The sequence below is a fragment of the Budorcas taxicolor genome, chromosome 7 (genome assembly GCF_023091745.1).
Source record: "Budorcas taxicolor isolate Tak-1 chromosome 7, Takin1.1, whole genome shotgun sequence".
In the NCBI taxonomy this organism is placed as follows: Eukaryota; Metazoa; Chordata; class Mammalia; order Artiodactyla; family Bovidae; genus Budorcas; species Budorcas taxicolor.
Window position 1 is genome coordinate 45,462,332 of NC_068916.1, and position 72,089 is coordinate 45,534,420.

Here is a 72,089-nt window from a genome sequence, read left to right on the forward strand (position 1 = left end):
ATAGTGTATAATGCACAACAAAGAGAAATTACTGGACGTGCACATTTTTTTAGAAACAATTCACAACATTTCTCCTTTTTAACTACAGTGAAAGTGAAAGTGAAGTCGTGTCCGACTCTTTTCGACCCCACGGACTGTAGCCTATCAGGCTCCTCTGTCCATGGTATTTTCCAGGCAAGAGTGCTGGAGTGGATTGCCATTTCCTTCTCCAGGGGATCTTCCCGACCCAGGAATCGAACCCCAGTCTGCCTCATTGCAGGCGGACGCTTTACCATCTGAGCCACCAGGGAAGCCCCTTCACTACAATGCTCAACCCCAAATCTAAACATTGCTAATTCTGCCCTCTACGTAAAGGCTGCTCATTTTAAAATTATGTATAATTTAAAACATATAAATAGTAGGCTTTTTATAAAGATAGTTATTATTCACTAATTTATATAGTGAATAATATAATGATTCCCCATGCACCCATTCTCCAGCATCAACAATCATCAACTCCTAGCTATTATTATTTTGTCTCCCCGACACACACACACTGATTCCCCTCCATCCTGTGCCATTTAAAATTTTTGTTTGTTTGTTTTACTTTTGGCTGTGCTGGGTCTTCACGGCTGCGCAAGCTTTTTCTCTGGTTGTGGCCAGTGGGGGTTCCTCTCTAGTTTCGGTGTGCGGCTTCTCCCTGCGGTGGTTTCCCTTGCTGCGGAGCACAGGCTCTAGGGCACTTGGGTTTCGATAGTTGTGGTTCCTGGGCTCTAGAGCACAGGCTCAGTAGCTGGAGCATGAGGACTTAGGTGTTCCGTGGCAGGTGAGATCTTCTCGGATCAGGGATCAAACCCATGTCCCCTGCGTTGGCAGGCAGATTCATTCCCACCGAGCCACGAGGGAAGTCCTCCTGTGCCATTCTGAAGCAAATTCTAGGCACTGTAGAATTTCTTTAAAAAAATTTTTTTATTATAAAATATTTATTTACTTGGCAGCACTGGGTCTTAGTTGCAGCATACAGGATCCTTAGTTGTGCATGACAAGCCTTAGTTGCAGTAAGTGGGATCTAGTTCCCTGACCAAAGATCAAACCTGGGCCCCCTGCACCGGGAGCATGGAGTCTTAGCCTTTGGGCCACCTGGGAAGTCCCAGCATCATATAATTTCATCTATACATGTTCATTATGTATCTCTAAAAGACAAAAACTCATTTTAACGTAATCACTCCCATATTTGAAATCAGTAATTCCATAGCATCCATGGGATCGTGTTTTAGGGAACAAATGAAAAATGCTGACCTGTGGAGACAGGCAAAATATCCCCACGGCCACAGAGATGTGAAACTGTCATTCTCACACTGTGGCTCAATAGGACATGCTTCTAGGTTGGCTGTTAAGACCTCAGAAAGTAGGTGATGAGATCTCCGAGTCAACCTAATTGTTGTTATTTGTTTATTCTGCATTTCTGGGTGGGGAGTCATGGGATGAAATCCCTCTGAAAGGAAGATGAGAGAGCCTGCCTTCTCATGAGTGATTCCCTTTAGACAAGGGGAGAGTCTGTGTAATCAGTCCATGTCATGGTGTCACACTTGCCAAAGTACTACACACACAGCTCAGGAATATAAGTGAGCATTGTAAGTCAGGGAGTTACTTGTAGATCCAGAGCACAGTCCAGAAGCAACTGTCTGAGAGTTTTCCAATGCTTAATTCTACTGATTTCTATTTCTTTGGAAATATTTCAGGAATTTATCAGAGATGTAATGACATTTAAGTGGCATTCATAAAGTAGCTCCTAAGTCACTTCAGTCATGTCCGACTCTGTGCGACCCCATAGACAGCAGCCCATCAGGCTCCCCCGTCCCTGGGATTCTCCAGGCAAGAACACTGGAGTGGGTTGCCATTTCCTTCTCCAATGCAGGAAAGTGAAAAGTGAAAGTGAAGTCGCTCAGTCGTGTCCGACCCTCAGCGACCCCATGGACTGCAGCCTTCCAGGCTCCTCCGTCCATGGGATTTTCCAGGCAAGAGTACTGGAGTGGGGTGCCATTGCCTTCTCCTTCATAAAGTAGAGTCATGTAGAAAAGGGGTTTGTTTTAGGAGACATACATATTCCCTATATTCCTTTGTGATGATTGGTCAACAAATGTTCCTTTAAGAATGTCATGCAAGGGCTTCCTTGGTGGCTCAGTGGTAAGGAATTCACTGCCAATGCAGGGGACACAGGTTCAATCCTCGGTCTGGAAAATCCCACATGCCACAGTACAACTGAGCCTGTGCGCCAAAACTACTGAGCCTGTGCTCTAGAGCCCAGGGACCGCAACTACTGAGTCCGTGCGCCACAACTACTGAAGCCCACGTGCCCTAGAGCTTGTGCTCTAAACAAGAGAAGCCACCACAATGAGCAGCACCACAGCTAGAGAGCAGCCCCTGCTCTCCACAACTAGAGAAAAGCCTGAGAAGCCACGAAGAACCAGTAAGCCAAAAATAAATAAAGAAAAAATATATATACACAGAATGTTACAGAAATACAGGTTGGTTTCCATAGTTCCCAGAGATGTGCAAAAATTCTCTAAATTCTGTTCTGTTGTTGTTCAGTCACTAAGTCATACCAGACTCTTTGTGACCCCATGGACCCCAGGCTGTCCTTTACTATCTCCTGGAGTTTGTTCAAACTCATGTTCATTGAGTCGGTGATGCCATCCAACCACCTCATCCTCTGTCATCCCCTTCTCCTGCCCTCAGTCTTTCCCAGCATCAGGGTCTTTTCCAAAGGGTCAGCCCTTTGCATCAGGAGGCCAAAGTATTGGAGCTTCAGCTTCAGCATCAACCAGTCCTTCCAATGAATATCCAGGGTTGATTTCCTTTAGGACTGACTGATCTCCTCACAGTCCAGGGAACTCTCAAGGGCCTTCTCCAACACCACCATTTGAAGACATCAGTTCTTAAATCCTATTTAAAAGCTCTCAAGTGTAACACATTTTATAAAGCTAATAATTATTTCCTCAATTACATTCCTTTTGAGTCTAGATTTTTAAACGCGTTTTTGTTTTTCTTAAAATGAAACAATCCCCGTTAGACTTGCAGGAGGAAATCACATGCTTTTGGTGTTCAGCATGCCTTGCCACTCCTGTGCCACTACTGCCGTAGCCACCTTACTGGTTTTTCTGCGTCTCATTCTGCCCCTTCACACTGAGTTGTCTTCCTGAAGAACATATCTAATCCTGCCACTTCAATAATAGGCATTGAATGTTTCCATCACCTTCCAAAAACCCCCAGTTCCTTAGGATCGCATCACATCAAGGTCTCTGAGCTGTGCCCTGACTTATCGGAACAACCCTATCTCCCACTGTTCTCCCACCCACATATTCTGCTCTCCAGCCACATCAACTAATAAATGCTTTTAGAATGTGGTCCATGATTTCCAAACACTAAGCCACTTGCCTCACTTCCTAGAATAGAGAACAATATAGCCCAGTGGTAAAGAGCATACCCTGCATGTTAGACTAGATTCAGTTCTGACTCCGTCACCTTCCAGCTGTGTGACTTTGATGACTTAATCTGCCTGAGCCACAAGTTTCTTCTGCACTAAAATGGGGATATTGACTGTGCTTTTCTCATAGGGTTGCTTGGAGGATTCTGTTGGATTATGCATGCAAAATGCTTAGCACAGTGCCTGGCACACATTAAACACCCAATATATGATAGCCCTTATTTCAATCTATTAAGGTCCATCTATCTGTCAAAAAACACTACCCCTTGAAGCATTTTTAGTTCCCCTAGTCTCATCTCTCCCTCTAGGATCCCACAGATCATTAATGATCTCATTCTCAACACTAACTACAGGGTTGGCCAAGATGTTCTTTGGGGTTTTTCTGTATGATGTTATGGAAAAACCTGAAAGGACATTTTGGTCAACTCAGTATTATTATTTAGATACTCTGCTCTACTTTACTGAATCTCTGCCATGTACTAACTGCCATAGCGAATAAAAGATGGAGAAAACTTGGATCTTTGCCATACAAGTATTCACAATCTAGTTACCAAACACTGATAACTCAATACAATTCACTCAAATACAATGTTTGCTGAATAAAGCTGTGGCTCATTATCATTATGAAACTATTTTTCCTGAGGTTCTCCTGTACAGAATAATCTCAAAGTATGACCTAGATTTTAGTCCTAGTATGACCTAGTATGATATGATCCTAGTATGACCAAGGACCATGACCATTTCCCCTACTACTAAACAGAATTTACCTCTTAAGAACATATATAGTGAACATAGCTGAGTTTAGGAAACTATCGAAGGAAAAGTTGTACCAGTGATATTGTCAAATTCAAACAATGCCATCAAACTATGACTTCCTCTGTTCCCAAAGCTTTTTCCACGATAAGTGCACAAAGTGTTGGATCTAAAATATGGCACAGGGCTAGAAGCACTTCTACCCTCCTTTTCCTGATGATGCAGTTGTGATGTGTATTCGGTGTACCTGTAATTTGAGGGCAGAGCAGATGGTGAAAGCTGCATGTCCACGCTGCATCCTCTAACCCTGTCTAGAGACTGTCAAGACCACGAGGTCAGTGACTACCACTGAATTTTGGCTGTGGAAAGCTGGCAGTCCTAACTGCTGAAAGAGTCCTCTGCCTGTATGAAGTGATGCTCTAAATCAGTGCCAGGTTCTCAGGGTCAACAAGGCTTCAGGTGAGACCTGCTCAGGTTCCTGCTTCACCCAAATACCAGTTGATGACTCATACAATGTTTCCGCACAGGAAACAGTGCATGTTTGGGGCCTGTGAACGGAGCACATGTCATCAAGATGGCTTCTCATGAAATAATTGCTCTGGGCTGCCAAAGAAAGAGGAGTACCACCCCTTTCTCCTGCTGTCCTCCCCTCCAAGCTGCCTAGCCCTGTGACCAGGAGCAGAGCTAAGCTGGTTTCTTCCCTCTCCCTCCTGAGTTCTAGCTCTGTGGGTAACTGTGGGAAAGGAAGCCTTATTCAACTATAAGCAGCTTTGTGTTTTTTGAAAACATCCTCAAAAGTCATGTGTATTTCAGACATGCATCTTGTTTAAATGTTTTTAAGGACAGTTCACTCCAAAATAGTTAAAAACATGTCTCACAGTTTAATCAGTGTCAAACATGTTTCCAGCACACACAGACACACACATATATATATATTTTTTCTTTCCTTCTCAACTGAGTATGTCATCTATCTTGTGACATCTGGCATATAAGAGTTCAGCTGAGGCTTAAGATTCGTTAGCACCCTCTTAGCACCCCTAAGGAGCTCATCTTTGTCTTAATGCAATCACATTCATGAAAGTGGGGCTTCTTTTGTGTTTGTGTGTGTGCATGTGCACATGTGTGTGCAGAGTGAGGCTTCTAATCACTAGCATCAGCAGTCTCATTTTTCTACTGCAAATAATTTTTATTTTTACCCCAGAAAGAGTAAAATATTTAAATTGTCCCATAAGCACCATTATGCTAACAACGAGAGCAACACTTTCAAGACTGCAGGGCATATTAGACTTCAGTAGCCCAAATGATGACTGAGAGCCTGAAAATAAGACAGGTTCAACTAAGGAGAAACTGCAATTACAGTGAATACAAATGTAAAATGTCTCAGAGAGGAGGGTGCTTGTTCTATTAAAGTAACCTGTATACGGAGAGCATGTGATGGGTTTCAATCTGTTAACATCAATACTTTCATGGGTCTGTCACCTCACTCTTTCATCTCATCCCACACCCTTCTCCAGTTTCAAGGAAGAGCAAGGATAGTAGGATGATGGAAATAAGTATTTGTTTAGCATGGATTATTAGTAAACAGAAAAGTATTATTTATGTCTTTACTTGACATGGTAAATATTGAGTAATAGCATAACCATCTAATGGGGTTTTAAGAAAAAAGATATGTTACAGGAACTTTTTACACAGTCTATAAGAACAAAAACCAACATTCTCACAGAGTTAGATGATTATCAGTGATGAACAAACCCGGCTTCTGTGGAAATGGTTGCTGGTTTCCACAAGCCACATGAAGAAGTCTAGATTCCGAGCTCATTGATGAAGGGAGTGAGCTGCTCTTCACTCAGACTGAGATCTTCAGCCCCACATATTTTCAGTAGAACTTTATACTTAATGCCTTACACAGGGTAGTCCACCAGCAGTTTAAAAAAAAGTAAAAGAGAGACTTGATTCAAACAAAATGTAAAAACAGGAGAAATATGGAATTTGAACACTGATTGGGTATTGATAATATTAAACTTCAAAACTGTTGTAAAGACATAATTATATCTTTATAAAAAGAGGACTTAGCTTTTAGATATACACATTGAAGTATTTAGGGAAGAATTATACTGATGTCAGTATTTGCTTCAAAATAATACAAGAGGAGAGGAAATAAGTAGAGGAATGAATGAAATATAATTGACCACGTGTTGATAATTGTTAAATCTGGGTGATGAGTACATAGGGGTTCATTGTGCATGTATCAAAATGATACTCCATCTACTCTTGTAGATGTAGATGGATATATACTCTTGTTTATATTTGAAACTTCCCACAATAATTTTTTTTTTAAATTTTGGAGCATTGGAAACAAAATTAGATGCAAAGAATCCTGCCATGGACAAAGCTGATTTTTTAACTGGGGAAAAATAAGTTGCAGGAGGATATGTACAGGATGATACCACTTAATAAAATGTCAAACATGCCAAACAGTACAATACAGATTTTAAGGGTACCTGCATAAAGTCAGGAAGATAAGAATGGTAATTCCAGATACAAATTTCAGAACTATAGTTATTGGAATGCAGGAAAGGAAATGTAATTGATGGCTACACAAGGGGCTTCAACTATTTTTCTTAAGTTTTACATGTCGTCATGGACACATAAGTGATTATTGTATTATTCTCTGAGCATCTTTATATTTCTAAAATGTTTCACAATAAAAACATATAAATTAAAAATGAAATGGAAAGTGGACAATCATCTGTAGGGATGTCTGAAGAGTCCTGCACTTCCTGTACTGACTTTCAAGAATAATATCCATTTCTATCTCAGTTTGTAAGAATTGGGTTTTGTTTAAAATATTTTTATTATAAAAATACAAAAATGTATCTAGCATATTTAAAGAATAGTAATAAAACAGACACTGTTGAAGTATAGTAACTCAAGAAACGCAACATTACTAGCCCCATAGAAGTTCCAGGTACACTCTCTGATCACATTCCCAGCAGATAGAGTTGCTATCCTGAATTTTGTGTTTGTTAGTATCACCTTTTAAAATAATCTAATCATATACTGTATATTTTAAGATACAGTTTTGCATGTTTTTAACTTACACATGTGGAATCATATTGTGACTTGCTGTTTTGATGAAAGATGTTGGTGAGATTTATTGATGCTGATGCACTGGAGTTGTAGTTCATTCACTTAAAGACTCTGTGTGTGTGTGTGTGTGTGTGTATTAAATATATCATTGTTCATCCAGTCTATTGTTGAAGGACTTCTGGTTTGTTTCCAATTTTTGCTACAATAAACCACACTGCTAGAAACATCCTTCTGCTACTTAACTCCTGAAGTCCATGTGCAAGACCTTCTCTAGGGTAAACCCCAGGGAGAGGAAGAGTTGAGTTAGTGCAGGCTCATCTACAACTTGAGTGGATAATGCCAGATTTTCCAAAGTGGTTGCGCCAATGTGCATTCCCACCAGCATTGTATGATACACCCTACTGCTCCACATCCTCACCAATACTTGGAATTGACAATTTGTGCCAAATGTTATTTTCTTACTCAACCTCAATACAATAATCAAAAGTAGGAAATTAACACTAATATAATAGTATGGTGTTAATCCAGAGTCCTCATTCAAGGTTTTTCTAGCATGTTTTTAATAGCAAAACATGCTAGTCCAGGATCACATGTTTTATTTAGCTTTCATCTCTCTTCTCTTTCAGTATGGAAAAGTTCTTCCGTCTCTCCTTGACTTCCATGGCCTCGATCCTTTTGAGTATTGCAGGCCAGTTGTTTTTCTACAGGGCTTCAGATTTTGTTTTCCTGATATTTCCTCATGCTTATATTCAGGTCATGCATTTTTGGCAGGGCTATCAGAGAAATAATGTTGCTCTTCTCACTGCATCCTGTCAAGTGGTAAATTATATCAATTTGTGCCATTACTGAAAATGTTCACTTAAACCAATTATTAAGATTACTCCTCTGTAAAATTACTTTCCCCTTTGTAATAAATAATTTATCTATGGGGAGACACTATGCAATATCCTGTTTAGTTTTAACACCCTTCAGTGAATTTTGCCAGCATTAATTATTAGTGTGATGGTAAATGATGATTTTCTTTTTCCATCATTCCCTCTACATTTATTAAATGCAGCTTTACTGCAAGAAAGAGCTGTGCCTTCTCCCCTATTTACTTTTTTTTGCATTATTAATTTATATGTTCATAGAGTCATACTCATTTTTATTTATACATCCATTGTTATGTTCAGTCCCTAAGTTGTGTCCTATTCTTTGTGACCCCGTGGATGGGAGCAGGCCAGGCTTCTCTGTCCTTCACTATCTTCCAGGATTTGCTCAAGTTCATGTCCATTGAGTCTGTGATGCCATCCAACCATCTCATCCTCTGTCACCCCCTTCTCCTCTTCCCTCAATCTTTGCTAGCATCAGGGGCTTTTCCAATGAGTCAGCTCTTCACGTCAGGTAGTCAGAGTATTGGAGGTTCAGCATCAATCCTTCCAATGAATATTCAAGGTTGACTTCCTTTAGGATTGACTGGTTTGATCTCCTTGCTATCCAAGGGACTCTCAAGAGTCTTCTCCAGCACCACAGTTCAAAAGCATCAATTCTTCAGCGTTTAGCCTTCTTTATGGTCCAACTCTCACATCCATACATGACTACTGGAAAAACCATAGTTTTGACTATACAGAACTTTGACAGCAAAGTGATGTCTCTGCTTTTTAATACACTGTCTAGATTTGTCATAGCTTTTCTTCCAAGAAGCAAGCATCTTTTAATTTCATGGCTCCAATCACTATCGGCAGTAATCTTGGAGCCCAAGAAGATAAAACCTGCCACTGTTCTTACTTTTTCCCATTCTATTTGCCACAAAGTGATGGGATGCCATGATCTTAGTTTTTCTGAATGTTGAGTTTTAAGCTAGCTTTTTCACTCTCCTCTTTCACCCTCATCGAGGGTCTTTAGTTCCTCTTCACTTTCTGCCATTAGAGTGGTATCATCTGTATATCTGAGGTTGTTGATATTTCTCCTGGCAATCTTTATTCCAGATTGTGATTCATCCAGCCCAGTATTTTGCATGATGTACTCTGCATATAAGTGAAATAAGCAGGGTGACAATATACAGCCTTGACGTACTCCTTTCCCAATTTTGAACCAGTCTGTTGTTCCATGCCCAGTTCAAACTGTTGCTTCTTGACCTGCATACAGGTTTCTGAGGAGGCAGGTAAAGGGATCTGGTATTCCCATCTCTTAAAGAATTTTCCAGTTTGTTGTGATTCACACAGTCAAAGTCTTTAGCATAGTCAGTAAAGCAGAAATAGATGTATTTTTGGAATTCCCTGGCTTTTTCTATGATCCAGTGTATGTTGGCAATTTGATCTCTGGTTCCTCTGCCTTTTCTAAATCCAGCTTGAACATCTGGAAGTTCTCAGTTCATGTACTGTTGAAGCCTATAGCTTGAAGGATTTTGAGGATTACCTTGCTAGCATGTGAGATGAGTGCAATTGTTGGTAGTTTAACATTCTTTGGCGTTGCCTTTCTTTGGGATTGGAGTGAAAACTGATCTTTTACAGTCCTGTGGCCACTGCTGAATTTTCCAAATTTGCTTCACTGAGTGAAGCATTTTAATAGCATCATCTTTTAGGATTTTAAGTAGCTCAATTGGAATTTCATCACCTCCAACTAGCTTTGTTCATACTGATGCTTCCTAAGGCCCACTTGACTTCATACTCCAGGATGTCTGGCCTAGGTAAGTGACCACACCATCATGGTTATCAGGGTCATTGAGACCTTTTTTGTATAGTTCTGTGTATTTTTGCCACCTCTTCTTAATCTCTTCTGCTTCTGTTAGGTCCTTGCTGTTTCTGTCCTTTACTGTGCCAATCTTTGCATGAAATGTTACCTTGGTATCTCCAATTTTCTTGGAGAGATCTCTAGTCTTTCCCATTACGTTGTTTTCTATTTTCTTTGCATTGTTCATTTATGAAGGCTTCTCTAGAACTCTGCATTCAGCTGTTTTGTTGTTCCCATTGTCTCAGATTTGACCATTAGGAGTCCCTTCTAGTTGGTGTCTGTGTTCTTTCAGCATCTCTTTTAAAGGAACTTACTGTTACAATAATATGTCTCAGGTTCATCATCTACTCCCCGCCCCCCAAACCCCTACACTTGGCTGTCAGAAACTTGAGTCTCTCCTAACTCTGTGTGATCTCTAAGAAGTATTCAGCTTATAGCTCCCTGGCAGATACTCTTTGTCTGGCTTTGTAAATTTCCTCTATGCATACCTTGTCAGTCTAGTTACTCCAAGAAGCAGATGCCAAGAAGAGGATGTGACATGAAAGAGATTTATGGAAGTAAATACCCATAAGGAAAAATGGGAAGACAGCCAGGGGTAGCGAAGGGAGTCATAAGACTGCAAGGCAGTGCTGAGACTTATGAAGGAGGGAGGGATGAAATCGCGTGGAAAACATTTACACCGCACTGAATCTCTAAGGAAGTTTGGGAAGGATGAAAGCGCGTGATATATTTGACTTGCCACCAATGAGCCAGTTAGTCTCCTCAAGGAATGATGCCATATCAGGGGCTCAGCATCAGTCTCTTCACTGTAGTTCTCAGTATATAAGACTTGCACTTCTTTTATTCCTAATGAACTTGTGTCCCTTGGGCCCTCCCATGGAACATTATTCTCTGGTTGTCTCCTGGTCTTATATAACACATTTATTCTATTCTCTATCCTATTTCTCTCTTCCTTTCTCACTTTAAGGGCAATTTAGGCACTTCTACTTCCCTGGGTGTTGGTCATAGTTATTCCCAGGCTTTTAAGAGCAAACACAGCAGTGTGCTTCCTACATCCCATAAGGTCCTTGCTAGAGTGTTAAATCTCATGTCCTGACAGGTTTCCCCCAAGTCAGTGAACTCTTGCTTATCTAGGCATATATTCTAGTCCCCTTGATTAAATACCCCAAATCTAATACCAGGGATATTTTCCTGAATCTTCCCAGTAAGCTAGCTAATTCTTGTAATTCTTTTGGTGTAAGTTAATTTGCAGTCCCTGCAGTTGGAGCTCTAGGAGGCACATTTTCATGATTGCCACACATTCTCTGATTACTGCTCAGCAAGATATTGGAGAGGAATCCATGAGGATTTCTAAGTTCCTTCTCTACATAGTTTTTCCTTCTCTAGTATTCTGCCTTACCAACTCTAGCCATCTTGACCTCCCTAAGCTTATATCCCCACCTCATAAACTCACCAAATGTGCCAGTCTCTTGCTGAATCACCACCTCCCTGTTCAGTGATCCAGAAATTGTAGAAAGTCTGTGTGATCACAGTGATTGTTTCAATAATTTTTCTTCTCTCAGAGATCACAGTCCTGGGCTGCCTATTGCCCAGGGTCCAAGACAGTTGTTTCATGTTTTCTTCTATTATGTTAGAAATTGAGAGCAATAAAGCAAAATCTTTGACTTGTCAGAGATTAATACAAATTGCTACTATCACTATTTCTCTGATAGCGCTAACTGTAAGGAAAGCTGGGAAAACTAGTTTTTATTTCTGGCATTCATGTGCTCAAACTGAAACCTGAGAAAAACTTCAACTAAACGCTCCTAAAAGCACGTGAAACTGAGTGTTCTGAAATTTTAAGGAAGAACTGCAACATGACATCACTAACTACTATCCCAAAACTTCTGACAAGCATGGTCTGTGACATCCATGTCTCAGTTTCTTACTGATCAGTTTTGACATCATCCATTGATTCTTCAGCAAGTCTCCAAACTACCATTTTGAATTTAAATGATTTGTTCCATACATATCAAGGTACATAATTATATGAAGGTACTGGGGGTAGGGTGTTAAGGTACAAAGATATAAATCAAGAGGTAACTAACATTATAAAGCAGGATGTGCAACATATAAATTTGTTTATATATGGTATAAGCAATTAAAATGGAAGTCTATTCTTCAAGGTGATAAATGTATCAGGGTGCTTCCTATCACTGGAATGGTATCCTGTGTTCCTTCTTCCAAATGAAGGGAGAGGAGTGCCACACAGCAGCAACCTGCTGAGCTACCAGTTGTAAACCCTTCCACTTATAACAACTCCACTCGGCCAAAGGACTAGAACCAGGATTCCTAATCATCACATGAGTATCTGCTCAATAGACTTCAAAACCTGACCTGGTTGATTGCCAATTCAGCTGCCACTGCCTCTGCGTTTCCCACTTCTCAGTGACTTTTGGTGACCATAGAACCAAGTAATGGCAACCCTATCCGCAGAGGCATATATGCGAAGAAGGCAATAAAGTCCTCTCCCTTGTATAGGTGCCTTCCAAGGCCATGAGAACAGCCCTAACAATTTCATAATTGCAAATTTGTATTGTCTTTTTTTCCCAGCTGCTGCTGCTGCTGTTAGGTCGCTTCAGTCGTGTCTGACTCTGTGCGACACCATAGACGGCAGCCCACCAGGCTCCCCCCTCCCTGGGATTCTCCAGGCAAGAGCACTGGATTGGGTTGCCATTTCTTTCTCCAATGCATGAAAGTGAAAAGTGAAAGTGAAGTCGCTCAGTTGTGTCCGACCCTTCGCGACCCCATGGACTGCAGCCTACCAGGCTCCTCTGCCAATGGGATTTTTCAGGCAAGAAAACGAGTGGGGTGCCATTGCCTTCTCCGTTTTTTTTTTCCCCCTCAGAGGGGCCTTCAAATCTAAAAGCTTCAGGCTTCATAAAACCTTCATCTCCTTATATTATCACGTAACTCATCTACTCAGCACCCTACAACAGCCACATTTGTAACATCAACTTACCTACCCCCATAATGCACAAAGACTCTGAGAAAATCCAATGTAGGCTCAAAGGAGAAACACTAGAAACTGCAAGTCTTGACTTGGTTTTCCCAGGACAGAACAGAACTACAATACCCCAGGTGGCTCAGTGGTAAAGAATCTGTCTGCCAATGCAGACTCCTGGGTCAGGAAGATCCCCTGAAGAAGGAAATAACAACTCATTCCAGTATTCTTGCCTGGGAAATCCCATGGACAGAGGAGCCTGGCAGGCTACAGTCCATGGGGTTGCAAAGAGTCGGACAGGACTGAGCGACTTCACTTTCACTTTTCACACTTTTACACATTAAAAGCAGGGATGTATTTGTCATCCATGCCAATTTCATATCTAAACAAATGGAGACCAAGGTACAGATCCCCTCATAAATCTCACAGGTACACAATAAGAGTAAGGGGTACTTACAGACCAATTTATTATCAAAGTAAATGAAGTCGGGATAAACTTGGACAACTTGGTCAAAAGAACTATGATTAAAGACCACCATTCTCGGAAACTCCCTGGCAGTCCAGTGCTTAGGACCTGGTGCTTTCGCTGCTATGTGTCTGTGCTCAGTCACTAAGTTGTATCTGACTCTGTGACCCCACTGACTGTAGCCTGCCTGGGTTCAATCCCTGGTTGGGGAACTGAGATCCAGCAAACTGAGAGTACATCCAACAAGCAAAACTGTAATTCTGCATCTTTGAAGAAGACAACTAAATTTCATCAGTATAGTATAAACTCAATATGCCCTGTGTGTATTAAACCTTATCTTAGTAAGTCCTCACAATATCTCTATGAGAGAAGCTTTTCTTGTCTCCATTTTCCAACTGAGGAAAACTGAGGCAACAAAATACCACACACATACTCTGCAATAAAGAAGTGTGTAAAAGTCCTGATTCTATTTTGGGCAATCAGATGATAACCTGGACTCTATTATACTATATGGCTCTTACTAAAAACTGAAAATTCATTCAACAAATATGTTTTTAAATGTTTAATTGGAGGGTAATTGCTTTACAGTGTCGTGTTGGTTTCTGCTGTATCACAATGTGAATCAGCTACAACTATACACATATCCCCTCTCCTGAGCCTCCCTCCCACCTGCCACCTCTCCCGTCTCCCGATCTCACCCCTCTAGGTCATCACAGAGCACCAGCTTGAGCTTCCTGTGTCACATAGCCACATCCTGCCAGCTATCTGTTTTACACATGGGAATGTATGTGTTTCAGTGCCACTCTCTCAGCTCTTCCCACCCTCTCCGTCCCCGGCTATGCCCACCATTCCATTCTCCACGTCTGCGCCTCTGTTCTGGCCCTGCAAATAGGTTTACTAGTACCATTTTCCTAGATTTCACATATATGCATTAATATACACTCTTTGTTTTTCTCTTTCTGACTTACTTCACTTTATATAGGCTCGAGGTTCATCCACCTCACTACAACTGACTAAAAGTTCATGTCTTTTTATGGTTGAGTGATATTCCATTTATAGATGTACCACGACTTCTTTATCCACTCATCTGTCGACGGACATCTAGGTTGCTTTCATATCCTGGCTATCATAAATATTGTTGCAGTGAACACTGGGGTATATGTGTTTTTTGAATTATGGCTTTCTCAGGTATATGCCAAATAATGAGCTTTCTGGGTCATATGGTAGTTTTATTCCTAGTTTTCTGAATAATCTCCATACTGTTCTCCACAGTGACTGTATCAGTTTACATTCCTAGCAGCAGTGCAGGAGGATTCCCTTTTCTCCACATCCTCTCCAGCATTTATGTTTGTAGGTTTTCTCATAATGGCCATTCTGACCACGGTGAGGTGATAACTCATTGTAGTTTCAATTTGATTATTTTTCTAACAATGAGCAATGTTGGGCATCTTTTCATGTGTTTTTTGGCCATTTGTATTTCTTCTTTGGAGAAATGTCTGTTTAGGTCTTCTGTCCATTTTTTGATTGGGTTGTTTTTCTGATATTGAGGTACATGAGCAGATTGTATATTTTGGAGATTAATCTTTTCAACAAATATTTTTAAAAAGAGAAGCCCCAGGAGTTCATAGATACAGTTTCAATAAATATTCTGATACCACTAGATATTGTTTGAAGGACAGGAATTAAAGGAACCCATTTTCCAAATTCAAATCTATTGAACAACAAATCAAGGGAGACTGCCGGTGGCAGAATTTTTTTAAGGTTGATGCTGGGAAAGATTGAGGGCAGGAGGAGAAGGGAACAACAGAGGATGAGATGGCTGGATGGCATCACCAACTCAATCGACATGAGTTTGAGCAAGCTCCAGGAGATGGTGAAGGACAGGGAAGCCTGGTGTGCTGCGGCCCATCGGGTTGAAAAGAGTCGGGTACGACTTAGTGACTGAACAACAACAAAGGTTTTTCAAGAGGCATCAGATGCTTTAAACAGTTTAGTAATACTGATAAATGTAATATTAGTAACTACAAAGAAATTACTCAGAGACATCCAAGAGAAGCTACCTGAAATGTATATAAATAATCAGGCTTGATCTGAAAAGTCTTAAGACTTTGGAGTCATTCATCTGAGGAAACTCAAATCCTAGCATGCATTGTTTCTTGCATTTCTCATCCTAGGGAGCAAAAACCACTGATTTAAGGGCAAAAACCACTGCCTCATTAGGACCCCATCTTCATAAACTAGGTTCAGTCCAACACGGAGCTGAATGACTTGTCCTGTTAGACCAGGGTAGACAAGAGCTCCTGATCCTGAAAATGACGGCTATTGAGCTCCCTCTGGAGGCGGTTAGGACTAACTGACTTGAAAGAGACCTTTGGAATCCTCTTTATGCTTTGGCAAGCCAGGCACAGAGACTACATAATAGCCATTGGATGCCTGTAGTCTCTATTCTGCTATCCATTTAATAAAACACCAGTGGTAAAGAGCAAGAATCTTCACCCAAAGTTAGTCTGAAAATCAATCTGAGGGACTTCCCCGGTGGATGGGAATCCAGCCTCCAATGCAGGGGACACAGGTTTGACCCCTGTTAAGGAACTAAGGTCCCATATGCCGTAGGGCAACTAAACCTGCATGCTACAACTAGAGAGCCGTGGGCCTCAAGGAAGAGCTAATACGGCCAAATAAAGAAATAAGTACTTAAAGATAAAAGAAAGTAAATCTGAAGCACATTTTGTTTTACTTATCCCTCTACGTTATACATTTTGTTTATACTTTCAATACCATCCAATTAAGCAAATAAATCACTTTGCTTGTTCTAAGCCAAGAGTTCCTTGAGAGACCTGCATACACTGAGACAGTACTCACACAATTTCTCACTCTGTGGCAAGCACTAAGTATATTAATTTAGGTCTCCTGATACATAGTTATTAAAGAAACAGAAATGCGGTCACTTTCAGTGGAAAATCTAAAATTCTGACCCACATACTGTAACTCATATGCATAATTCTGACCCATATATTGTAGAGCATTATTTCTTTTTACCCTTTCACTTGTCTTATCTGAATTTCCTTGTCTCTTTCTAAATTTCGAGAAAAAATTTTTCTCACTTATCCGAGATTCCTCTGGATTCCGTTCCTAAAAAGCATCCTCCAAGTTTTATCTCTAAAAGTACCTAAGTTTCAATTCCTCCATTAAAATGCTAGCAAGCTGTAAGCTTAGCTCATTTCCTTCACCTTTAACCTCCATGCAGAATGACTGCTACTCATTCAGCTAATTGACAATGAATATTAACATGATATAGACAGCACATTCTACCACATCAATAAAATTATCTCATAGTTTATTCTTTGTTTTTTTCAAGTGATTCCTATGTAGGTGTTTAATAAATTCATTAATTCCCAAGAAAACGTTATTGAGTGTCAATATATGCTAGGCACTATTCTATGCTGGGGAATACAGCAACAAACAAAACACTAATTTCCCTGTTCTCATGCAGTTCATCGTTTATTGGAGGGAGATCATTAAAAAAAAAGTTTGTCAGATAGGGAATGATATATGAAGAAGTCAAGCAGGAAACAGGAATGAGAATGGGGAAAGTTGTCATCTTAAGTAACCTGATAGAGAAAGCTTCATGTATGAGTAAAAGTCAGTAAGGAGGTTGTTCTGAACAACAGGAAGGAGTTAAAGGAGGGACTCTTGCAGTTACCTGAGGAAAGATATTTCTCATGAGAGGAAACAGCAAGAACAAAGGTTCTGAGGCAGGAACAGCAAGGAAGCCAGTGGGCCTGGAACAGAATAAGTAATAGAAGAGGAATAGCATCATAGAGAAAGTAGAGGCAGGCTGTGTAGGGTCCTGGAGGTGGTTGTAATGTCTGCAGCTTTTACTGAGTACTTCCTACTCTGAGTTGATAGGAAACTGAAGGTGGAACAGTGTTAAAGCGGGAAGATCAGGTACCAGAAGACTACTACAAAATCCAGGCAAGAAATGTTGTAAGTAACAGTAGAGGGAAGAAAGCAGTCGCTTCTTAGAAATACTTTTTAGGTAGAGCTGAAAGCATAAGTTAGAGATATAGAGATGAAGAGAGAAGTCAGGGATTACTGCAAGATTTTCTTCCTGAGCAACTGGAAGAAACAGAGTTGCCCTTAACCAGAATGAAGAAACATGGAGCAGGTAAGGGGAACACGAGAGTGGGGAAGAGATCAGGACCTGAATTTGGGACATAAGATATCTATTATATGCTTTGAATGGACAATTGGAAACTTGAGTCTGGAGTTAAGAAGTCCAGTCCAGTCTAGAGAGAGAAAATTAAGAGTCATCAATATATAAGTGATGTTTAAGGCCATACACCTAGATAAGCTCACCTAGGGAGCGTAGAGAGAAAAGAGATCTAAGAACAGAGACCGAATGCTTGTTGATTACTTGAACTACATAACTATTATATCCCTCACTTTCCCTTTGCTTACAGGACTCATTAGGTTATTAATTAAGAGAAACTAATGAGATTAAAATAAGTTCATAGTGATTATCTATTGTCCAACTCCTTGGGCAGAGTTGATGAGAGAGATGCAGGCATGGAATAGAAATAAATTAAACACAGAAATCAGTACTGTATCTTCTCTGAGCTCCATCTAATGTCGTCATGTTCTAGCCGCCATGGGACATTTTCAGTTTTGATGGAAGCAACTCATTACTTCAACCGATTGCTTTGTAACAAATATTTACAAGTTAGATTCATACATGGAAAATGAAAATAGGCCAGAAATACAACTCAAACACACTTGTCTGACTAACATCTTTTGACAAAGTATTATCAACCAATAGACTATCCATCCTATCGATGTCCACTGCTGAAGTTCCATTGGCAAACCTCATACTTCAGACTTTCATATTATTGGCAAAGAATTCACAGAATAAATGAGTTACAATAACTGAATAAGAACAACAAAAAGAACAGGCAAGCCATTACAAATTCCTATCCACATATCCACATCCTTAGGGATATTCTTAAACTAAAAGAGCACACAATCAATCAGGGATATTTTATATAAGACGGAGGTAGAAATTTTGGTAATGATTCTAAAGGTTATTCCTTATTCACAACTTTGACTAGATCTTCACTTTCAGAATTCTTTAAATTTCTACTTCCAGGCATCACTGACTAATAGGTATTGGCATTACCTTAAACAATGATAAAACTGGAAAAAATAAATAAAACAACTGTTTTCACACAATGGACAGCAGAATAAGGTCAATTTCACCAGAAATATAATAGCCCTAAATATACATGCATCTGTGAAAGTGCTGCACTCAATATGCCAGCAAATTTGGAAAACTCAGCAGTGGCCACAGGACTGGAAAAGGTCAGTTTTCATTCCAATCCCAAAGAAAGGCAATGCCAAGAATGCTCAAACTACCGCACAATTGCACTCATCTCACATGCTAGTAAAGTAATGTTCAAAATTCTCCAAGCCAGGCTTCAGCAATACGTGAACTGTGAACTTCCTGATGTTCAAGCTGGTTTTAGAAAAGGCAGAGGAACCAGAGATCAAATTGCCAACATCCGCTGGATCATGGAAAAAGCAAGAGAATTCCAGAAAAACATCTATTTCTGCTTTATTGACTATGCCAAAGCCTTTGACTGTGTGGATCACAATACACTGTGGAAAATTCTTCAAGAGATGGGAATACCAGACCACCTAACCTGCCTCTTGAGAAATCTGTATGCAGGTCAGGAAGCAATAGTTAGAACTGGACATGGAACAACAGACTGGTTCCAAATAGGAAAAGGAGTACGTCAAGGCTGTATATTGTCACCCTGCTTATTTAACTTACATGCAGAGTACATCATGAGAAACAATGGACTGGAAGAAACACAAGCTGGAATCAAGATTGCGGGAGAAATATCAATAACCTCAGATATGCAGATGACACCACCCTTATGGCAGAAAGTGAAGAGGAACTAAAAAGCCTCTTGATGAAAGTGAAAAAGGAGAATGAAAAAGTTGGCTTAAAGCTCAACATTCAGAAAACGAAGATCATGGCATCTGGTTCCATCACTTCATGGGAAATAGATGGAGAAACAGTGGAAACAGTGTCAGACTTTATTTTTTTTGGTTCCAAAATCACTGCAGATGGTGATTGCAGCCATGAAATTAAAAGACACTTACTCCTTGGAAGAAAAGTTATGACCAACCTAGAGAGCATATTCAAAAGCAGAGACATTACTTTGCCGACTAAGGTCCGTCTAGTCAAGGCTATGGTTTTTCCTATGGTCATGTATGGATGTGAGAGTTGGACTGTGAAGAAGGCTGAGTGCCAAAGAATTGATGCTTTTGAACTGTGGTGTTGGAGAAGACTCTTGAGAGTCCCTTGGACTGCAAGGAGATCCAACCAGTCCATTCTCAAGGAGATCAGCCCTGGGATTTCTTTGGAAGGAATGATGCTAAAGCTGAAGCTCCAGTACTTTGGCCACCTCATGCGAAGAGGTGATTCATTGGAAAGACTCTGACGCTGGGAAGGATTGGGGGCAGGAGGAGAAGGGGACGACCGAGGATGAGATGGCTGGATGGCATCACTGACTCGATGAACGTGAGTCTGAGTGAACTCCGGGAGATAGTGATGGACAGGGAGGCTTGGCGTGCTGCGATTCATGGGGTTGCAAAGAGTCGGACACGACTGAGCGACTGAACTGAACTGAACTGAGTAACAAAGCTTAACACGCAGAAACCAACTACTACTAGAGCTGAAAGGAGAAACAAACAAATCCATCATTACAGTTGAAGATTTTAATAATCCTCCCTCAGCAATTAATAAACTAGCAGACTGAAGATTAGTAAAGATATAAGACCTAAATACCTCATTAGCATGAACTCAGGTATGGGTGAAAGGGGTTTATTATGAATTACAAAAGACACTCCTCTCACTCCTCAGCTAGGAAATTATAAATGTTTTGGGAGCTCTGTGTCAGGAAAAGGCGACAAAGACCTAAAATTTGTATTTGTTACTATATCACAATATCACAAAGAGCAAATTAAGCCCAAAAGAAGAGCATAAATCAGTAAAATAAGAAACAAACAACAGAAATAAAACCAAAAGTTGGTTCTTCAAAAAAAAAATTAGGAAAGTTGATAAACCTCTAGGTAGACTTACTAAAAAATCCCCCACGAATTACCAATACAAGAAATGATAAAGCGGGACATCACTTCTTAAACGATAACAAGGGAAAATGGTAAGCAATGTTATGCCAATAAAAATCAACAACTTTGGTGGAATAGATAAATTCCTTGAAAGAGGCAAATTACCAAAACTGACACAGGAGAAATAGCAAATCTAGATAGCTCCATATGTATTAAATAAATTTGAGGAAATTGAATTTGCATGTTAAAATCTTTCCACAAAGGAAACTTTAGGTCTTGCTGGCCTCACTGGTGATTTCTAACAAGTGTTTAAGGAGAAAGTAAAATTAATCTTGCACAAATTCTTGCAGGAAAGAAGAGGGAAAGCTTTCCAACTCATTTATGAAGCACTGTAACACTGTTATCAATGGCAGGCAAAGATAACACAAGAAAAAGGAATGGACTAAAATCCCTCATTAATGTAGATGCCATATCTTAATAAAATATTAACAAATCAAATTCAATGCAATACATAAAAAGGATCAAGTGGATTTTAACCCTAAGAATCTGGGTTGATTTCGCATTAAAACATTAATTAATATAATTCATACTAACAGAAATAAAGAGGAAAAATCATAAATCATCTCAGAAGATACAAGAAAAGTATTTAACAAAATTTAATACCTGCTCATGGTAAGGACACTCAACAAACAGAAATAGAAGGAAACTTCTTCAATCTAATAAAAGTTATCTACATAAAACCTACAGTTAACATCAAACTTAATGGGAAAAGGTTGAATGTTTTCTCTCTGGTATAGGAAAAAGGCAAGAATGTCCACTCTCACCACCTCTGTGCAACACTGTCACACATCCTAGAAACACTGGAAAGGAAGAAGTAAAAGTATCTTTATCTACCGATGTTGTAATTGCTTATATAGGAAATCCTAAGGAATAGACAAAAAAAAAAAAAAAAAAGGAGGAAGGAATGAAGTAAACCTACTAGAATAAGTTGAATTTAATTTAGCAAGGTCTCAAAACACAAGATCAATATAGAAAGACAAACTGTACCTCTGTACTACTAGTAACAACCAACTAAAAGATATTTTTAAAAATACCATTAATAATTGCATCAAAACCTAAAACACACTGGACTAAATTTAATGAATGATGTATAAGACTACTACAAAATACTACAGAAAAAATTTAAATATTTAACTAAATGTAGCCCTTATATCACGTTTGTGGATTGGAAGATTCAGTGTTTCTAAAATATCTATTCTCCTCAAATTGATGTATAGACTTTAACACAATCCCAGTCAAAATCCCAGCAGGCATTTTTGTAGGAACTGAAGAATAAAAAGGACAATCCTTTAAGGATCAAACATCTACTTCTGCTTCATTGACTACACTAAAGCCTTTGTTTAGATCACGACAAATTATGGGTAATTCCTAAAAAAGATGAAAGTACCAGACCACCTTACCTGTCTCCTGAGAAACCTGTATATGGGACAAGAAGCAATAGTCAGAACTAGACATGGAACAACTGACTGGTTCAAAATTGGGAAAGGAGTACGACAAGGCTGTATATTGTCACCCTGGTTATTTAACATATATGCAGAGTACATCATGTGAAACGCTGGGTTGGATGAATCACAAACTGGAGTCAGGATTGCCAGGAGAAATATCAACAACCTCAGACATGAAAATGATACCACTCTTAATGGCAGAAACTAAAGAGCCTCTTGATGAAGGTGAAAGAGGAGAGTGAAAAATCTGGCTTGAAACTCAACATTCAAAAAACTAAGATCATGGTATCTGGTCCCACTTCATGGCAGATAGATGGGGGAAAATGGAAGCAGTGACAGATTTTATTTTGGATTGGAAGATTTTATTTGTTTGGATTTTGGACTGGACTCCAAAATCACTGTGGATGGTGACTGTGGCCATGGAATTAAAAGATGCTTTCTCCTTGGAAGGAAACCTATGACAAACCTAGACAGTGAATTAAAAAACAGAGACATCACTTTGCCAACAAAAGTCTGTATAGTCAAAGCTGTGGTTTCTCCAGTAGTCATGCACGGATGTTAAAGTTGGACCATAAAGAAGGCTGAGTGCCAAAGAATTGATGCTTTTGAATTGTGGTGCTGGAGAAGACTCTTGAAAGAACTCTGGACTGCAAAGAGATCAAACCAGTCAATCGTAATGGAATCAACCCTAAATATTCACTGGAAGGTCTGTTGCTGAAGCTGAAGTTCCAGCATTTGGCACTTAATGCACAGAGCCAGCTCAGTGGAAAAGACCCTGATGCTGGGAAAGACTGAAGGCAAAAGAAGAAGGGGGCAGAAGAGGATGGGACAATGACTCAATGGACATGAATCTGAGCAAACTCCAGGAGACAGAAATGCAAAAAGGCAAAACGGTTGTCAAGGAGGCCTTACAAATAGCTGTGAAAAGAAGAGAAGCAAAAGGCAAAGGAGAAAAGGAAAGATATACTAATTTGAATGCAGAGTTCCAAAGAATAGCAAGGAAAAATAAGAAAGCCTTCTTCAGTGATCAATGCAAAGAAATAAAGGAAAACAATAGAATGGGAAAGACTAGAGAGCTCTTCAAGAAAATTAGAGATTCCAAGGGAACATTTCATGCAAAGATGGGCTCGATAAAGGACAGAAGTGGTATGGACCTAACAGAAGCAGAAGATATTAAGAAGAGGTGGCAAGAATACACAGAAGAACTATACAAAAAAAGATCTTCATGGCCCAGATAACCATGATGGTGTGATCACTCGTCTAGAGCCAGACATCCTGGAATGTGAAGTCAAGTCCTGGGTGTTCATTGGAAGGACTGATGCTGAAGCTGAAATTCCAATACTTTGGCCACCTGATGCAAAGAACTGACTCATTGGAAAAGACCCTGATGCTGGGAAAGATTGAAGGTGGGAGGAGAAAGGGACGACGGGATGAAATGGTTGCTGGCATTACTGACTCAATGGACATAAGTTTGAGTAAATTCTGGGAGTTGGTGATGGACAGGGAGGCCTGACATGCTGTAGTCCAAGGGGTCACAAAGAGTAGGACACAACTGAACTGAACTGAACTGGGATCTAGTTCCCCAACCAGGGATCAAACCTGGGCCCCCTGAATTGGGAGCATGGAGTCTTAGCCACTGGACCACCAGAGAACTCACTGCAAATTTTAATCAACCTTTTAATAAGTTGAAAAGAGATCACAACATCATAATAAATAAATTATGTTTTCCTTTGTTGTTCAAGTCTATTTGGTAAATACAAAATCAGGCAGAGTCTTGGTAAAATACCAAACGATCTCATTTTGTTTTTTGAATAATATGACAACCAAGAATTTTGGTAGTGTTTCTCTTCTGGGTCATACATAAATAGAAAAAGTTTGTACTACATAAAAGGCACTATCAGATTGAACTAGGAAACTTAAAGAGTGCTGGCAGTTGTTTAAAGGAATTTTAAAAATTAACATTTAATATGATATAATTTTAATACTTTATAAGTATTATAAATGCTTTTATAGCTAATTAACAGAACATTTTTCATCATGTAATGGACTACTTTTTTAAAAAATATCAGACATTTCATTAAGAACTCACTTCAGGAAGCTAGAGCATTCTAGAAAAAAACTGACACTTAGATTATATGACTAGCAGAGGGCAGAGATCAGTAGAAATACAGTATGGGTCATATGACAGGATGTATTACCTACTCAGTAATCATGGCAAGTAAAAAAGCACGTAGTGAGGAGATGACTTTATAATTCCAAATCATAACATCACATCAACAGAATTTTTAGAAGAAAGAAGAAAACTATAAATGGTTTGCTAACAAAACAAAGTTGGATGATGCTACTATGGACTAACTACTGTCGTAACAGCTCATGTTACGTTTCTGTTGTATATAAAATTAAAAGGGAAGACTTGCCAATTTGTATTTTTTAAGATTTAAAAGAGAAGACACTACCAGGAAAAAAGTCTGTTCCTCTTCAAATTCTTCCCCTTACAATGGCCATCTCCATCCTAAAATCAGAAACCAAGCCAGTAAGAACCAGGGATAAGAATATAAATACATGTTGCCAAAACTTTGACCGTATAAATGTTAAATTATACATAACAATATATTCTATATAAACTACTAAATGATAAACATGCTGGTCAAGCCAAAAGATTTCCTTCAAGACTTGGCTCAATTTCCATCGTTTTAAACATGTTTCATGATATGTTCAATTAAATACTGCTCCAGAATGTCCAATGTAAAACCAAACCCATGTTTCATGTTATCCAGTGTACTTGCTTGCTCAGAGATGTCTGATTCTTCCAGACATTGGAATCTCATTTTACACATTTAGAAATCTTTCTATCTATAAAGCTAAGAATGACCAGTAATCAAACATGACTGAGATAACAGGTCATCAAATAAAATTATATGACCAAACATAAGCTGTAGTTTTATTAGGATGTACCAGTCAGGCAATTTTTATAAAGTAATGTTCAAATTAAGAAAACATGAAACATTTATAGATTAATAAATTTAAAAACAAATTTAGGTTGAGTTTACACATAACTACACAGAATTTACAATCTATCTGTAGAATTCTCTAGTCAACGTTTTTGTGTATGTAATATTAATAAAAAGGATTTTTTTTAACCATACAGTGTGATTCTGGGGTTCCCTGAATTTTCAGCTGCTGCATTTTCTACTCTACATCTGGCAGGTTCTTCTTCCTTTCAGTTTGTGCATTTCCTGTATTCTAAAAAGTAAATAGAAACAGGACCTTAGTTGAGGAAACGGTGAGTCTTTGGCTAAGGAAATACAGCCACAGATGAGTACTTGCACTTGGCACCTGGGAGCTAGTTTATGAGGCACAGGGAGACTGTTTAGCAAAGGGTCCTTATTACCATCCTAAGGCACAACTGAAGGGGGCTCTTCTGCGGACTCTTCTTTCCTGCCTGACTCACTCAGCAGTAATGGGAATTTCTCTCTAGGTCATAGCATCTATTGAATACATGTCTACACTGTTAACTGGGAAGTGCCTGGATATGATTTAGTAAGTCAGAAACAAATCTGTGAATAGAACAAATAAGCTGCCATTCCCTGTCTTAAGTTTTTAAAAACATATCATATTCTCTCATGCTCTAAATTAACAACCTATCAACTTGAAATTTAGGACATTTTCTTAATTCTGAGATTAATTTATTAAAAGCATTTGAATCAGCCTCATAGGTAATTTCGGAGAAGGCAATGGCAACCCACTCCAGTACTCTTGCCTGGAAAATCCCATGGGCGGAGGAGCCTGGTAGGCTGCAGTCCATGGGGTCGCTAAGAGTCAGACACGACTGAGCGACTTCACTTTCACTTTTCACTTTCATGCATTGGAGAAGGAAATGGCAACCCACTCCTGTGTTCTTGCCTGGAGAATCCCAGGGACGGGGGAGCCTGGTGGGCTGCCGTCTACGGGGTCGCACAGAGTCGGACACGACTGAAGTGACTTAGCAGCAGCATATGTAATTTCTGTCACTTATCAGAACTGCATTTGAATGATTAGTGTTGGGTTGGGTTTTTCCTTACCATCTTATGGAAACTATCTAAACAAACTTTTTGGCCAATCTGATACATATAAACTATAATTATCATTGATGACTTCTGGATATTTCTAATAACTACAACTGTTTCACTGTTACTCTTTAAAAGATCATCTTTTCAGGAGTTCTACATCATATGCACAAAAAGGGATTTTCCCTTCCTATTATGTATTTTTAAAATGTCAGAACTGTCTTGAGAGTTCCTTTCTTCCTGGATTAAAATGTAATTTTAGTTCTGAGGGCTTTCACAGTACAGTAGGACAAACACATGTAGCACATTACTAGTCTGCCCAAACTCAAGACCCTTAACTCATCCAGTTATTCCAAAAATGTACAAATGGTGTGCTGTTCAACACACTGTGACATCAGTAAGTCACCCAGGTTTAAAAGTTTGAAGTCACCTTATTCTTCTTTATAACAAACTAAAAGATGACCGTTAATGCCTTTCTTGTTCTATCTAGAAAATATTTCTTCTCTGCAAAACTGATTGTGGAGTTGTCAATAAGTTCAAGGCCAGGAATAAGGCATAAATGTCACTGTGAAAGTATATCTAACAGTGTCTGATAATTCTTACCTGAATGTTTTAGAAATAAATAGACTTGGTTAAAAATACCTTCTTACAAAAAAAAATTACCTTCTTACATAGTTTTAGATGATGGTTTCTATTTTTATAAGTTCCTCAAATTTCCTTAATAAGTATGTGCTAATTTTATCACAGATAAAAATGTAGTCAATTTTATTTAGAAAATAAGAAACCGAGATAACAAAGTTGATGACATCACAGGTGTACAGGATAGAAGGCTGTTAATATAATTTAATTCAGTGGATGCTCAGCACAGTCCCTTTCCCTTAAAAGAATACCTTTAAAGAGTATTAATTTATAATAGATACTGATGGCTTCAAGATCCCCAAATAAAATTCAAGATTATCTGATACTTAGCTCAGAGCATATCTTTATGAAAATAGGACAGTAGTTAGAGAGCAGAGATGGGGGAATAAATTGGAGGAAAAAAAAGGAAGAAAAAGGCTAAAGACACAATATATATGTTCTTGTGGCCAGGATAATCCTATGTTTATACCACTATTCCTTTCCTCTGGCATGGTTTACCTACCACCAAGTAGTATACATAACACACATACTATTTTCTCTGGGTAGCATATATTCAGTCACTCAACATTCAAATGAAGGTTCAAATTTACTACCCTCAAAAATCAAACATTTTTTAAAACCTTTATAATTGATTATTCTAGGAAAATATAGTTCTGTTTCTAGAAGTCAAAGATTATAGAATTTTGAAATTTTATCTAACTTTCCAACAGTAATAACTAAAATTATATACTCAGTCAAACGTTCTAAACATCATTACTTAGCAAAAGCTATCAATAAAAAGTTTTACCTCTTGTTTTTCTTGATATTGATCTGCATTAAGTAAAGTTGGTATTTTAGATGAATCTGTTCTCTTTGATTCCCTCTTCAACACTTTTATCTGTTTCACTTTTGCAAAAATATATACGAGAACTTGTTACTCTTACCTTGAAATTTTACTTTCCTTTTCAAGAGTTTCAAATGGAAATTCTGATATCCACTAAAGTCAGTTTCTCAGTTTATTATAAAGGAACTAAACAAATCATGAGCTGTAATGGTATAAAATATCAGTCATAAATGATTTGTTATATAATTTTACAAATAGTCTACCAGTCTGTCCTCTAAATAAAGAAGACATTTACTTTTAAAATTCTGAGTATTACTGTTACGTGGATCAGATAATTCCTCTCGAGCTATGCCAAGTACTATTTTCTTGCTATTATATTATCTTTTCACAAGGTGTCACTGTTCTTCAAAGAAATGACTGCAAAAAAAATGAGCATTTTATGAGCTCAATACATGTTATAAAATCTTAATCGACTAAATCCTTGAATGCCTGAAGCACACATACATCATTCCTGCTATTATATGGGCAAGTTATCCCAGAAAAACAGAGGAAACTGCAATTGCCCTAGGTCATAAACCAAAAACGTCTCCCTCAAATACTATTCTAACATTTCAACAAAATTGAGCTAATAAAATTTTTACTTTTTAAAATTTTCTTAACCCTTCTTTAAAATTATCTCCTTTAAGTATTACCCTTTATTTGACTATGGAAAAAAATTTTTTCATCAGCTGAAAATATTTTGCCTAGCACTATACTCCATTCTGGGGCTTCCTAGGTGGCGCTAGTGGTGAAGAACCTGTCTGCCAGTGCAGGAGATGTGAGAGATGTGGGTTCGATCCCTGGATCAGGAAGATCCCCTGGAGAAGGGCATGGAAACTCACTCCAGTATTCTTGCCTGGAGAACCCCATGGAGCCTGGAGGGCTACAGTCCATAGCTTCACACGGAGTCAGACACGACTGAAGGGACTGAGCATGCACGCACACACACACACAACCTCTTTCTACCTAAATCATATTATAAATGTAAGTTATATTACCAGAAAAGGTTTTTTAAAATATTCTATCTGGAGATTTGTAAAACTATGCAACAAACGTGTACCTTCCATTCCTTTCATCTCCTTTGATTGTATTATGAAAGGCAATTCTGGGAAATGGAATTCTTTCCTGTCAGATCTAGAAAAATTCAGCTTCCTTTTGTTTCCATTTGCCATTTGGTCAGTTTGGCTGGTTCGCTCATTAAACACACACTTCTCCATTTGGCTCTTAAAAAAAAACAAACAAATAAACAAGAGTTAATTTGAAAAAAGGTGTGTAACTACTTACTGGATGAGGAGCCAACAAACTCCAGCCTTTTGGATGGTGTAAGATAGGCATAAAAATTAGTCTTTGCAAGGTTATTTTAATAATTAAGAAGTAGAAGAGAGGGCTTTCCCTGGTGGCTCAGTGGTAAAGAATCCGCCTGCCAATGCAGAACACAAGGGTCCAATCCCTGGTCCAGGAGAGTCCTCCATGCCACGGAACAGCCTAGCTGGTGTGCCACAGCTACTGAGTCTGTGTTTCGGGCCCAAGAGCCGCAACTACTGAGCCCACATGCTCTAGAGCCCGTGCTCCACGACAAGAGAAGCCACTGCCGTGAGAGGCCCGAGCACGACAACTAGACAGTAGGCCCTGCTCGCTGCACCCGGAGAAAAATCTGTGCAACAAGAAGTCCGAGCACAGCCAAAGATAAAATCAATCATTTTTTCCCAAAAGATGTAGAAGAGTGTATCATCAAACATATAAACGGATCAAACTCCAATAAAAATTTCATAAATTTTTTTAGCTTATTCAATGTTCTGAGAATAGTCTTGATCATGAGAACCACAGTCTCAACTTTTAATTTTTTATCCTATTCATTGCACTCTGATTTTGAACAAACCGCTCTGGTTCATTTTGTTAATAACTCATTTTTCAATTTACAAAATGACGTGCTCTGGACACTGGGAAAACCCAAAGGAAAAAATTACTTGTGAACTCAGCATTCTGGAAAAACTTTTGTGCTACCTGTTTTTGCTTATTTTATAACAAACGATAGAAACTTTCCTAGGTTAATGATGTAATGTCATGTAATGCTCAGTATCCCATTATGTGGATACACTCTAACATATTTAACCAGCCACTTGTTCTTGGATGGATGTGCTGTTTTCAATGTCTTATTATTATAAATAACACTGTTTCAATTATAAAGTAAACTATTTTCCTATGTGAAAAATGGGAAAATGAATGACACCAATTATGTTTTCTTGGGAAAAGTAAGATGTATTTATTTGGCAATTGCTCTTAATCTATAAAGTAAGATATTAAAATCATTTTTTGAAGTGAAAAACCAAAAAGTCTTGTGATTTTTAAAGGAAAATCTTACCTTTTCCCCCCCAAGTCACTCATTGAATACACAAATCAAGTTATAAGAAATAAACTGAAACTGTGAAAGCATTAAGGAAATGATGACCTATTTTCACTCCAGGGTAAAAGGGACAAATAAAAGCACATTAAAAAAAATATTAGAGCCCTAAAGACAAAGAAAAGGACACAGGGTGAGAGGATAATGTTGAAAGAGGATGTAATTTAATGATGAGGTTCTTGCCTTACTTGAGTGGAACCTGTATCCTCATGCCTGTTAGATATAACTTGTCCAACAGATTGTGAAGACGTACGTCTCTTTTTGGCTCTTTCAGTTAACCTATTATTTAAAAACAAATGAGAAGTTATTAGAACTCCTCAGAAATACTTCTGTTTTAGCTTCAATAATGATGTTATACCATGGTAGTCTACTGTTTGAACATGTGCCAAAATGCAATTGTTAGTCCATAAGTACCAACAGCTCTAAGAGGAAAAAACAGCAGAGAACAACTCACTTGTGGCTAACATCAGTGGTGACACCATGCTGTGGGTGGGGTTACTCCAGCTGGCCCACTTGGTCCTTTCTATCTGTTCTGAACCTGGACCTCTTAACTACTGGGTTCATGAATTTCTGAGCTTTGGACCAAGGCTAGTTTATAATTATGGTTATTACAACCATGGTTTGGGAGTTACCTCAAGAATGACTGACACTCGCTGTCTGTAGTCTGTTATATAGACATGTCCACTTGCCACCTCTGCAGACCGCTAAGCTTCACAACTTACAGCCCAAACCAGCCTGCTAGGATTGAACTAGTCTTCTAGGATGCTGAACCGAGCCTCCTACTCCATCTAGAGCCATGCTGCTGCTGCTAAGTTGCTTCAGTTGTGTCCGACTCTGTGCGACCCCATAGACGGCAGCCCACCAGGCTCCCCCGCCCCTGGGATTCTCCAGGCAAGAACACAGGAGTGGGTTGCCATTTCCTTCTCCAATGCATGAAAGTGAAAAGTGAAAGTGAAGTCAGTCAGATCTAGAGCCATAGCAGTTCCCTAAATTTAGAACTGGCCCTGATGCCTTGGTAGACAGACTCTTGCATCCATTCGTCACACTGCCCTTGATTAATTAGGTTCATGGTACCAGTGTCTCAAATCTGTATTAGTAGTTGAATCTAAAATTGATCCAGTATGTTGTTTTTCTCCCAAAATACTTAACCTTGAAAAGCTATCTGACTACATAAGATTATTTTCAACTATCTTTTTTCCATTTAGATAATTTGCTACGATAGGAAAATAAAGCTTACTTTGCTATATAAAGGCACATCAATACCAAAAGTGAGGTCACATTACATTTTTCTCTTCAAATGGGAAGTAATTTTTCTGAGGGCCTTTTTTTCAAAATGAGGTTTTTGCAAACTGCATTAGTACAAAACCACACACCTAGAGCATAGCCAAGAAAAGTTAATTTCTTCTATAGCATTCATAAGAAGAATTTAGTAATGGCCCATTATATGATTATAATTTCAATACACCTTCCAATTCAGTTTATATACAGACATTACAAACTTGCTTCTTTGAAATACCATTATATAAAAACATTATAAAACTTAGGTCCATTTCCTTCTGTTTATTTTCTGTTAAAACTCACCTTGAATTGGAGTGGGAGAGATTTGAATTGGGATTTGAAGCCATCAAGTTACTGCTAGTTAGATTGATGGGTGGCATTACTGTACTACCCCCAGCACATGGATCGTCTTTCATGCCTATAGCGTTAGTGCTGGGATTGACAGGGTTTGGTGGCTCACTGATAACAGGTTTTGTATCTTGAGACATAGTATGAGCAGTTTCAGCTGCAACCTGTTGACAATGTCCACCTTCACACACTATCTTTTTTGGTTCTAAGATATCTCCTTTTCCTCCTTTAACTTTAGTAACTCTGACTTTGATCTCCTTGGGCTTTTTCTCTTTTTCCAATTCCTAGAATAGATACATCCAAAATCTGAGTCAGTTATTTTTATCACGAGAGTACTAACTATAATACAGTTATACTAGCTAAAAATAAGACCAGTTTTTACCTTTCCCCAAACTGAAATACTTTGCAGTGTATTGGTATAAATTGTTTTTCTTTCTTCTTTCATAAATTCATTTTCTTTAGAATTCTCTTTTGGTTTTATGAATGAATTGACCTTTGCTTCTTGTAGCAATTTAGCTTTCAGTTCTGGTATGAATCTGATAAAACAAGCAATATCAAATAATTTTATGTAGATACTGTTTAATCTTTAAAAGACCTTTTAATCAATTAATTTACATCTGAGCTACAGCATAAATAAGTTATCAGTAATGTATGCCAAGAGATGGCACAATATTTATCTAATACAGGTTGTTTCTTGGTAAAGATACATCTTTCAACAATTTCTCCATGGTAATTTACTATTAATAAAACTTTCACAAGATAGACATATGAATTAGTTTTCTTTTGTGATGTAAAGCTTACTTAATAAAAGCACTGCTTTCAATTCTGATAAATGTACTATTCTCTTCAAAGAAGACTCAGGCCACTTTGTCCCTTTTAAGTCCTGTTCTTTTAATAGGACTTAAAAGATGAACTAGTTTCTAAAATCTTACTCTAGAGAAATATTTTTGAATTAGAATACATCAATACTGAAGCGAGATTGTTTTGGCTTTAGGTTGGCTTGAAATATATATATTCATTTATTTATTTTTGGCTGTACTGGGTCTTCATTGCTGCACATTGCTTCTCTAGTTGCCCTTCTAGTAGAGAGGGGTTACTCTCTAGTTGTGGTGTATGGAATTCTCTCATTGTAGCTGCTTCTCTTGTTGCGGAGCATGGCCTCTTGGGCACACAGGCTTCAGCTGTTGTGGCATGGAACATGGGCTCAGTTGCCCTGCGGCATGTGGAATCTTCCTGGACCAGGGGTCGGACCCATGTCCCCTGCACTGGCAGGCAGATTCTTAACCACTGGACCACTATGGAAGTCCGAGTTTGGTTTTTTATAAAAGTTATTTATTTTTAAATAGAAAGTCCAATTTGTATGGCTCAAAACTCAAAAACTTTATACTGAAAAGTCTCCTTTCCACCCTTTGCCCCGAGCTACACAGTTTCCTTTCTTGAAGCAGCTGCTGCTATCAGTTTGAGACTGAATAAGTTCTACCATGAATGAAATCTTCCCTAGAATTATAGTAAAAGGGTAAGTGTGAGATGAAGGAAAAAAAAACACAACAGTGTGATTAGTTTGGCTGAATAAGAAAATGGCACATTTCTGTTAAAATTTCCTTGCCTTGTGGAACTCAAGAACTTTCACCCTGTGATAGTAAAATCCTAATAGTTAAATACCCAAGAGAAATCAAATGAGTCTATATAGAATTGACAGGAAGCAACTCTTTTATTCAATAACTGATACTTCTCATCAATGGTACTTTTAATATATCTTCTCATTTTCTGTTTTAGAATAAAATTCTTGAAATGCTTCAGGTTCTACTTACTCGCAACAGTTCCCTTTTCTTTGACTTTTTCTACTTCAGTCTGTTTTCGATGGAGGTCCTGGACTTTCCTATGCCTGATCTTAACTCCAACATATTTTAAATTAATATTTATGTTTCTGCCTCATACTCCAAGGCAAACAATAATTTTTCAATTAATAAACTTATCCTGTTTCTTTCAAAGCTCAAATAGAAAATGGTGGTTTTTTTTAAAGAAGCATGGCTGATTTATGAATCCACATTGTTAACATATATTTTAGATACAATGTGGGACAGAGAAAGGCTTTAAGAGCCATGGTCCCTGTCTTCAGGGAACTTCCAGTTTGGTGGGGAGAATAGAACAACAGGAACTGCAACAGATAATAAGTAAAGCAGAGAAAAAAATCATCTGGGAAATGAATGCTAATTATAATATATAGGTCAGAGATGCTGTCAAGAGGAAAAACTGGACTATTCTGAGTCAGGGGTCTAAGTGGAAACAAGGCTAAAAAATATTGATGGTTTATTTACTGTTATCTCTGCCCTATAGTTGGAGAAGGCAATGGCACCCCACTCCAGTACTCTTGCCTGGAAAATCCCATGGACGGAGGAGCCTGGTGGGCTGCAGTCCATGGGGTCGCTAAGAGTCGGACACGACTGAGCGACTTTGCTTTCACTTTTCACTTTCATGCATTGGAGAAGGAAATGGCAACCTACTCCAGTGTCCTTGCCTGGAGAATCCCAGGGACGGGGGAACCTGGTGGGAGGCCATCTATGGGGCTGCACAGAGTCAGACACGACTGAAGCGACTTAGCAGCAGCAGCTACCCTATAGTAAGAATTGACAAATGCATGTGAAGAGCTTAGCTCACTGTCTAGGACATAGTAACTGTGTAATAAATGTTAACTGCACTATTTTTCTTAGTAGTTTTCACCATGACAGCTGCAAGTCTACCATATATCTAGTCAATACAAAAACTCAGGAAGTTTTTGATAAACTGAATTCTTTTCTGTAACATTAACCTATGTAGCAATTTTCATGCTAGTAAAATTTCCTAATACAAAACACAAAAAAGTCCCCACTCACTCAAAATGCTTACTTTTCAATAAATCCATCTCTAGTAAAATACTCATGATGCAAAAGATTGGTAGATGACATCCTCTCAGCAGGATCAATTTGTAAGCAAGCCTAGAAAATGAAAAAAGATTCCATGTTAAACAAATTCTTAACATGTCTCCTTAAGGTAAATGTTAAATTTCACAAATGCAGGTATAATTAATTACCCAGAGCTAAAAGAGTTCTTGAAAAGATAGAATTAGACCTCAGGACTTTTTGACAGTGAGTTCTCACCACTTGTTTCCGTAAGAAATTTGTACTTGTAAAGCAACACTACAGGTTAAATGTCCTATTTCTAGCCAAAACAGAAGTCAGTCTATTTCTGCTGGAATTAGTAGGAATTATTTAGCTCATTTTGGTCCTCTTATTCAGCCCTGTAAGGAAGAAAGTTCATGACTTATCATTTCCATTTTATAGAGCTAGAAGCATGTTTAGTAATTTGCCAAACTAGAATTTTAACTCATATTGTCTGATTCCTAATTCAATGCTTTTCATATGTAACAAAACAATTTCACAAGTATCCAAGCCCCCAAATCCTTCAATAACCCATTATCAGAACAGCTATTTTCTGCTTCTCTTCACTTGGGATTACTTCAACTGAGAACCAAAAAACCCCTACAAAACAAAGAGACAGTGAAGTAAGAGTATCAGAAAATAAGTTGTATATAATGACTCTACATATAATTAATCATAATTAGAATACATTAATCCAAATATTAAAGACATAATTTGAATAAAAGCCATTTGCGTGATAATTTTCATTCTTCCTCCAAAAGAAGGCAAAACATACTAATAATAGGTAACTTTTATTTATGTTTATTATGTGTCTGTCATATAACACTCTATCTAGTCTTTTCCTATTGCCTGATCCCAACAACAACCCTGCAAGATGGGTACTACTACTATCCTCATTGTATAGATGAGGAGACTAAGGCCCAAAAAGGACAAGTAATTGGTCTAAGATCTCATAAATAGAAACAATAGTTAAAATCCAGAATGTACAAAGTAATTGCATATAACATTACACTTCTGACTATTTCACAAAGTCTAGTTTAAATTGATTCACAAAGTTATAGAGATCTGCTATACAAGAATTTGCTTATAGTTAACAATATCATACTGTACATTTTAAAATTTGGTTAAGAGGATAGATTTTATGTTATGTGGTTCTATTTTTTTATCACAATTTTTAAAAATTGACTCATAAAGTCTATTTTCGTCTTTATGATGTGAGAATAGTCATATCCTTAAGACTGAAACTAGCTAAAAGCATGTGCTTATTTTAGAACATTAATAGTTACCCATCAATAAAACTTAGGAAGAAAAAAGCTAAAAGGTCACAGCCAATTGGAAGCAGATAAATATTCCTTCTGTAAACAGTATAATTTACAGAATTTAAACGTTTGCCCTGGTTTGGAAAATGTAAAATATGACACTTTGAGAAACAGACTGGCTGCTATCCCTCCTAAAATAAAAATGCACAGCTACACGAAGACTTAGAAGTGAATGTCAACAGCAATTTTACTTGTAGTAGCCAAAAAGAGGAAAAAACCCAAAACAGGGAAACAGATTTTTTTTTTTAAAGTGTGATATGTTCATACATGGAATATTACTCAGCAATAAAAAGGAATAAACTACTGATACACACAAAAACATGAACTGAATTTCTAGGCTATACGCTGAGTTAAAAAAGACTGACATGAAAGAATATATACACTGTTTGATTCCATTTACACACTATTCTAGAAAATATAAACTATAGTGGAAAATAAATCAGTGACTATTTAGGGACAGGAATGAAGGGAAAGTTGGATGACAAAAGGATGCAAGGACATTTTGGGAACTGATGGAAATTTTAGGTATGTTGATTGTAGTGGTGGTTTTACAGGTATGTATACATTTACCAAAACTCATCAAATTGTACATCTGAAATCATGTAGTTTACTGTATAGAAATTATACCATTTTAATATTGTTTAAAATTTTTAAATCTAGGGAAAAAAATACATGCTCTACACCAGGTATTAAGATGTATTTTAGGAAATTCTTTGGTGGTCCAGTGGTTAGGACTCAGCGCTTTCACTGCCAGGGCCCAGGTTCAATCACTGGTTGGGGAACTAAGATCCCACAAGGTGCATGGTGTGACCAAAAAAAAAAAAATGTATTTGAAAGTTATAATAATCAAAATTGTACTTGTGATAGAATAAGGAGAGAAATCACTGAAATACAAATATACCCCAGCATGTATAAGCAATCTATCTGTGATAAATGTGGCATTCCAAATCACTGGATTATTCAAGTTGAAAAAAGTATTTAGAATATATAAAACAGGACACTAATGATTATTTGGCAAGTCAATGTAAAAGTATACTTTAAATCAGAAATAGTTTAAGGATTCTTAAAATAAGAACTACAAATGACCAATTAATGTCAGTAACATGTCATGTCCAATTTCCCTGTAATGAAGGAAGTGCAATTTTAAAAATTATACTGTATCTCTAGTTAATTAAGTTGCAAATATTTTTAATATTATAATATTCAATGTTAGATTGAGAATAGAGATTTATACCCAATGCTACTTGAGTATAAATCTATGAAATCTTTCTGGAGGAAAAAATAGCAAGATATACCAAAAGTCCTAACAGTATAAACCCTTTGGTCTACCAGTCACACTTCTAGAAATTTATCCCAAGCAAATAATACCACAAGCTCATACAGACATATAAAAGATGTTTACTGTAGCATCTTTACAAATAAGGAAAAAACTTGAAACCTAATGTACAAAATTTCAAGATAAGCTATAGTATAGTCACACAATGAAACAGTATGCAAGCACTAAAATTATGACACAGCTCCATATTTAATGACATGGCAGTATGCTTAAACTATAATGCTGCTGCTGCTGCTGCTGCTGCTGCTGCTAAGTCGCTTCAGTCATGTCCGACTCTGTGCGACCCCATAGACTATAATGCTAAGTGAAAATAAACAGGTTACATAGCAGTGTGTAAAGTAAGACAGGGCTTCCCAGGTGGCTCAGTGGCAAAGAAACCACCTGCCAATGCAGCAGATGTGGGTTCCATCCCTGAGTGGGGAAGATCCCCTCAAGAAGGAAATGGCAACGCATTCCTGTATTCTTGCCTGGGAAATCCCATGGACAGAGGAGCCTGGAAGGCTACAGTCCATGGGGTCAAAAAAAAGTCAAACAGGACTTAGTGACTAAACAACAATAAAATATGACACCTTTTAAAAAGCATAAACTGTTACGCATGTATTTGGTTGGGAAAAGTATATAAACCAAAACATCAACAGTAATTTTTCCTGGATTGCGGGGGTTGGGAAAATGTTAACTTCTCTATCAAGCATTCTATTTTTTTATGATCATTATGTATTCTTTGTAAAATCAAAACTATGACATGAAAAAAAAGAAATTAAAGTGGAAAATGTAGCAAAAAACCGATCCTTTAATAAACTCTAGTTCTTTACAGTTACCAAAGAAATAACTTTCTTCCTTTGATAAGTCTTTAGGTGTTACATGTCATGTTTAGTTTTATCTAAAAGACAGCAACAACACTTAACATTAACAACATTTGTTGACAGCTTATTCTAGGCTTTGTGCTAAGAACATTTCTACCATTAGCTCATTTTATCCTCCAGCTCCAGAAAATAAATATTGTTAATGTTGTTTTATAACTCAGTAAACTGAGGCATGGAGATTGACTTGCTCAAGTTTATGGAGCTAATTAGTAACAGGGCTGGGTTTTAAAGAAAGTTCATGTGAATTCAGAGCCCTCTCTCATAAACACCATGCTATACTTGCTTTGAAGTCAGATTACCACTTTTTTTAAGGGCTGTACATTAGAAGTAAGACAAGTTAATTGACCCTGGGAAAGAAAATTGGCTGGGAAGAGAAAATAAACAGAAGCAAGTAGCTCTCTCACTTCTTGAATTCTATTCTAAGTATGCTGGTATATTTATTATGCAGCTCAAAATAAAATTTAAATTTTAAACTAATTTAAAAGTGCTATATAATGTTTTTGTTTTCTCCAAATCAACCTGAATTTTGGCACTGGTATATCCTCAAACTACATTACAACTATAGCTGCCAATGCCTCGACATACCTTAGAATATCACTGTACAAGGAAGAAATCTCTTGGGTAGCTGCTGGGAAGACTGGCTGTTAAGAGGTGTTGATCAACATGGTAAGTCCTTAACATTTTCCAGTTTATCCTTAAAATTTTCCAGTTTATCAATAAAATTGGAATTAACAAAAAAGAATAGACTGGATTATCCCAGGGGCCCTTCAATTCTTACAGTCTGTGACTTTTAACTTCTCTGAACTAAAGACATAAACACAGAAGAATATAGTAACTTTGAACAGTTAATATTACTCCAGGAATCCTTTTGGAATTTCATTAAAGTCATATCTTAAAACTGTATTATAATTTATGCAAATTTCCAAGAAATAAGTCCTTAATCTCTTAACATACATGAACTATGTCAGCCAACAATCCATTTAGCTTTGGGTATTTTTTTCTTGCACTTTTGGGATGTTGAACTTGAGGAAGGACCACCCCAGCAAAAATGGGACTCTTGGAAAAGATATTCTGCAAGTGAGGTGTCAAATTGCCTGAAAAGAGAAAAAAATACATACATAAGAAAACAGGGATATTATTCTACAATCAAAATAATCAAATTGTTATGTTGTCTGCATCAAATTACTGAAAGAAAGAATAACAATTAAGTTCTCTCAATTTTAAAAAATTGAACAAGAAACTATCTTCTGAATACAGCATAAAAAAGTGAGTTCCCCAGTAATCTGCTGATAGCACATAGGCAGTAGAGAATAAAAAACCACAGGTGCATTTTCTTTTTTCAAAATACAAGACATGATATATAATGCTATTAGAAAAGGCACATTCAAACTTTTATGTATTTCCATAAGGGTATCAAAATGGTTTATCTAGCAAGTGGTCATCGGCAAAGTCTTATTCAAAACAGCTAAAATACTAAAATTATATAGAAATAGAAACATTGTAAAGAAAAAACAAGGCTATAGATTAGTAGCAGAATGTAGAGAACTATGAATAGGAGTGGAAAGAGCTAAGTTCTACCACTAGTTTTGCTCTTAACTAGTTCTGTGACCTTGGGCAAATCTTCCCTTTCTATATCTTCGTTTTCTCATTTGTAAAATGACAAAACTGATCCCATCATCTCTAAAGTTCTCTCACCATTAATCTCATAACCAGAATTTTAAATATGACAGAAAAAAGTATGATGCTTTAAGGGTCTGAACTGTATCTTTAACCAATATTTATCCAGAGTCACAGTTTTTAGAGTTGTTCAAAGTACCTTCCTCATGATCCTGTAATTATATGTTTATGTATAGCTTTCTCATCACAAAATAGGTTGCTCAAGCTCCTCAATCAAAAATGTATCTTTGAAACTCCATGAGCAACACTAACCATGAAAATGTTTGGGTAGTCAAAGCAGATCACCAAATAATTCAGCTATCATCAAACATATTTTTGAATAAGGTATTTAGCTATCTGCTTATCTACTGTGGTTAATAAAAGTTTTCTTAGTAAATAACTGGTTTTCTATTTCCAAGCACTTTAAAAGAGCACCAAAATCAATTCTATTATTTAAAAGTCCTCTTTGAAAGAGGCAAATATTTGTAGAAGCCAAAATTTTATAAAAACTTTCAGACAAACTGAAGTAGGTTCCTATTTTACTATTTTTCTTAGTATCAACCATCAACATGGTACAGCTATTTGCATCCAGGACAGGGAGGCCTGGCGTGCTGCGATTCATGGGGTCGCAAACAGTCGGACACAACTGAGCGACTGAACTGAACTGAACTGAAAAAAATATATTCTTTTCAAAAACAGAATTTTTCTACCTTTTTTTTTTATTAGCCCAAAGCATCCATCTACTTTCATCTATCAAAACAATATGCTTCTTTATTCTTATAAAGATAAGACTAAATTTGAAAATCAAGCAGAATTTATCTGAAAACACTTATTTAGGCATTTAACAGTACATTTCAGTAATACCTACCTACTTTTAAAACAATTTTATGAAGTAAATCCAAATCAGAGCTGCTAGGAAGATAGGGATTTCCAGTGGCCATCTCAATGATCATACAGCCCAAAGCCCAGATATCCACAGGTCTGAAACAGATGAGAATAAATCACTCTTTCATGGAGAAATATATAAAACATCTTTTCTTAAAAACCCTTTTTTTTTTGGCTATGCTGTGCGACTTGCACGATCTTAGTTACCCAACCAGTGATTGAACCTATGTCCATGACCTTATCTTACACCACTTATAAAAACTGACTCAAAATGGATGGAAGACTTAAATCTAAGAACTAGAACTATAAACCTCTTAAAACAGAGGTGTTTCACAGTCTTGGATTTGGCAAAACCAAAACCATAAAAACAGACAGAATGAACTTCATTGAAATTAAAAACTCTGTTTTTCTAATGATACACACCATCAAGAAAATCAAGAGGCAACTAAATAAGAGAAAATATCTGCAAATAAGTATCTGATAAGGAATTTATATCCAGATATACAAAGAATTCTTACAGTTTAATAATAAAAAGCCAGTCTAATTTTAAAAAGGGCTAAGGATCTGAATAGAAATTTCTCCAAGGAAGATATATAAATGGTCAATAAGCACATAAAAAGATCAACAATGAAGTCCAAAAATCATTAGTTATCAAAGAAATGGAAATCAAACCCATAAGGAGATACCACTTTACACTGATAAGGATAACTAGAATCCAAAAGTCAGATAATCAGTGCTGGTGAGGATACGGAGGAATTTGTAACCCTCACACTCTTGATGGTGTCTTTACATTCTTCAGGATTCATTATTTGTTTATTAGATTGTTGTTTCCTATACTATTTTTACTGATTCACAATAGACTGAGGCCTTTCTACTTTTTGAAATATCTAGTACAATTTAAAAATTAGTATTTGTCAGTGTTTGCAAAGACTTTGCCATACTCAGGAACTAGGAAACTTGTGATAACACTGGCAGAATAGATTTTAAAATCTGCAGAATCTAGAGTCTACAGAGAAGCAAGGAGGCCACTCTGTAAAGAAAGGGTGGGGCATAGCTTAAGGCAAGCACGGATGGCAGCCTGAGAGGTTTCTGCATAAGTTTCCTGGGGCTGGGGCCACTCAGCTCCAGGGGGCAAGTGTGGCAACATCAATAGCAGCAGGATAGATATCTAGGGTCTCTCTGCTCTATTTGGGGGTGTCCCTTTTCTATCCCAAGCCTAGATGCAGAAGGCAGAGTTTGTCAGTAGTTCAGGTAACAGATACACCGAGGGAAAAAAGAGATGGCTAGGAAAGGCCAGGCAGGATCCCCAACTATACATACTTTCCATAAGAGGTATCTTTTAATACTAATTCTGGAGCTCTATACCAGCGTGTGGCCACATAGTCCGTATAAACATCTCCAGGAGCTGCTAGCATTCGTGCAAAGCCAAAATCACAGAGTTTAGTAATTCCTGATTGGGATACTAAAATATTCTCAGGTTTTATATCTCGATGAATGATCTAAAAAACAAACAGAAGATGTAATACATTAAAATGAGGTTTCATTATCTAGAAAATTTCTCAACAATTAAGAGAAAATCTAGCTAATTAAGATAGTAAAGTTATTTTCTTACCACATGCAAAGGATTAGCTACACAGTGCAAAAATATGTAACTATAAATAGTTGTGTGTGTGTGCTCAGTTGTGTCTGACTCTTTGTGCCCCACTGACTGTAGCCCACTAAGCTCCTCTGTGCATGGTATTTTCCAGGCAAGAATACTGTAGTGGGTTGTTATTTTCTACTCCAGGGGATCGTCCCAACCCCTTGAAAAGATAATAATGAAGGTAATACTGAAAAGATAAATAGCATTCCTAAAAGAAAAAGTAATAGAAGAGAACTTAATGGAAAAAGTTTAACTTTCCATTAACCCCGTGTCACACTTCAGGTACTGCCCTTTGTCTCATTTCCTTCATAGCTAAACTTCTTGAAAACATTATTTTTACTTATTCACTTTCTGATCACTCATTCACTGCTCAAGTGGAAGGTGAGCAATCTGTCTTCTGCTCCCCCATTCAAACTGCCCTAGCAACTCTATTCAATGCTCTGTGGAGCCCTAAATGGGAAGGAAATTTAAAAAGTGGGAATATATATATATATATATATATATATATATGATTCACTTTGCTGTGCAGCAGAAACTAACACAATTTAAAACAACTATTTGCTTAGTGCCTTAGTTGTGTCCGACTCTCTGTGACCCCATGGACTGTAGGACACCAGGCTCCTCTGTCCAGGAAACTTTTCAGGCAAGAATATGGAAGTGGGGAGCCATTTTCTACTCCACAGGATCTTTCTGACCCAGGGGTCAAACCCACATCTCTTACATCTCCTGCATTGGCAGGTGGATTTTTTTACCAACTATGCCACCTGGGAAGCTCGCAAAACAGCTATATTCCAATAAAAATTAATTTTAAAAAGTGTCCAGGCCAAAGTCATCAACTACTTCATTGTTGCTACATCCAACAGACACCCCTCGATACATATCTTGCCAGATGGGAAATGAAAATTGCTCAGTCGCGTCCTACTCTTTGCGACCCTCATGGACTATATATAGTCCATGGAATTCTCTGGGCCAGAATACTGGAGTTGGTAGCTGCCGTTCTCTTCCCCAGGGGATCTTCGTAACCCAGGGATCGAACACAGGTTTCCTGCATTGCAGGCGATTCTTTACCAGCTGAGCCACCAGGGAAGACCTTGTTAGATATCTTAGTGTAAAAATATAGCCAACCACTCCTGCATTCCCGACTTCTGGGACCAGTTTCCTCCAATGGCAGTTTCTTTTTCTCTGTCTGTAAATCTAGGGTTGTGGTCTTAGGCTTCCCTTCTCATGCATCTTCTTTCTTGCACAGTCTCATCTACTTTTTTTTTTTTTTTTTTGGCACTTTCTTGGTTATGCGAATACCATATTCTTTCGGGCTTCTTCCCACCTATTGGCTGTTTCATCTCAATCTCACCTACTCTTACAGGCCTTAGTAACTATCTATATACTAATGATTTCCATATTTCTATCTCTAACCAAGATATTTCTCTGGGTTTCCATAAGAAGTGGAAGCCTGCAAGAAGTCCCATAAGGCTGACCCACTCACTACCACAAACTCAGATAATTAAAAACTAAATGGATTATCTTCTCCGCCAAACCCATTTGTTCTTAAGAGTCCTTTAGCTCAGTGAATGGAACCAACATTGACCTCAAGGCTCAAGCCAGAAATCAAGACACATTTCTCCCTCAGGTCCCATATTCTCTCCATCCACTTCTCTCCCTAGTTCAAGTTCCCTCAGCTCTCTTATCAAAATTATTACTTACTAAATGGTTTCCCTGAATTCCCTCTGATCCCCTCCCATTCATTGCCCACAACAAAACCTGAGTATTATTTTAAAATCATGTGTGTGATTATGGCACTCCTTCAAGGATTCCCCATGCCATAGGACAAATTTGAAGCTACATAAAATGGCTGGTAAGGACTTACAGGATTTGGCCTCTGCTCACATTCTCAGCCGTTCTTCCCTAGCCTATTAGAATATTAGTTTCCCAATTTTCCAGCTTTGTGTCATCACTGTTTGCGTTTGCTAATGCTGTTCCAACTGCCTAGAACACTGCCTCGCCAACTATTTCCTTATGTCTCAGCTGAGATGTCTGCAATAAAGAGGTTCCTTTTATATATTATTCTACATTTCCTCCTTCACAGTTATTTGTCATGCTTTATTATTATTTGCCTATTTACTTGTCATTCCCATTGGACAGTAAGTTCCATGAGGGTAAGATGTGTATCTGTTTTGTTCAGGCTATATCCCCCATGCCCAGTACAGTGCCTGAAACAAAGAAGGCATTTAAAAACTTTATCAAATGTATTAAGCATACTCTCATCACCAGCAAAGTATCACAGCACAAGTGAAAATATCTTGGTGACAGAATTCTGGGATCTTTCCTTTTTTATATAACTTATTGCTATAAGCTTTGGGGATTAGCTTTTGTTCTGCCTCAAGTCTTCCTCCTAATTGGCCAAATAATTATCTTAGGGTAATGAATCACCTTAAAGGCACCATCTGTAAAACTTCGTTAGTCCCTTTTTACTTTCACAACTTTTACTGAGCGACTACTACATGCCAGGTACTATACCAAGATCTGAGAATATAACATGAGCAAAAATAGACATGGAAAAGCGCTTTAAAATATCACTTTACATATTCTGCCTACTACACAGCCATGACCCTCCTCCTCAGTGCTCTAAACATGCATAAAGATACACTCAGTTGACACCCTAGTATGTTCACTCTTTTTAACAGTTAACACCCTGACTACATGCAGAATTTTGTTATCTTTGAGAATCAAGCACTCTCTGAATTCCAACTTCTAAAATTCAGTTTTAGCAACATTCTCTTTGGTCTTCCACAACCACACTGAGACCTCTATAAACATAGTATTTCTATGTGTTTAGATTGTCTCTAATTTTTCTCATCAATGTTTAATAGTTTTCAGTGTACAGGTCTTATTTTCTCTAAGTATTTTATATTTTTGATGTCATTACAGTGGTATTTTTAATTCAGTTTCTGAGTTTGCTAATACGCAGAAATACAAATAATTTTGGTATATTGATCTTCTATCCTACAATCTTCATAAACTTACAGCTTAGTTCTTTTAACTTTACTGTAGATTCCATAATTTTCTACAGAAATGATCATGTCATTTGTGAATAAAGACAGTTTTATTGCTCAAAACAAACAAACAAACAAACAGAGAGATACCGCTTCACATCCACTAGAATAGTGATAATCGAAAGACAATAACAATACGGGGAGGACACAGAAAAACTGATACATTGTTGATGGGCATATAAAATGGTATAGCCACTTTGGAAAAAACAGTTTTGCAGTTTCCTCAAAAAGTTAAAACATAACCTCACCATATGATCCACTGGTATTCTTGAGTTATCCTATTTCTATTCCCCACTCCCCAGTTCCTTGTAGATTTGTAGACCAACAGCCCCCGAATCATGGTGAAAACTAGCAGCCTAGTAGCCACCAGAGGAAGCTGTATCTCCTAGCTATAGGGTTGGATCTCCTCCAAAGCCCCATTCCCAGGTAACTCTCATTATCTAACATGTCTGTCAGATTACTGGAAAATGCCACCAGAAGTCTTGCCTTCACTGACCTAACTCAGAGCTTGCCCAGCAAAGGGCCTTTGTCAGAAACAATTAGCATCTACTAAATAATATTACTGGAGAAGGCAATGGCAACCCACTCCAGTGTTCTTGCCTGGAGAATCCCAGGGACAGAGGAGCCTGGTAGGCTGCCGTCTATGGGGTCGCACAGAGACAGACACGACTGAAACGACTTAGCAGCAGCAGTAGCAAATAACATTATAGCCACCTGAGGGAGCTATAACAGGACAAACAACAAGCTGACCAAAATACTTAATTAAAAAGAGAGGCTGGGAGTGAGATGTCCATAAAGGATTTGGAAAGTTCCAACATATTACTTAGAATCATGAAGGGTACATGCCCAGCTGTGCACACACTAGGAAAGACCTGAGATTGTCCCTAAGCTCTCAGTCAGTTCAGTTCAGTTCAGTCGCTCAGTCGTGTCCGACTCTTTGCGACCCCATGAATCGTAGCATGCCAGGCCTCCCTGTCCATCACCAACTCCCGGAGTTCACTCAGACTCGCGTCCATCGAGTCAGTGATGCCATCCAGCCATCTCATCCTTGGTCATCCGCTTCTTCTCCTGCCCCCAATCCCTCCCAGCATCATGAGTCAACTCTTCGCATGAGGTGTCCAAAGTACTGGAGCTTCAGCTTTAGCATCATTCCTTCCAAAGAAATCCCAGGGTTGATCTCCTTCAGAATGGACTGGTTGGATCTCCTTGCAGTCCAAGGGACTCTCAAGAGTCTTCTCCAACACCACAGTTCAAAGTCTGGTGGAATTTAGGTTCTACACAAGCAAGAAGGGCTAAGTTGTAAACTCTCTGCCTAAACACTGAAGATATGCCCCAACACAGAGCGAGAAGGAGCCCTCAGTAAATACCCAGTAAATATGGCTAAGAGATTTATTAGTTTCACGAGTTTAAGGAATTCTCTGTTCAAACATTAGCTGACCAGTAAACTAACTGAGCAGATTTCAGTGGTCACATATGGCAAACAATACAGACTTCACAAATTAGTTCAGGAAAATAACTAACAGTTACAACTGCAAACCTTGAGACTGGGAAATTCTGATCTCCAGATTGCCACAATATATTATTTTACATGTCCAGTTCTCAACAAAAAAATTACAAAATTTCCAAGAAAATTCCCCCAAAAAGGTGTGCAAAGGAAGATATATGACCATGCATAAGGGGAAAAAGCAGTCAATAAGAAGCTTTGCCTGAAGAAGCCCAGATATAACCTGCAAGAAAAAGACTATTCAGTTCATTTCAGTTCAGTCACTCAGTCGTGTCCCGCCCTTTGTGACTCCATGAACTGCAGCACGCCAGGCCTCCCTGTCCATCACCAACTCCCGGAGTCAACCCAAACTCGTGTCCATCGAGTCGGTGATGCCATCCAACCATCTCATCCTCTGTCATCCCCTTCTGCCCTCAGTCTTTCCCAGCATCAGGGTCTTTTCAAATGAGTCAGCTCTTCACATGAGGTGGCCAAAGTATTGGAGTTTCAGCTTCATCATCAGTCCTACCAATGAACACCCAGGACTGATTTCCTTTAGGATGGACTGGTTGGATCTCCTTGCAGTCCAAGGGACTCTCAAGAGTCTTCTCCAACACCACAGTTCAAAAGCATCAATTCTTCTGTGCTCAGCTTTTTTTATAGTCCAACTCTCACATCCATACATGACTACTGGAAAAACCATAGCCTTGACTAGATGGACATTTGTTGGCAAAATAATGTCTCTGCTTTTTAATATGCTGTCTAGGTTGGTCATAACTTTCCTTCCAAGGAGTAAGCATCTTTTCATTTCATGGCTGCAATCACCATCTGCACTGATTTTGGAGCCCCCCAAAATAAAGTCAGCCACTGTGTCCACTGTTTCCCCATCTACTTGCCATGAAGTGATGGGACCAGATGCCATGATCTTCATTTTCTGAATGTTGAGCTTTAAGCCAACTTTTTCACTCTCCTCTTTCACTTTCATCAAGAAGCTCTTTAGTTCTTCACTTTCTGCCATAAGGGTGGTGTCATCTGCATATCTGAAGTTATTAATATTTCTCCCAGCAATCTTGATTCCAGCTTGTGCTTCTTCCAGTCCAGCGTTTCTCATGATGTACTCTGCATATAAGATAAATAAGCAGGATGACAATATACAGCCTTGATGTACTCCTTTTCCTCTTTGGAACCAGTCTCTTGTTCCATTGTCCAGGTCTAACTGTTGCTTCCTGACCTGCATACAGGTTTCTCAAGAGGCAGATCAGGTGGTCTGGTATTCCCACCTCATTCAGAATTTTCCACAGTTTATTGTGATCCACACAGTCAAAGGCTTTGGCATAGTCAATAAAGCAGAAATAGATGTTTTTTTGGAACTCTCTTGCTTTTTCAATGATCCAGTGGATGCTGGCAACTTGATCTCTGGTTCCTCTGCCTTTTCTAAAATCAGCTTGAACATCTGGAAGTTCACGGTTCATGTTGCTGAAGTCTGGCTTGGAGAATTTTGAGCATTACTTTACTAGCGTGTGAGATGAGTACAACTATGTGGTAGTTTGAGCATTCTTTGGCATTTCCTTTCTTTGGAATTGGAATGAAAACTGACCTTTTCCAGTCCTGTGGCCACTGCTGAGTTTTCCAAATTTGTTGACATATTGAGTGCAGTGCTTTCACAGCATCATCTTTCAGGATTTGAAATAGCTCAACTGGGATTCCATCACCTCCACTAGCTTTGTTTGTAGTGATGCTTCCTAAGGCCCACTTGACTTCACATTCCAGGATGTCTGGCTCTAGGTGAGTGATCACACCATCGTGATTATCTGGGTCATGATCTTTTTTGTACAGTTCTTCTGTGTATTCTTGCCACCTCTTCTTAATATCTTCTGCTTCTGTCAGATCCATACCATTTCTGTCCTTTATTGAGCCCACCTTTGCATGAAATGTCCCCTTGGTATCTCTAATTTTCTTGAAGAGATCTCTAGTCTTTCCCATTTTATTGTTTTCCTCTATTTCTTTGCACTGATTGCTGAGGAAGGCTTTCTTATCTCTCCTTGCTATTGTTCGGAACTCTGCATTCAAATGGGTATATCTTTCCTTTTCTCCTTTGCTTTTCACTTCTCTCCTTTTCACAGCTATTTGTAAGGCCTCCTCAGACAGCCATTTTGCTTTTCTGCATTTCTTTTTCTTGGACATGGTCTTGATCCCTGTCTCCTGTACAATTTCACGAACCTCTGTTCATGTCCCTAGTTCATCAGACACTCTATCAGATCTAGTCCCTTGAATCTATTTGTTACTTCCACTGTATAATCATAAGGGATTTAACTTAGGTCATACCTGAATGGTCTAGTGGTTTTCCCTACTTTCTTCCATTTAAGTCTGAATTTGGCAATAAGGAGTTCATGATCTGAGCCACAGTCAGCTCCTGGTCTTGTTTTTGCTGACTGTATAGAGCTTCTCCACCTTTGGCTGCAAAGAATATAATCTGATTTCGGTGTTGGCCATCTGGTGATGTCCATGTGTAGAGTCTTCTCTTGTGTTGTTTAAATATGTTCAAGGTAAAAGGAAACCATATCTAAAGAACTAAAGAAAAGTATCAACAGAATGTCTCACCAAATAAAGGATATCAGTAAAGAGAAAGAAATGATTTAAAAAAAAAAAAAAACAAAGCAGAGGGGGGAAAAAAACAGTATTAAGAAAGCAAAAAGGCAACCCAAAAGAGAAAATAATAGCAAACCATGTATCTGATAAGGATCTACTATCCAAAATATAGAAAATACAACTTGACAATAGAAAGACAAATAACCCAATTTAAAAATGGGCAGACAACTTGAATAGACATTTTTTCAAAAATAAACAAATATAAACTTATTTTGCTTTAATTATGACATCAAAAGCAAAAGCAATCAAAGAAAGATGTTCAGTCATGTGCAACTCTGTGACTCCATGGACTATAGCCCACCGGGCTCCTCTGTCCATGGGATTTCCCAGGCAAGCATACTGGAGTGGGTTGCCATTTCCTTCTCCAGGAGACCTTTCCGACAACCCAGGGACTGAGCCCAGGTCGCTTGCGTCTCCTGCATTGGCAGACGAATTCTTTACCACTAGTGCCATCTGGGAAGCCCAGACAAATTGGACTCCATCGTATCTGAAGACAAAAATACCTCTTCTGAATTTTTCATTTAAGTGGAATTTATACTTGCATGTTTTTTGCATTTGATTTTTTTCAACATGTTTTCAAGTTTCACTCATTCTGTAGGATGCATCAGCAATCAATTCCTTTTTGAGGCTGAATAAATCCCATTATATGGGTATACTTAATTTTGTTTATCATTCATCAGCTAATATACATTTGTTTCTACTTTTCAGCTATTTTAAATAATGCTTATACGACATTCCTGGGCAGGTTTTTATGTGAACATATGCTATCGATTCTCTTGGATAGATACCTAGGAGTAAAATTGCTGGGTCATATGCTAATTCTATGTTTAACTTTTTGAGGAACTGCCAAGCTGTTTTCCATAGCAGCTGCACCATTTTACATTACCACCAGTAGTGTATAAAGGTTCCAGTTTCTCAATTTCCTTGCCAACATTTGTTTCGTCAATTTTTTAAATTACAGCCAGCCTAGTAAGTGTGAAATGGCATCTCACCGCGATTTTTGATATGCATTACCATAATGACTCAAGATATTGAGCATCATTTCATGTGCTATTAGCCATTTGTATATCTTCTTTGGAGAAATGTCTGCTAAGTCCTTTGCCCATTTTTAAATTGGGTTGTCTTTTTATGTTGAATTGTGTTTTGTACAATCTAGAAACTAGTTGCTTATCATATTTGATTTTCAAATATTTTCTCCCATCTGTGAACTGTCTTTTTACTTTTTTGATGGTGTCCTTCAATGCACAAAAGTTTTTAATTTTTATGGGCTCCAATTTTGTCTATTTTGATTACTTTTGCTTTTGAGGTCATATCTGAAGAACTATTGCCTAACACATGGCCACACAGATTACCACCTATGTTTTCTTCTGAGTTTTATAGTTCTGGTGCTTACATTTAGGTCATTAATCCATTTAGAGTTAATTTTTATATATGATATGAATTATCATATTTTGGATTCAAACAGTGAGTTTCATTCTCCCTTATTTTGTGGTGAAATGCTCCCAAAATGCATAGAACTCCATATTACAATGATAATAATTCTGTTCTGTTAGCTCTTTGTGCTTTTGAAATTTTTTGATTCATTTTATTAGTTTCAAGATCATTTACATTTTTACTCCATTTTGATTCTATTAAGCCATTTTTGTTTGTTTTAGTGAACTATAGTTGAATCAAAATATTTCATCAATTTCAGATGTACAGCAAAGTGATTCAGTTATATACATATTACTTTTCAGATTATTTTCCATTATAGGTATTATAAGACATTAACTATAATTCCCTGTGCTATAAAGTAAATCCTTGCTGCTTATCTATTTAACATATAGTAGTTTGTATCTGTTAATCCTACTCCCAGTTTAGCCCTCCGATTTCCCCTTTAGTAAGTCTGTTTCCTATGTCTGTGAATCTGCTTCTGTTTTGTATATAGTCATTATTCTTATTTTTTAGATTCCACATTTAAGTGACATATTTGTCTTTCTCTGTCTGATTTAACTTAGTATGATATTCACTAGGTCCATCCATGCTGCTGCAAATGGTGATGTTTCACCTTTTTTCATGGCTTAGTAATATTCATATGTGTATCAATGACATCTCAATTGTCTGTTAAGCCCTTGGGTTATTTCCCTATGTGCCTGATTTTAAACACCTAAGTTCAAAATTCTTACTTTAATTTTACCCCCTCTTTGGTGTCAGACTGGTGTCTCCCATTATTCAAGAAATGTTTTTAATCCACTACAGGCAAGACACTATAGGGACAGAGATAACTATATCTGACTCCCTATCAGCACTGTTTATTAAGCACTTAAAATATACCTGATCCAGTGCTAAACACTACATAGCTATTACCTAATTTGATCTTTACAAAAAAATCTGTGAGATACTATAGCATTACTTTACAGATGAGGAAACTGAGGCTCAGAAAGGTTAGATAATTTTCCTGGGGCCACAGAGTAATAGGACTTCCTTTCATTATGTAACTGTGAGCTACACAAGTTGTGTGGTTATCTATAGATAAGCTACTAGGTTAAAACCTAGCATAGTCTGACTCCAGAGACTGTGTGCTGTTAACTATTATACTGCCTCCCCTTGGATCCATTTGGGCAAGGAAATTACAATCTGAGTCCTAGATGCCATTACAACAAAGCTGCAACAGGAGATGCACTGAGACAGACTATTAGAAATTAAGGTGTCTGAAAAAGCTTAGGCTATCCAGATGTTATGCCTAATATCACTTACTATGTCTAACTTTACAGAAAGTAGAGTTCATGCTGGGAACAAAGTATGTCCATAAAAACCTGCTGAAATAAACAGTAATTAAACAATGTTAAAAGGCAACACTAAAAATCAAAACAGTTGATCTTCTTTCCTTTCTTGATTTAAAAGACAAGGCTCTATACTCCTCAGCCACTTTCTCTCCTTTCTTTCCCTAAAGGCATCCATATTCTCTTGCCATTCCTCTGGCTTAGTTTCCAATTCCTACTTCCAAACCTCCCATCATCTGGGCTGGCTTGACTTTCGATGTCTTAATATATTTCACTAATAAAAGACACCAGAGTTGACTGCTGATTTTTCTATACCTCCTTAGCATCTCAGAGTTGGTCTGCTTTATAGTTACAATTATTGTGTGTTCAATATGTTTTTTGGTTCTGTGACTTGAATTATAAGGTAGTAATTCCCCCAACCTTCTTTCCATTTTCACAATGTTGATATTGTACAGAAAAATAATTTTTACAACTTTCATAAAAACAGAACAATGTTTAAAAGGCCCTTACAATTCACAGTTTTCCTATAGTTTGGGTTACTTTGAAGCACTTACATTATTATTGTGAAGATATTCAATTGCTCGAAGAATCTGGAAGAGGTATTTTCTAAGTCGTTTACTCTCTAATCCGTGACAATAATGTTGTAACTCATCTAAAACTGTGTGGTCAATAAATTCAAACACCAAATGAATTTTCTTTTTCTGTCTAAAAACTTCAATCAGATTGACCAGGTTTTCATGACGAAATTGCTATCAACAAAAGAAATGGATTTTTAATAAGTATCTCATGCACCATAATTTGCACATATAAGACTCATATAATTTTTTTTTTAATTTTAAAATCTTTAATTCTTACATGTGTTCCCAAACCATATAATTTTAAAAAGAGGAAAATTCTCAGTTTCTTTTCCTCCATGCATTGCAACAAAAATTTGCTGATTTGCTTACATTCCTATTTTTTAATGTTTATCTATTTCATAGTTAATATTTATAGAACAAAGGGCGATATATTGCTTTACTTCAAGTTGACATTTGGTTGCTTACTTAAATAATTCAGAGTTAACATGATGAAATATAACTTTGTATTCTGCTAAGAGATATTGTCCTACCCTTTAAATTGGCTGTGATTAAAAGGTCCTTATGATTTCAAATGAGCACGAATTCCAGTGCCACTGAGCATGTAATCTGAATTTACAGAAATTAATTACTGAATTTGGTCCTGAACTCTAAAGAGTAAAATGTAAGTTCCAGGTGGAGATTATAAATTCATCACACTGTAACAAAAAGGTATAAAAATATCTAGAAACTTTTCAGATATGTGAAATACCAATTTATATCCATAGGAAATTTATATAAATATACAATTATCTGTGGGTACATTTTTGCTCATTGTAAGATTCTATTAAGCAATGAAACACGTTTTTACATTGGTAAGCACTCACTGAAGATAATTTCAAAATGTCAATAATGGAATATATCAGCTTAGAAAACTAAAAGAGGTTTAATATTTTATGCTGCTTATTGTTTTTTAACACACTGACTTAATTACAATCAATTCTCAAATATTTAATTTTTTCAAATTACCAAAAATATTTATTCATTTGGTTAAAAATTAAAGGGTATATTTTTGATGTTGGATTCATCAAAAAGATAACTTGTATGAAAAAAAACTGCCTTTATTCCAATGGCATAATATCAATTTTTCTAGTTATCTGTACTAATATACAAACTAAAGTCCTCAAAACATGACTAACAGAAAAACACGCCAAAATATAATGCCAGATTCCTTTCCTATTTTTGCTCCAATTTCCCTGGTTGGTGGGGTACCAGAGTGCTATAGCAACATGCTGGCAGTAGCAAAAAAAAAAAAAAGACTGCCTTTGGATACTACAATATAATCCTTCAACTATGGAAAATTACTCTTTTCTTGCCCAGTTGTGATTTTAAAGGCCAAAGCAGAGAAGGGTGAGTGCAAGTTAATAAGCATTAAGGAACATCCATCCAGGGGTACTGGAGAAGGAAATGGTAACCCACTCCAGTATTCTTGCCATGTATATCTTGTCCACGGGATTCTCTAATCGCATGGACAGAGGAGCCTGGTGGGCTGCCGTCTATGGGGTCGCACAGAGTTGGACACAACTGAATCGACTTAGCAGCAGCAGCAGCAGCAGCATCTAGGGATAAGGGATCAGTGTCTTCCTCAGATAAACTGTGAAACCCCCAGAGTTACTCCACTGTCCTTTTTCAGGTTGTTTATTTTTGTTTTCTTTTATAAACAGAAAACTTTTCTACAGATATTCCCACTAATTAACCTATTTAATGAAATTCTAGCAGATAAAAATTTAGTTCTAATTAAGTCATTATGGCAGTTGTTTTTAGACTAAGAATGTTAACTAATCCAAGAAATGTCTCTTGTGGAATTAGATTTGATTAAACTAAAAATTCTACAAGAAATAAACCAATGGGGAAAAAAGTTAGGGTATCTCAAAATAGCTTGAATAGTTACAATAGTAAATTGTCAAATTCATCTCTGTGTTCTTGCCACATATCAGTTATTTTTACAAAACAATCAAGAAGGGAAAAAAATCTGTTTAAATGCAACAAAGCTGAAAAAAAAGAGCAAAAGATATTGCCTGGGAAAAGGTCTCCTAATTAGATTTCACTTATGGTGCACAAAGTTGCCTTCCAGTATTATTATGTTTTAGGTCATCAGGATAAGGACATGTATCTCTCACAAAATCATAACATCTCTACTGACTTTAAGTTCCCTTTTCATTGTCTAGAAATAGAGCAGTTCCAAATATCCACAGATGCCTAATATATTTCTTCTATTTAGAAAGCAAATTGATCCATCATATCTAATACAGACTTACAAAGGAAGAAGAGAATATTACTTTTGTATCAGATAAAAATGAACGAGTAGCTGTTTTTTTCATCACATACAAAACATCTAGACTATGAACCTTACAGCATCTAAATTCCAATAAACAAAATACATATGTATATATAGATATTTTTAAAATCACTCATTTTGTACCCAATCCCTAGGAATGTTAATGCTCCTTTCTTTACACTTCTTTAAGTCTTTCCCTTGGGTGGACCTATCATACCTACATGAAATTCTACCTTGTTCCCTGATCACTCCTCATATTGTTCCCCGTGTCTAAAAGCCTACTGGTCATCTTCACTGATTTCCTGTCACCTAGAATTCAACATTTCTAAAACTGAACTAGTTCCCAAACCATGTCTCTTTTGAGTCTCTGATATTTCCATCAATGGTAGCAATCACAGAACTGCAAAGATACCTTTGATTCCTCCTCTTTGTTGCCTTCTACACTTTCATGTCTTCTTTAGTAATATATTACTACTTTTCATTCAAATTGCTGCATTCTAGCATGGTCCCTCACATTTAACAGGATTCTTGAATTAAGGCCACAACACATCTCCCTATTTTTACTTTCTCAGCCCTCCAATCTATTCTAACAAATAATGCTAGATTAATATTAACCATTTCTTTACTCTGAATTAAAAATCTCTCAGAAAAATCAAGTTTTGATTTCTCAGCCTAAAAGACTTTAAAACCTACCTCCAATTTGCTTCTCTAATCTCACTGCTTTCCACTTCTGTATAAGAAACTCTACAGGCAAATGTTCTTTGTCCACTCTACTCTGCTCTTTGTCCTTTGTCTTGCTTTAGGCTCTATGAGCTTAAGCTGTTCCCCTAACCTGGGAAACAATAGTCTCTCCCTCTTTCTTAAGTCCTACATACCCTTTAAAGCCCAGTTCAAGTTCCATCTTCTCCAAGAAATCTTCCCTATCCAGCAGGACTTTGTGTTAATCACTGGCTTTTATTGTAAGTCACTTAAAATTCACTGTTATTTTTATATGCCCTCTTGTCTTTCTGATTAAATAATAAAAGTTCTGAAGAGCAGGTACTGTCTCTTACCTCATTATAGTCACAATATCTGGCACAAACACAGACATTTTTATTAAGTGTTATAAAACTAAATAATTGAACAATTATTTCACATTTGTTAGTTTTTGTTACATTATACACAAGCACATTTTATCTAGTATCACACTGTAAAATTACAAAATATACACAATAAGGTAAGCTATCATACTTGTTTTTCTATTCCAAATACCTATGTTAACTGAAATATTTGTTATATAAGTTTTTATTTCATAACAATCTCTTTTTTGACTTACAGAGAGCAATTAAGGTAAAAGAAGCAAACCTTTAGAAACTTTATTTCCCTCATTGCAATTTTGTTGACAGACTTTTCTGATTTTTCATAAAATATCTTAATGGCCACTATCTGCCCAGTATCCTTATGTTTACACTTCATGACTGTTCCGTAACTTCCCTCTCCCACTTTTCCAAGGGTTTCATACATCTCCATTTTGAAGCCCGGTTTTTTCTTTATGGAAAAAAAGGGTGTGTGGGGGGGGGAGAAGATTAAACATTCATACCTTTATTTATTCAAGGTGGATAATGCAATATCACAATAAACTAATACTTTAAATTACGGAAAACGGAAAACTAGGAATCTTTTCCACGAGTCCTGTTTGTCTCTGGGAACTCTGCCAGTTCGCCAGCAAGGTGTCCTTATGTGACTTCGGCCACCACCAGAACTTGGGGGAACTTCCTACTGTCTCCATCATTTCCACCAAGATTTAAGATGCTCTCACTACATGTCACCTATTCATCATGGGTAGGGTCCCCACACGTCTCGTCAAGCCCCATCAAATATATGTTTTCCGCAAAGCTGCGGTCACCAACAGATCAGGTCCCGGGGCCCAAGAAAACCTCGCTCCCGCGCACTCCTCAAACCAGGAGTCTTAGGGTCCCAGACCAGTGCCGCGCCCCTTTCCCCACCGTCGACCTCGTCCGGGCAGCCGCCGCTCCCTCAGCCCATTCTGTGATCCTGCCAGCCTGTCTCAGTGCAGTCACAGCGACTCCCACCCTACCTAGCTTGCTAGCTCCCCACTGCCTACTACCATAGCAACGGTGCAGCAGGTCACTAGCTTGGGGTCTACTGCGCAAGACCGGGAAACCGGCCAGGCCCGACCCGGAAGGAAAAATGGGAACGAGCGGACGCGAGTCCCCGTGGAGGCTAACTGGAAGCTTCCCTGCGGGTGGAGGTCGGTAATACGAGCAGCTGTCGATCAAACTGGGGCCACGACAGAAGGTTGGTTCTGAGCAGCAAGAGGGGACGATCATATTTTGGCAAAAGCTCGAGAGACTGCAAATCCTCTAGGGAAGGGGAGCCGGGGTGGAAGTTTATCCGACCTGCATCTTAGACGCCCGCAGGCCCGAGAACACTTGCTGCTTGTGCTGGATCCTAAAAGGATGCTTGGTGTCACAGGTAGAGACTTCTTGTAAAACGACACTTCCAAGGAAGTCTTGTAAAATTATAGTTTTCTAAGTTACCTAGTTATCTTAATATTGCATAATCTGTGTTTGACCTCAGCTGTCGACATTCATCCTTAAAACAGGGATAAGACGATTCATAAGAACATTTCTTGAACACCTCTTATATGCTTAAATTTTTTTTCTTCAACTCATAGTGAGCCTCTTTAAAAAATTCCCTTTCTACACGTCAAAACTCGTTCAAGGCCCTCTTTGAAAAGGCAAATAATTCAAAGGGCTCCACCACAAAATATAGTGACATACAAGGCACCCCACCTCCCAGAATCTTAATTGCCTAAGAACTAGACATGGGGTTCGGATCGAGTGACAGCCTCCAATGAATAAAAAGAATACCACTGGAAGTGCCCAGGCAGTGCTGTTTTCGTTACGGCTTTCATTTTCCTGTTTAAAAAAAAAAAAAAAAAAAAAGCGTAAGAGGCCAAATCTCACTTTGCTTTTAAATAAGAGAAGGCGTCATTATTATCCAATAAATTCTAGTCCAGTTGGTCTTACCCCAACATGCACATTAAAAATCACACCTAGAGAGCTTGTTAAAAGGCCCCACCCCCAGAGATCCTGATTTAAATGAGTTAGGGTAAAGAAATTGATATTTTAAAACATTCCTAAGTGTTTCTATGTTGCGACAGCTTATTTTGAGAGACGGAGGGGAAAGAAATGTGGTCATGGTTTTTGCTTATCACCATAAAAATATTCAAATTTGTCTTTCCTTTTGAAAAGTTATTCAACTATGTTATATTTTCTATGAGTATCATAGTAAATCTTATACTGGACTCAGACTTGTAAAGCACATGTATTAAATATTTGTTGTTGACTTATAGTGTTGTCAAGGATCAAAGCATGAATCAGAGTCCCTGCTCTCAGTGAGCTCACAATCTAGAGCAACTGAGTCTACACTATAAATTATAGCCTTAAAACTATCCTTTCTACAACTAGGTTATGACAGGGTTGGTAACCAGGACAACGTATGATTCTTGCTTATACAATAAAGCTCTCGGACTTTAATGATACTTACTTGATTTGATCGAAAGCATTACTTCATTCTGGAAAACCATGAACTGTAGATTTCCAAAACAACTATAATTGCTAAACAAATGACACGACAGATTAAAAAAAAAAATTTAGCATTTCACTGTAGGTAACCCTAACAGTATGTCTCCATCCTTAGCTATAGGGATTGCTATGGCAAAAAAATGAAAATAAGAAAATAACTTTTTGACTTAGAGAATTACATTTGTCGGTGGGTATCTATCAAGTATTAGATCTGGCTAACTTGACTACCAAGGCATTTAATAAAAGCAAGAGAAAGAATTCAGGGATTGAAGAAAGAGAGGTACCAGAAAAGTAGGGGAAATTAACCCTTTATAGTTCAATGAAAGTATGCCCAATGCCATATTCCTCATTCTGTCTTACTGTAACACCTTGGGTTGAGGAATCACCCAAATGGACTTAAAGAGCTCAGGGTTCAGCCAAAAAAAAGTCTTTTAGAACAGAATTGGAGGCGATAGAGGAAGGGAACTCAATGACTAGAAATAATGTCAGAATTCCAACGGCCAATATCTCTGAGCCCCGGTGGGGGACGTTTCAGGCCATTAACTTACTAGTGTTGAAAATCTGAAAAAAATTACTCAGGCTAGATATACAACCCCTATCCACGTCTGCATGATCTCTCCCCGACATGTGAGTCAAACTTTTAGGTTTGGCAACTAGTCACCTACACTCTCTTTATACACACTCTCTATGATCAAACCTGCACATTTCTTGACAAATACAATGGTACCCCACTGTAGACCAATCCAAGGACTCTGACACAAAGCCTCAAATAAGAGCAGACTCATAAAGGATAAACAAAATTCCGTAATCTGTGGGGATTGTAAACAAACATTAAACAATCTGCACATCGTTCTTTCATCTCTGCCCAGCATCGCCAACCCTGGAAACACACTGCAATGCTCATACAGTAATATTTGGTGGCCCTAAGGAAGCATTTCAGGGGATTTCGCTTTGTATGGGCCTCTGCATTCAGCTGAGGAAAACGGAGGTCCCTTCACTTTTCCTCAGATGCCCGATTTGATAAGCCATTGAGCCAACCAGAGGGGAGTTTTAAATCCAAATTATTTGGGGCTCTATTTTAAAGATTTAAGAAGCAAAACAAACTACTGCTTCCGACACAATCTCATCAATAGCTGTCCATAGGACAAAATGGAGAAAAAACATAAAAGTGCATACCAGCCCTCAGCCCATAAATTTAACTACCGGGCTGAAAGACGGCTGAAAGGTAGATCCAGGAGACGCCCTCACGTGATCCGTCCTAGTGGCGTCATAGGGACACGTGGTTCTAGATACTTCGTCCCCTCCCCCTCGGAGGTGGATTGTTGACAACGCCGCCGGCAGTCACGTGATCTTACGTCATCCTACCTCCTTTCCCTGAAATCTCTGGCCCCGGATGCGTCCCTCTCTCCCCACCCGGCTGAGCCTAAACTAGTGAAAGAGGGGGAGACGGGTTGGTGTTGTTTCAGTTTCGGTACTTCTTAATCACAACCTCCAGTCTGAACATAAGGAACAGTAATTGGTCAATTCGTTCAAGGAGACAGAAGGGATAAGGTCCCTGCTGAAGGGCCCCCGTAACTAGCTCTCCTACGTCCCATTCCCTTCTCCCCCACCCCTCACTGCATGGTACCGGCGGAGGGCGGAGGGATCTGGAGGCGGCGGAGGGAGACGTCATTGCAGGGTTGTTTGTGCAACCTCGGCAGCGGCGGCGGTGACCCACAGTGATTCGGCCGCCGCGCCGAGGGGTGGGGGGGCTGCGCGGGACTCTTTTCTTTCAGACTGACCGCGGGGCTGCTGGGGAGCATGTCGACCCCGGCCCGGAGGAGGCTTATGCGGGATTTCAAGCGGTAAGGGCCTTCATTTTCGCCTGAATGACGACTCCTCCCCGAAGCTCCGGGGCTAGGGTGGGGATCCGGGACACCTTCCCCTCTTAACCCTAAGAGGGCTGCTCTGGGCCCAGGGGGACAGACGGAAGCCCAGTTCCAGCCCCGCTTTAGCACTCTCTTCTCCTTGGTTGTTCACTTGTCCTACGTAAGAAATTTTGATACTTCCTCACCACCACCCTACCCCCACAAAAAAGTAAAAAGATGGCTATGGTCTGTCCTACGATTCCCTGCTGCCCACTGCGGCCAGTTGCCTGATACCTCGCCCTAGCTTTCAAATCTCATCCTTCGCCTCTGCACCCTGCGGTGCCTCTTCTCTCTGCCCTAAGAGCGAGCCCTTGCAGAAGCCTTTCCACCGCTAGCTACACCAGTCAGCTTTGTTCGATGGCCTTGCCGTCTTCTCCGACTGCCAGGGTTGGGGCCAACCCCCGCCTCCCTCCCCATTCTTTCTGCAGTGAGGGTGGGGTCTGATGCGCGAGGGCCGGAGGTTGTTAACCCATCCTCCGAAACCCGACTCTTCCCCCCCAACCCCTCCCCGCCCGCCTGAAAGGACCTTGAGAACTGGCTTAGAGGGCTGCGATTCGGGCTGGCAAACCCGGCTGCCAGTGCTTTCTGGAACTCAGCTCTGTGGCCTGGTGTATAAAGACCTATCTATAGCCTCCAAAGTCTGGAAAAATGCCTTTCTGGAGGCTGGGGCTAAGCTGATACTCCCTGAGCCTCCTTTGTAAAATAGGGTTTTGTTAGATGTTAGGGTTGATGAGGAGGAAGTGACTTTTTTCCCCCCAGTTGTTTTACTTTGAATGCTTACAGGTACGGAGAAGAAAATAACCAAGAAAACTTAGCGTTACGCTCCCGTGCGCATTTATAAGTGTTTTTCTAGGGAGACCTGCCCTGCTCGAGAGAAAAAATCCAGTGTAAAAACTTGGATTGGCTTATCAGGAAGTAACCTCTCAACTTCATTGTAAACCTTTAAATGAGGCACTTGGAAGCCATTGTTTGGGGCTTTGCCCAGTTTGGCCTTGAGTGTATTGGTAACTTAGCCTTTATCTTTGGTGGGCGATATCACGCAGCGTATCTTCCAAGGATTCTTCTTTTCGTCATGGCCTGTACTGCTTGAGGTTGACTAAAAGCCATTTTGGGGGGACTGATTCCAAGAATCATACCACATGACGATGTGTTTATGTGTGTGTGTGTGTGTGTGTATATATATATATATTTAGTGTCGCGTTTACTTTATTTTTTTCCTGAGATGACAGTTTTAAAAGGAGATACTCCTTTTTGTGCAAAACTCGGTTTCTACAGCTTGAAACCATAGATTTCAGGTTAGCTCCCATGAGTGAAATTCCAGTAATAAAATTTCGAGGTTCCTGGCCTTTGGTACCCTGGTTTCTCATTGCAGTTCTCTGCTTAATTCTGAGTTGTGTGCTTGGCACCTTCGGTAGTTTTCCAAGGGTCTTCTTTTGCAAGAGTTTGTAACAGGTGTTGGAAGGTAGCTCTGTATATGGGCGCATGATCTGAGAGGTAAAATGCAGTATTGGTGCAGAGCTTTTAAAATAGGGACTGAGGGAAAACCTAGCCAGAGCTTTGCTTACTCTAAAAGCTGCTGCTAACGCAAATGGAATAAAGTAGTTCTACTGCCCAAAACTAGTTTGCTGATTAAACTGGATGCAAGTGTTTTTCAGTCATTTAATGTTTACACTGAGGTGGGGTCTTTATATTTTGTTTGCGGGGGGAGTTTTTTTGGTGGCCATGTTGCCCAAGGAGCTTTGGTTAGGACTCACACAGCCTTTGTATGTTTACAGTAGCAAAATTGATAGTTGAGTAAATAGTGTTTTTTTACACTTGAGGTTTATCCTTTGTTGTTATTGTTAAAAGTAGTTCTTGAACAGATATCTTAACCTTGGTTATATTTGAAGAGGGATGACTCCCAAGCCATTTAAAGTGGTATGGTTTATTCCAGCTCAGCACAACAAGAAAATGGATTTAGTTTGTTTCTCAAAGTAGATGGTTGAAAGATGTTTGACTGGCCTTCTTAGTGGCCTTAATGTTCAACTTTTAAAATTTCTATTCTGGATTTCTAGATTGCAAGAGGACCCACCTGTGGGTGTCAGTGGCGCACCATCTGAAAACAACATCATGCAGTGGAATGCAGTTATATTTGGGTGAGTTGAAAGAAATAACAAATGGTAGGTATGGTGATTCTTTTAAGAAAATTGAATGTATAACAGCTAGGAAAGGAAGCTTTCCTAGGGATGAGGGATCTTACAGAAACTGTAAGATTAAAAAAAAATTCTGATAGAGTTTTGGCAGTCACATAAAATTTGATTTTATAATCAGTGGGTTTTATTTGATAAAAATATCATTTGAGACTACAGGAGAATGATAAGTTAGTTTGTACAAAATGTGCCAAGCAAATGCTTAGTATGCATTCTACTAGAACTGTAAAAAGAGTAGGAACCAAAAATGTTGATAACTTCCACCATAGTAAGAATTTACATTAAAAATGTTTCACAGCTTAATGTGAAATAACTGTATGGAGCCTTTCAAGGTGCAGTCTTATATTTTACATATAGTATATATTGCATGTAGGCGTATTTGTATAAGAGCGTTATTTCTTCATGCTCTTTCTTTGGTTTTCCTGAACTGAATTTTATCTTCTTTCACTCTTTAAAAAAATTTTATTTTCTTTATTATTTTTTGCTGTGTGTGGACTCTTGCTAGTTACAGTGCCCTGACTTCTCATTGCAGTGGCTTCTCTTGCTGCAGAGCGAGGCCTTCAGGCTTCCGTAGTTGCAGCACACGGGCTCAGTAGTTGTGGCATGAGGGCCCTAGAGTGCATGGGTTTAGTAGCTGTGGCCCATGGGCTTAGCTGCTCCTCTGCTTGGGGGATCTTCCCAGACCAGGGATTGAACCTATGTCTCTTGCATTGGCAAGTGGATTCTTGACTTCTAGACCTCCAGGGAAATCTCTTTTGTTGCTCTTTTTATACTAGGGTTTTGCACTAAAACGTAAAAGGAACTCTTCTGTAAACAGAATTCTGAATTTCCGTTGACTCCATTTTAAGAGTCTACATTAAAAATTAGTGGGGAAAATGAGTGTAGTTCACCCTTCTAAAGTAAAGTAATATTAAATTCAGGGTGTTAGCATGCGTCTTTGAGATCTTGAATGTACCTTGCAAATAATAATTAAACCTTACCAACCCAGCTTTGTAAATCAATTAAAAAAACAAACTTAAAAAAAATAAACTTGAGGTTGCTGCTTAGGAAAGATGAGATAGGGATATGGTACAATGAAAAGACGTGGACAAAAGAAACTGGCATTCTTGGTGACATCAGATAAATTTAGTTGAGTTGAACAAGAGCTATTTCTCTTTTGAAAAGCAGGATACTTTGGTATCATAATTATCTTAAAGGGTATTGACTTCCATTTTATTGAAATATATATTTAAGAAAATAGGAATTTTTCTGTTAAGAATACATATATTTACAAAAGGATTGATATTTATGAACTGAATTTTTTTGTGCTAAAATTATGGCAAGTTTCTTTTGTTTTTTGTAAAACCATTCTAAAAGGAACACTTGGAAAATGAAAGTTACTATTTATGTCTTGTGTTTGTTATTGTTAGTTGCTCAGTTGTATCTGACTCTTTGTGACCCCATGGTCTATAGCCCACCAGGCTCCACTGTCTGTGCAGTTCTCCAGGCAAGAATACTGGAGTGGTTAGCCATTCCCTTCTCCAGGGACTCTTCCCAACCCAGGGATCCAACCTGGGTCTCCCGCATTGCAGGCAGATTCTTTACTGTCTGAGCCACCAAGGAAGCCCCTTTTATGTGTATATAAATAAAAATCCAGGGCTAAGGTGATATCAAATTAACAATAAATACTCCACAAATTAGCAGAATGAGCTCCTCTTTCTTTTGTTTGAGTTTATCCTCTCCACTATGAAAATCAGGAAAAAGCAGAAAGAAAAAACTTTTTTTAATCAAAAATCTTCTTGTTTTCAGACCAGAAGGGACACCCTTTGAAGATGGTAAGTCATTCTCAATATGTTTTCTATAGTATTAAGAGGTTTCTTTTAAGTAGAAAATTATAACACCAATCTATCTAGTTAAGGCTATTTTCTATTAATAATAGATCAGATTAAAACTAAATAATGCTACTGAGAATTTATAGCTTACAAAGAACTTTCTTCCCATGTCAGGTTGATCACCTTCATTGCTAGTTCTTTCTGTTACTTTTGTATTGGCTCTTGAACTGTAGGCCTATGTGGTGGGGTCTATGTTGAGAATAGTTTTAAATTTAAATGACCTCATAGCATGCTAAAGGTGTCTCTGAGGTAAACATCAGAAGAGTAATAATCATGCATTTTTCACTTTATATATGTTGATCAGTGCGCTTAATTGTGTGTAACTGCCAGTAGTTTCACTTAACAGCTATCTTTTGACACCTGTAAATAGTTAGCATTCTACAGAATCTTTTGCATCTTAAATTCAGTATTTATCCAAGAGCCAGAAAAATGGAAAACTTGTTCTAAAGTGTATTTATAGTTGAACTTATTAAATTGATTTTAACCAGATACTTAAAGTTTCCCTAATATAGTATGAATTTTTAAAATGTGTTAAATAGATTTGTCTGAGTTATCACAGTGGCTCCAGAATTAACCCATCAAGGTTATTTATACAAATAATTATTGCAGAAGTATTTTTAAGGAGAAAACCTGAATGTTCAGTAGGAGAAATGGTTAAGCAAATTATTAAACATCTAGACTGTAGAATATTATGTACCTATTAAAGAATAAGGTAGATCTGGTTGTATGTTTGAGGAGACAAAAAAGTTGCAGAACATATGTTACAATAACCACAGTTTTACTGACTAGCATACATGCAAGTGTGTGTGTGTGTAAAGGCTTGTATACCATACTGCTATCAGTGGTTACCTCTAGATGGTGGGGAGGGGTAAGGAGTTGAAGAAAGGTACTCAAGGGGTTCTGCTTTTTACTCTGTACCAAGGATACTCACGGGTGGTCCACAAGCTCTTTAAGTTTCCTGAGACCTTTTCAGGGGTTTCCTGTGATCAAAACTGTCTTCATAGCAATAGTAAGGCTTTTTTTTCCCTACCTTTTTTATTGTATTAACATAGCACTGATGGTACAAAAGCATTAGTGACTAAAACTGGCCCTAAGCAATTTAGTGCCTTGGCACATACCAAGTCAGTGGCAGCAAACTGTGCTTGGAGTCGTATTTTTCGCATTTTTTTAATAAAAGATGTCAGTTTCACTTTAAAATGTTTTGATGAAAAAGTGGGAATTACTAATATTGCTAAACTCTGACCATTGAGTATGCTGCTTTCTGATGTTCTGCTTGATGAAGTTGGAAGTATGCATACAGCACTTCCTTGCATACCAGTTTGGTGGTTGGAGGGAAAGCCATTTCTGCAGTTGAGTTGCAACTTGAATTACTGCTTTTTTCGTGGAACATTTTTACTTGAAAGAATGACTGGCAAACTTTGGTTATTTAGATTTGAGTATGTATTTGGTTGCCATATTCTTAGTGAAAGTGTTAGTTGCTCAGTCATGTCTGACTCTTGGTGACTCTGTGGACTATGGCTCGCCAGGCTCCTCTGTCCATGGAATTCTCTAGGCAGGAAAACTGGAGTGGATAGCCATTCCCTTTTCCAGGGGATCTTCTGACCCAGGGGTCAAACCTGGGTATCCCACATTGCAGGCAGATTCTTTACTATCTGAGCCACCAGGGAAGATTTTAAATTAAGTCGAGGAAAGTGACTGACAGGATTTGTTGCTGCTGATAAAATTATGGTTTCCCAATACTTTTTTCTCTGATGAGATTAGTAGATGGTATTACCGGTTGTGACTTTGTTTTTGATGATGTATATCTCTTCCTCTTTAGTCGCTAAGTCATGTCCGACTCTTGCGACCCCATGTACTGTAGCCTGCCAGGCTCCTCTGTCCTTGGTATTCTCCAAGCAAGAATACTGGAGTGGGTTGCCATTTCCTTCTCCAGGGGATCTTCCCAACCCAGAAATTAAACCTAGGTCTCCTGCATTGCAGGCAGATTCTTGACTGACTGAGCTATGAGGGAAGCCCTGGTGTATATAAATGCATATCAAATGAAATATGGCAACATTTAGATGATTTGGATAACTCGGTGAACTGGTATTTTCCAAATGGCCAATGGTTAGGAAATTATGGATGGATAAAAGATACATGCAATGTGCAATAGTCATAAGTGATGCAAAAAGTTTATATGGCTTCACATTTTATGTTGCAGCTAACCATTAAAAACTTTTACCATTTATTTTATGTAACAGCAAAAAAGAATATCTACCTTTATCTGAAAAGGCTATGAAAATATTCCTTCCTTCTTCCTTTTCATATTTGGAAGAGACCTGATTTTCTTCATGTATCTCAACCAGAACAGCATGTTGCAACAGATTGAATGCAGAGGCAGCTGAGAGAGGGCAGCTGTTTTCTATTAAGCTAATCATTTAAGAGATTTGCAGATAAACAGTGCTACACTTCTCACTAACTTGGTGGGGGAAATACAGTTATTTTCATTAAATGTTACTTAGGTTAATGTGTAATGAGTTTACAGTTGTTAAGTATTTTAAGATTTCCTTGAATAATCATTTCTAATACAACAAATATCAATAGTGGTAGCACATGGTGTGCTGGAGACAGTTTATACCAATCATGAAAATAGATTGTGTAAAAATTTGAGGAATTTTTTTTTTTTTTTTAGGGGAATTTTTACCAACCAAAAAGTTGAAATATTTTTAAATATTTTTAATTTTTGGTGGAAATGCCATAAAATGGTGTGCTGTTGCATGCATCTCTTCCCATCTTCACGTTCAGTGACTTCACATTCGAAGCTTGGTGTGATTGGGAGTAAGAGTATAAAGAGGTCCAGAGACCCCCTAAATATGAAAAAAGCAAGCTTAAAGCTGTTTCATATTTGTGTTTACCTGAAATGTTTACATTGTACATCTTGTAATGAAGGAAAACTAAAAGTAAGTGTAAAATATATATATAACATTAGGTATTAAAAATATATTAGGTTTTAAGGCTCTCTTTGCTAATGAACTATACATTTCATAGAACCTCTTAATATATCAGAACGTGAATTAAATATCACCTTTGATTTTGTTTGTATCTTTGGCCTCCCTAATCCGAAATTTCCAAACAACAAAAAATTTAAAGAGGTAGAGGTTATATATTGAATATATGAGCAATGAAAATAGAGTGTTAAATATTTTACTAAATACATGTCTTTGATCTTGGTAGACTGAAGTCATGAGTTTAGAATTTAGGTTGAGAAAGTATGTTTTTTGTTTGTTTGTTTAATTGATAAAATAAGGAGAGAAACTTGTGGAGACATCTTGAATGGTTTAAACTTGTATTGACTTCATTAGGAATAGGCTTCAACTTACTGAGTAAGCCCACAGTGGGTAATTGGAGCACCTGTCGAGCCTTCAGGTATATTTCCTCAAAAGTAAAACGTCTCTGGATAGTGAATAAACACAAAAGGAGTCCAGAATGACAAACATAAAACTATATATTAATGGTGGTTGTGTCTGCTAAATAGATTTGTAATTTGAGTTGAGAGCTCTTTGTACACTGAACAGATTGACTTTGTTACAAATACATAATTTTTTTTTTTTTAATGCCTGTCTCTTGACATCAAATAATGATTTAGGCTGACCAAAATATACCATATTGGTTTATAACCAACAGTAGACAGTTACACTAATGCTTAACTGATTCTTGACGTACTTAAATGATGGGAACAGAAGAGACTTTTTCACATTAGTGGCCATACCCTCCAGTCTGAGTCCTTTGTCATAGGATGGTTAGCCCCTCTGAAAATCATTTGACACCTCCTTCTAAGTTATAGTAAATTATCTGTAGTTATTCTAATGTGCATTTAAAAGTTTGGTAGCTAGGGCAGAATTGCCTGCCAAAAATATGACAGTGTTCTTACCAGTAGTATATGTTAAGTGCTTGTACCCCAAAATGCTTGCCAATGTTGTATATTATCAGTACATAAATAGAAGTATATTTAGTATGTTTTATATGCTAAACCAAAATTGACATTAATTTTTGTGTGGTTGTGCAAAAGCCAGCATAGGGTTGGGAATTCATTGGTGACGAGATGGAAAAGTGCTGTCATTACTGTAATTATTTTGGTTTGTTTTCTATCTAGGTACTTTTAAACTAGTAATAGAATTTTCTGAAGAATATCCAAATAAACCGCCAACTGTTAGGTTTTTATCCAAAATGTTTCATCCAAATGGTAAGTAGCATTTTTTAGCTTTTGCAAATGATAGGAGGAAGAAAGAATTGTTCCATCCTTTTAGGTGCTGCCCATGCTTTTCATCGTTAGGGCCCACCTCTCAGTGTTGCTTCCATGTCAGTGTTAACCATGCTTCTTTAGTCTGGAATCTTACCAAGGTTCCTGATTTGAGGAAAGGTTTGTTTTAATAACTTCTGATTTTTAAAAGTAATATCTATTTATTTGTCAGAATGTGAAAGATACTAAAAAGAATTTGTAGCTTAAAGTTTAGCTGTAAAACTACAAACAAATGTTCAAAATTGAGATCCTGTTATATGTAAAATTAATAAATATCCTTTTTCTTTTTTTTTTTTTGGCTGATCCGTGTGTCATGTCGGATCTTAGTTCCCTAACCAGGGATAAAACCTGTGCCCCCTGCATAGGGAGGGTGGAGTCTCAACCACTGGATCACCAGGAGGTCCTTCGGTTATTTTTGTTATCCCTCCATATTAATAGCATGGTTTCCCTTTTTTCCCCACCATGAGTGGAAAACTTCATTTAGTTAACTTCCTAGTTTACTTTAAAAAAAAAAAATCTTTATTATTAAAAGATTGATATACTATGCTATTCACCCATGTAAGTTGTACAATTTAGTGGTTTTTAGTACCTTGACTGAGTTGTACAGTCATTACCATAATCAATTTTAGAACATTTTTATCACTCTCCCCAAAAAATCCCATTCCTGTTAGCATTCACTCCCCATCCCTATCCTCCTGCCTCCCAGCCATAGGCAACCACTGGTTTATTTTCTCTATATGGGTTTGCTTATTCTGGACATTGCGTATAAGTGGAGTCATATATGTGTCATATAATGTATGTGGTCCTTTGTAATTTCTTTCAGCTGGCATAGTTTTCAGGTTCATCTCATAACACATAACTGTACTTCATTTTATTGCTGAATTATAATCCATTGTATGAATAGATTTTGTTTAGCAGTTGATGGATGTTTGGTTTCTAATTTACTTCCGTATTACTTCTCAAAAATAGTTACTACTTCAAAACTTTAAAATCATTTTGCATTTTTATGGGTTTTACAGAGGTTATGATTTTTGCTTTGAACTTGCTAAGTTTGATGTTCCTGTGGGGTACACAGTAAGCAGTTGACTGTGTTGCTTTAAAGCTGAGAGTTAAATCTGGTCTAACGCTAGCAATTGGAAATACCTAGCGCATAGATAGTAATTGAGGCCATGAATAAAGTTGCCCCTAGAGGTTGTGTAAAGGGTATAGGATGGAAGAAGACCAAGGATAGAGTCCTGAAGAATGACAGTATTAAGTGTAATTTACCTCCTCTCCCCCAAAAGGCCTTACTTCCTCCTGTTTGAATGTAGAGTGATCAGACTTGTTCTGTGAAGCTTTCCACAATTTGATAGTATTGATAACATTCGAATGCATTTATTCTTTGTCAACAGTGATTCTATTTTTGTAAATTTATTGTACACATACATAATCTGGCAAGTGGATAAAAATTTGTATTCATTGTTTGTATTCTCATAATCAAGAGGGGGAAAAATCCACTCTCAAATGTTAAACTTTTAAAATAGTAATCACTTGATTCTTATTTTTATTATGAGAGGAATGCATACTTATTGGAAAAACAAATCAAAGTACAAGTGAAGGTAAATAAGATCCTTCATAATCCTACTATTTACAGATATCTACATTTTGGCATTGAGTCTTACACGTTTTTGTGACTGCCTATACTTCAAATTAAAGTATTTGTAAATGATTCTTTAAAAGAAATGGAATGATATAAGTAATTGGAAACTTATTAATGTAATATATTAGGGTTGTCATTCTGCGTTAATTAACATATGGTAGACGTGTGTCATTTCTGGCAGCAGTAGTGGTATGTGCCATTAATGATGTACTGTTACTCATCCAGTCCCCTCACTGGGGACCACACACGGTTTCCAGTTTTTCACTTCTGTGGAGAGTATGATAGAGAATGTGCTGTAAATAAAACTTCGCATGTGCATCATTACTACTTTTAAAGTAGAATTGCTATTTCAAAAAATTAGCCCCCCCCCCCAAGAGCTTTATTTAGGAATATTTAGAAGTGTGGAATTTAAACAGATTTGCTATATGTTATGTGTTGAAAAAATTTAACTTACTCAGCCTCCTCATCAAAAGGTATGTGGTAAACAGTTGTTAGTTTGAGACTGATTTTCCTGTGAGACAGAAAGTTTTAGTCATTAACCAGTGTTCAAGGCTTCTGACTGAGCCAGGCATTCTGTTTGTGGTAAAAAAAAAAAATTACTGTTTAATTATTAGATATGACCAAGTTAACATGTAACCAATTTTAGTGTTGTCTTTGCAGTATATGCTGATGGTAGCATATGTTTAGATATCCTTCAGAATAGATGGAGTCCAACATACGACGTATCTTCTATCTTAACATCAATTCAGGTAAGCATGTGTTAGAATGCATCTTAATTTTTCAAGATTCTATGGAATATAATTGACTCTTTTAGGATCAATTTAAAGGCCAAGTGAGCAAACTAACACTTCCAACACTAAGGTTACCAGTGGCAAACCTCATACAGAATCCTCAGGATTTTCATACAACTGATGTGCTTTTTCATTAGTGATCATGTTGGATCAAATCCATGATCATTTTCCTGATAAAATTAAAGTATAAATTGTTCTCACAGATCAAGTGATATTGTTTTGTTTCTTTGGGTTTTGGGTGTTTTTTGCTGCATCTCACAGCCTTGGGGTCTTAGTTCCCCAACCAGAGATAGAACTCGTGCCCCCTGTGGTGCAAGTGCAGAGTCATAACCACTAGACCACCAGGAAATTCCCTCACCGGTCAAATATTATTCATGCCTAGAAAGCATAGCCAGAGGTGATGGAGAAAGATGAAAAAATCTTGGGGAGAGAGAAAGATAATTGTTTAGTAAAAACATAGGGACCTCAAGAAACTGCAGTGCAGAAAAGCATCATTTTGCCCCATCCAAGAAATGCTGTTTCAAAGGAAAAGAATGTAACTATCCACCAAAGCACTCTGGCAGAATATTTCAGAGTTGACCTTGAATGACAGTTTAGGAGGAAGGTTTGGGATGGAGTCAAGTTTTAGTTACATGGATTTGAAAGGAGCAGATGTGATATTTTGGTTTGTGGCCTTCAAGTTTTT

The 72,089-nt window shown here is 37.9% G+C and overlaps 2 protein-coding genes across 3 annotated transcripts in view; one reads left to right on the forward strand and one right to left on the reverse strand.

Moving 5' to 3' along the window:
• Nucleotides 1-25,298: 25,298 nt before the first annotated feature.
• Nucleotides 25,299-56,647, reverse strand: CDKL3 (cyclin dependent kinase like 3). The gene is made up of 12 exons (XM_052643839.1): nt 56,483-56,647; nt 52,801-52,995; nt 41,981-42,159; nt 40,644-40,756; nt 39,074-39,213; nt 34,570-34,658; nt 32,066-32,219; nt 31,639-31,967; nt 30,246-30,336; nt 28,717-28,879; nt 27,582-27,679; nt 25,299-25,352 (listed from the first exon to the last, which is right to left on the reverse strand). Exons 1-12 carry the CDS (start codon nt 56,645-56,647, stop codon nt 25,299-25,301), a joined length of 1,770 nt encoding a protein of 589 aa, XP_052499799.1.
• A 3,765-nt stretch (nt 56,648-60,412) lies between these two features.
• Nucleotides 60,413-72,089, forward strand: part of UBE2B (ubiquitin conjugating enzyme E2 B) — a 14,125-nt gene continuing 2,448 nt past the window's right edge. Inside the window, exons 1-6 of one of the 2 annotated variants that reach the window (XM_052642744.1) lie at nt 60,413-60,572; nt 62,690-62,770; nt 64,613-64,638; nt 65,618-65,704; nt 68,828-68,917; nt 71,274-71,362. In XM_052642744.1, coding sequence (XP_052498704.1) covers nt 60,529-60,572; nt 62,690-62,770; nt 64,613-64,638; nt 65,618-65,704; nt 68,828-68,917; nt 71,274-71,362 — 417 coding nt within the window. In that variant the 5' untranslated portion in view covers nt 60,413-60,528. The remainder of the gene's footprint in view (nt 60,573-62,689; nt 62,771-64,612; nt 64,639-65,617; nt 65,705-68,827; nt 68,918-71,273; nt 71,363-72,089) is intronic. The other variant, XM_052642745.1, reaches the window with a different exon arrangement.

Excerpts from the sequence above, each read along its gene's own strand:
- CDKL3 (XM_052643839.1), bottom strand. The coding sequence starts at position 56,647 with ATGGAGATGTATGAAACCCTTGGAAAAGTGGGAGAGGGAAGTTACGGA. Across the intron at positions 42,160-52,800 it reads AATATCTTCACAATAATAAT|ATCATTCATCGAGATATAAA; the intron begins GTAAGTGCTTCA and ends TTTGTTTTTTAG. Across the intron at positions 34,659-39,073 it reads TGTTGGCTGACATAGTTCAT|GCTTGCTTACAAATTGATCC; the intron begins GTATGTTAAGAG and ends TTCATTTTCTAG.